General features: G+C 37.9%; 5 protein-coding genes across 5 annotated transcripts; 3 read left to right on the top strand and 2 right to left on the bottom strand.

The window, feature by feature from the left end:
* Positions 1-17,207: 17,207 nt before the first annotated feature.
* LOC141284718 (claudin-3) lies at positions 17,208-26,382 on the bottom strand. Its single transcript, XM_073817730.1, has 2 exons — positions 25,854-26,382; positions 17,208-17,860 (listed from the first exon to the last, which is right to left on the bottom strand). The coding sequence occupies exons 1-2, from the start codon at positions 26,332-26,334 to the stop codon at positions 17,208-17,210; spliced, it is 1,134 nt and encodes a 377-aa protein (XP_073673831.1). The 5' UTR covers positions 26,335-26,382.
* Positions 26,383-30,423: 4,041 nt separating this feature from the next.
* LOC141284238 (claudin-9-like) lies at positions 30,424-31,283 on the bottom strand. The gene has a single exon (XM_073817235.1). It carries the CDS (start codon positions 31,281-31,283, stop codon positions 30,630-30,632), a length of 654 nt encoding a protein of 217 aa, XP_073673336.1. The 3' UTR covers positions 30,424-30,629.
* Positions 31,284-42,331: 11,048 nt separating this feature from the next.
* On the top strand, positions 42,332-47,975 carry LOC141284769 (uncharacterized). The gene is made up of 2 exons (XM_073817782.1): positions 42,332-42,921; positions 47,202-47,975. Exons 1-2 carry the CDS (start codon positions 42,378-42,380, stop codon positions 47,792-47,794), a joined length of 1,137 nt encoding a protein of 378 aa, XP_073673883.1. The 5' UTR covers positions 42,332-42,377; the 3' UTR covers positions 47,795-47,975.
* Positions 47,976-51,259: 3,284 nt separating this feature from the next.
* Positions 51,260-57,428, top strand: cldnf (claudin f). The gene is given in 2 exon segments (XM_073817193.1): positions 51,260-51,732; positions 56,185-57,428. Coding segments are annotated over 2 exon segments (1,227 nt in total). The 3' UTR covers positions 56,939-57,428.
* Positions 57,429-57,935: 507 nt separating this feature from the next.
* Positions 57,936-69,011, top strand: LOC141284437 (uncharacterized). Its single transcript, XM_073817413.1, has 4 exons — positions 57,936-58,575; positions 58,829-58,832; positions 60,571-61,232; positions 67,999-69,011. The coding sequence occupies exons 1-4, from the start codon at positions 58,094-58,096 to the stop codon at positions 68,636-68,638; spliced, it is 1,788 nt and encodes a 595-aa protein (XP_073673514.1). The 5' UTR covers positions 57,936-58,093; the 3' UTR covers positions 68,639-69,011.
* The last annotated feature ends 3,078 nt before the right edge of the window (positions 69,012-72,089 follow it).

Below are 72,089 nucleotides of genomic sequence, written 5' to 3'. Positions count from 1 at the left end.
CAGTACGCAAAGGAGGGAGGTGAGTTTCTCTGTTCCTCATTTTGCATGAGTGTGTTTGCCTCTCGCGGCATTAACAGACGCATTCGCGGCGTCGCCAGCGGCTCCTTGCTCGTTTTATTCCCGAGGGAATTTGGCGTCTGGGCGGAGTTTGTTTAGCTCCCGCGGGAGCCGAATATGTGCTGCGCATCGCGATTGTGGAGTTAATTTACTGCCATAAAATATGTGATGTGCATGTATATGTATATACATATGCATGTTATGTATGCGTATATGTGTACATATAAAGGGGAGAGATTTTCCTAGACTAGTTCGACCATGATTATGCAGATCATGGCAGAACAGTCTTATTAACTACAGCTGTCTGAGGCTAGCTGTATGTTAATTCTTCCTACTTTAGGGCTGGAGGCTTTCAGTCAGTTTTTACCTCTGGTAGTCCTTCCTACACATACAGATATCTGCGGATATCTGTGTGTGGGCTTACTGATTACTTTTTGTTTGGAAACAGAAAAGTAGTTCTTTTAAGCTCTTGCCTAGATGGTGCTGTCTCCCCTGCTAGGGTTTAAATAGACAGCCCACTCTGCTGGTTTGGGCTGTTTTCAGGAGGACTAACCGGAGGTCTTTCACTGATCTGTTAGTTTTTCCCAGGCTCATTGGCCTTTCTGGATTTATGTGATTTGGGCTAGGTAGATCACTGCCTTTGAGTCCTTCACTCCATGAAGGCCCAGGTCCGAGCCCTACAACATGAGCTCCCTGCACGCAGCGGTTCTTATGTCCCATAAGAACCTCCATTACCGATGGTCTGGATTTTAACTCCTTAAACAGGTTTTGTTTAAGTTTGAGTTAAATGCAGGTCACTCATGGGTGAGTACGATCCATATTTTTCTTTTAATAAAGAAAAAGAATGTAATACTGTCTCAGGCCTGTGTGTTGTGTTTTTGCTTCTCAGAGAAAAACATGACGAGTTCACGGCGGATGCTCCCCCTCTGATCCTACGGGTTATGGTTACGGCAGTGTTCGTCCTATCCACGCCACAGGTCGTGCGGTAAACCACCCTCTCAGCATATGTTAGACATAGGACTTATGTCCTCTTCAAGGTAAGCTCCCTAAGTTTCCTTCTTAGGATTGCCCTTGGCATGTTTAACATTTGTCCTTTGCAGGCCTTTTTTCTGAGAATCCCTCTTCCAGACTCTCTCTGTGGACTTTAGATCCTGTGAAGTGATCTTATCAGCCGAAGGTTCTTTCCAGCACCTCCTGAGTTTTGTCTCCAAGGAGCAATTTCTCAGTTCTCCAGTAACTAAAGTAGTACTCCCCTTTCCGCGGAAAGGGTTTATTCAGAGTACCGCTTCTCGCTGACAAGCCAGGTTTTCTCCCTGGTTCATCTGGGTTAGGAGCCTGTCCCTCTTGTCCAGGCTGATTCTCACTCTTCAGGCTCACACTCGAGCTGGGCTCTCCCCTTCCCAAGGGAAGGGTCCCTAACGAGCGCCCCCTCGGCGGGATGGGCGTTCCTCCCTGGCCTTCAGGGTTAGGAGTCTATCCTCATAAGTTCCTGCTCCGGGGGATTTATGTCCCGTTGAGACAGGAACATAAGTCCACCTAGACTGGGGTCTGTCGATCCCCCTGTTAGCCCGAGGGCAGGGTCGATTCAACCGAGGTAGTACTCCCCTTTCTGCGGAAGGGGTTTATTTAGAGTACTGTTTCTCGCTGACAGAGCCAGGTTCTCCTCCCGGTTCATCTGGGTTAGGGGCCTGTCCTTCTTGTCCAGGCTGATTCTCACTCTTCAGGCCTCACGCACGAGCTGGGCTCTCCCCTTTCCGAGGAAAGGGTCCCCTATGAGCGCCCCTCATCAGGACGGGCGTTCCTCCCTGGCCTTCAGGGTTAGGAGTCTGTCACCATGACTATCCAGGAGCTCCCTTCTCAGGAACTTGAAGTAACTTTAGTAGCTCCCCTTTCCGCGGAAAGGGTCCTCTCAGAGCTCTTCAACGACAGCAGCTCACCTTAATTCAAGGTTCGTCAGTAGCACCACTGTCGTGTGGACAAATTCCCCTTTGTTTGGGTAGAATCTGTCATCAGGCTTCCTGAGTCAGATATGATTGCCCCCTTTTTGAGAAAGGGTTCCTCTCGAGCGCTGCTCCTGGCAGGAGGAGTAAGCTCCCCTTCTGAGGAAGGGTGAAATCCGAGCGCTGCCTCCTGGCAGGCGGGTTTTCCTCTCTGTTAATCAGGGTTAGGAGCCTGTCTGCGCCTGACTTCCGGGTCGAGTGTCACCTCCCCTTCAGGCTTTATGATTTGAGCACGTTCGCTCCCCTTCGCAAGGGTCCCGTTTTAGAGCACGGCTCCTAGTGGGACGAGTATGCTCCCCTTCCGAGGAAGGGTAATTCCTGAGCACCACCTTCTCCTAGTAGGCTTCCATGTGGACTGGGTCTAGTATGCTCCCCTTTACACTAAAGGGTCCCTTCAGAGCATTGCCCTTTTTAAGGACGGATGTTCCTCCTTGCAAGTCGGGGTTAGGGGTCTGTCCGCTGTCTGCGTCCACTATCATGATGGTCAGTAGCTCTATGATTTCATCAGTCGACTAACAGTTTGCGGACTGTCTGTCCTGATTGGGGTGTAGCATTGCTCCCCTCTCTAAACAGGAAGGGTTCCTCCCCTATTTTAATCATTGTCATCCTATGACAAATATGGAGCTTTAATATGAAACCCCCAAAATGGGGGAAAACACCGTCTCAAAATCCCATTTTACTAGGGTAAGTGTCCCACGCTAAACCCTGGGCACTTTCTGAAATCCACAATAGTGGTAAGTGCGCACGGAATCTTTGTGCACTTCCTAAAATCCACATAAGTGGTAAGTTCCCAACAAGTTTGTGGGTTCTTTTCTAAAATCCTATACGGTATGGGTTACGCGATCCTCGTTCCCATTTTTTGAGTTGGTTTAAAACCCCGGTCTCCCTGGGCCCAACTTCACTCGATATCACCTTAGATATCTCCTGACCATCTGTTATCCAGGGTGCGTTATCTGAGGATAACCCCTGCTAGAACGGTCTCTGTCCTGGGACAGGCCTGTTAGTCGCTATTTCTGAGTCAGTTCACTGAGGGAACTAGACTCAGTAGTACTGGCAGTTCCTGTTCTAGTTAAGTCTAAGTATTAACTTAGCCGTTCCTCCGAAGGAATCTCCGATTCCAACCTGAGCTGTGCTCTGGGTCCTTTGACCCATTCAGGTAAGTGAGTAACAGTTCAGGCTTTGGCCGGGGCGGTTACGTTCTGACAGCTGTCACCTCGTCCTATTTCCTCACAGAATTTACACTTAGTGCTCGCTACTATGCACTCCCCTCAGCATGGAGACGTGGGTATACCGTTCCCCAATAGCGACCCCTAGGGGACGCGGTGAGAGTTCCCTCGGAAGGGAACGTCTCTAGGTTACGTATGTAACCCTAGTTCCCTGAGAAGGGAACGAGACACCGCGTCCCCTAGGCTTCTTCCCATGCTTCGGACGAGAAGCTTCAGACAGTGAAGCGGGTGTATGTTTACTTCGGCGACTCTTTTATACTGTGTCGCCCGGTAGTGACGCACCACGTCGCGGTGACGTCATACGCTGTCGCCGGCCATTTCATGGAGTTTTTCTATATGCATTCTTCAGACACGAGTCACGCTGCAGCGTTCCCCAATAGCGACCCCTAGGGGACGCGGTGTCTCGTTCCCTTCTCAGGGAACTAGGGTTACATATGTAACCTAGAGACGTTTTATTCACGCATATGAATTCAGCACATGGTCGTGGTCAAAACGAAACTGTGTTTGTTCAGTACACATACCTAAGCACACAATTTTTTTCTGTCCGAATAAGCGTACCATTACATCCCTAGAAAACATTTAAAACACCAAAATTGCACTTACCTGAATAAGAGTGTGTCTGGGCAAAGGCTGTTGTAAACTCAGGAGCAGAGTGGGAAATAACGGACATATTTTCAAATTTTCAGTAATCCACCAATAGGAATACAGGAAGAATGAATGAATGGGCTGACATTTGGACTGCCACAAACCAGCCACACATGACTATAGCAGGTTATGTGTGTTTTTCCAAGTAAAAGCCAAATGTTAACCATAAGTTAACATATTTCAGGATGTGCCATAGCCTAGCCAAATATGGCTCTTGTCTGTGTACTGTCATATGGGCCATATACCTTAATACAAAAAGTCACCCAAATGAAAACTCCCTCCAATTCTAAAGCCATGGCAAAACAAATATGGTACAAGTTTGGCCCATATGTGCTCAGCCATGCCATACCTAGGCCAAACGTGACAGCTATCAGCCACATTTGGCCCAAACGTTCTTGCTATCTACTACAATTGACACTTTTCTCACACTCTCACACCACACATCTATTTTCTTATGCAATCAAAAGCACTCTCAGTTAAAACTGTCATAATAGGATATTGGCAAAACAGATTTGGTAAAGGCTCCAGTGCGTATTTGTGTTTGCACTCTGGAAATCGCCAAATTATTCTATTTAATATGTGTTTTCATAGTGCTGAGCAATGTAGCCAATCACAGACATATCTGTTGATTTCTTGAACACCCGTGATTGGCCATTGCGTTCAAATTAATCTGAATTTACTCACCTCTAAACGCCAGACACAGCGATGAACTAAAGTGACACCTTTTTAGTGATAATCAAGGATGGGCTATCTGCGAACTTCTAGGCTAAATATAATCCGTTCAAAATTTGAATAAAAGTTTTGTTTTTCATCCTGCTAATGGCCATATGCCCTGTACAAGCAGCAACTTTTTGGGAGTGATAAATCCCTCATGATTGAAGGATTAATTTTTCGAATGAACAGATGTTCAAGCAGACAAATAGATTAATAGAGAAATACTTACATTTTCATGTCTAAATATTATACATATTTGTCTATGTATCTATATGTCTATATATTTAGAAAAATGGGGTTGTAATTTTTTAGAAAAGTATAATGACACAATCTTGCAATTCTTTAACAGTACTTTCTTGTGGCAAAAAGTTAATAGTTATGCTACATCATTTTATGATAAAAACACAGTAAGACATAATGTCCAGATGTCAGACAAAACTCTTTTTTTATAACATAAATGGTCTTTAACATTGTGTTTAATGCAGTTGTTTTAGCAAAGTGTCTGTCAAACAAACTAAGCATAATATGACTATATTCTCTCACCAAGTGTGTTTGCACTGCTTGTTTCAAAGGCAAACCACACTTTGCACATGCGGTCAGCTCGTAAACTGCTGTTTTCCACATCTCAGAGCTCTCAGTTCACAGTAAATGCAGTGAACTCCATTACTACATTACTTTAGCACACATCTGGGAAAGCAACAGCCACCAGTTACACTTTGTTTTCACATCAGCATAATTTACAACATTTTAATGGTTAAGGGCAAATGGTGACAGTATTACACTAGTTGTATAATGAGACGTGTTTGTAAACCTGTTTTCACAGAAGCTGGTATTTTCCGACAAAATAAAAGCTCACCTGCAGTTTCCACCTAAATAAAAGCTAATAGGTTTATCTAAATTTAACAGATGCACACAAATAAAATACTGTACAGGCAGAGCAAGCTCATAGTTTATTTGAATATTTTGGTGGATGTTTATACGAATGTATTTCTGAAGGGAACTGACTTCAGAGAAGTATTGATGGCATTGTTTCCCTCTTATCACTGCTGTTACATAAGCGCCACCTGCTGTCAGAGAGTGACATTCAGCCTGCCTGCTGTTTTGGTTTTATGCAGGTTTTAGCATAATTCCACAATGCTGAAGTCAGACCATTCTGTTTTTGCTTCAAATGTTGAAATGATACAAATAATAAAAAAAAAATATTCATGCTACTTGTATGTAGCATCTCTGTTTGTATCATGATTAAAATGCAGTGTTTCTAAAATGCAGTTTCATTGCCAGGAAAAAAATGTTTATGGCTGGTAAATTTTCTCAAATCACCAGAATGTATTTGTTTGTTTATTTATTTTGTAAAATAATATACCTGTGAAAGCTGAACTGCAGCCCTGCATGAACCATTTAAAATTTTAAGGTACATTTTTATTTGTCCATGCATACTGATTCAGGAATGACAAACACCAGCCACCCGACGACATGTCCTTTAGATCCCATCCCCTCACACCTTCTCCAAGCAATCTCTCCTACAATCCTACCAGCGCTCACACACATCATCAACTCATCTCTTCTCACAGGCACTTTCCCCACTACATTTAAGCAGGCCCGGGTAACCCCACTGCTCAAAAAACCTACACCTAACACTTCACTCATAGACAACTACAGACCTGTCTCTCTCCTTCCATTCATAGCAAAAACATTGGAACGAGCTGTTTTCAACCAGCTATCTTTATTTCTCTCACAGAACAATCTATTGGATGCTAACCAGTCAGGGTTCAGGAGTGGCCATTCAACTGAGACGGCGCTACTGTCTGTCACTGAAGCCTTGCGGACTGCAAAAGCTGATTCCAAATCATCAGTACTCATCTTGCTGGAACTATCTGCAGCTTTTGACACGGTGAATCACCAGATCCTCCTGTCTACCCTCTCATCGCTGGGCATCACAGGGACTTCACTTCGCTGGTTCAAATCCTATCTCTCTGGTAGGTCTTTCAGAGTGGCCTGGGGAGGGGAGGTATCTAAAACTCAGGATGAATCACTTGTTGTATTCCCCAATTGTAAGTCGCTTTGGATAAAAGTGTCTGCTAAATTAATAAATGTAAATGTAAACGCAGGTGTTAAAAACGGTTGAATTCAGACAAACAAACCTACAGCAGAGACAAGTCTGTGCTGGCTGAATATATCTTGTAGCTTTTACAGTTAAAGATAAAATACTTAATGCATTATTATTTAATAATCATACCATCAATAATTACATTATGTATTCATACTTTAGTACAATAAAAGTACAAACTTTTTGTATAATTTTTATTCATTCTAATAATAATAATACATTTTTAATCATTTAATAATAAATCCAAAAGCAAGATGTGACAATAACTAGGGAGTGGAAATGGCAGCTGAGCTAATTAATGATCCTCTGCTGCCATCGGCTGGTTATAATGGTAATTGTATGTCATTTTCATCTTAAAAGTCTATGTTTTCCACCAGCTGTTGTAAGTTTTTTGTCAAATTTTTTCATCTTCATGAATGAAAAGTGAATCTTTTAAGTGAATTTTACCGCACAACTGTAGAACCCTTCTTCGTAAACGTAACATTATTTACCTCAGCCTACCTTTGGGGTCTTTGCTATTACATTCCAATATCATTATGCCTCACTTAGCTAGTTATAATAATAATATATAATAATAATAATAATAATAATAATAATAATAATAATAATAATAATAATAATATGTGTGTCACACCCTCAGCACGTTCCCTCAGCCCCAATCACCGTGATCCATCACCAACCAGCCAATCACCACTGCACCACGCCCGTGAACCATCACCAGAGTTCTAATCACCCACACCTGGAACCGCAATCACCACTCCCTTTATATACTCACCTCTGTCATTCACTCACCGGCTGGAATCGTAGTTACATGGACACCTCTCCTTGGATCTTCTCCTCCTTCTCTCGATTCTCCTGTGCTCCTCACGGACTGCATCTGGATCAACCTGTGAAGCATACGTTAACCACTTTAAGGGAAGTGACTGTTACTCTTGCTGGCGATTGCCTATGAACTTGTGTTTACCTTATTGGACTGTGTTTGATGACTCGGATACCGAAGTCTATACTCACCTGTTTGAAGTGTGCACGTCTGTTAATAAATACCTTGAAATATACTTACCCTCTCCTTGTGTGTGTGGACGTGACAGGATTCCAGCCCGGAAAATTACTACAGCTCGCTCATGGAGGCGTCAACGTCATCAGCCACTGCTTCTCCCGATCCATTCGCCGAAATGGTGAATGCCCTCCGTCAATCTCTGCAATCTGTTCCCCTTACGACCAGAGCTAACACCACGACGATCTCCAACACGCCCATCTCTCGCCCCCTGAATTATTCCGGCGATCCAGGCGGATGTGATGGTTTCCTCCTTCAAAGCTCTCTCTACATTGAAGCGAATGCTCACCATTTCCCTAACGAAATCTCCAAAATCTCCTTCATGGTTTCACTTCTCACTGGACCGGCACTTCAATGGGCCAATGCGCTCTGGGAATCAAGGAGTCCAGCGCTAGCCTCACACAATGCTTTCACCTCGCACTTCAAGGAAGTGTTCGGAGCCGCTCTCACTCCCCTATCAGTGCACGATGAACTCATCACTCTGCGTCAAGGTACGGCCAGCATACACGAGTACACCTTGCGCTTCCGCTCTCTAGCAGCCCATAGTGGTTGGAATCAGATTGCTCTCCTGGCAGCTTATCGTCAAGGGCTCAAGCCACAAATTCGCAAACATATGGTCATCTATGATGATAATGTACCGCTAGAGACTTTTATAAAGAAAGCTACTGGTGTCTCGCAGCATCTCTCTGCCTGTCCCTCTACATTGTCTGTGGCTAGTTCTCTCCCATGCAGAGCTCCGTCACCCCAACGAGACAGTGAAGAACCCATGATCACCGATTCCTATCATCTGGATCCTGCAGAGCGGAAACATCGCATTGACAACCGTCTGTGCCTGTATTGCGGAGAAGCCTCCCATCTCATCAACGTCTGCCCAGTTCGACCACCTCGTCCAATGGTGAGTACAGTAGCCATTTCTCCTGCCATATCTCACTTACCCCGTATTTCTGCAAGCCTAACTGTGGACTCTCGTACTCTCCCCATACATGTCCTTGTGGATTCTGGAGCGGCTGGCAACTTTATCTCCTCACATTTCATTGCCAAGCATCAAATTCCCACCGTTAAAAATGAGATCAAATATCGCATCATTACCATTCAGAACTCACCATTGGGCGACGTAACACTAATTTCTCCATATGACCATCGTGAGAAATTAACCCTTCTCGTACTTCCCCGAGCAAATGTGGACGTCATCCTGGGCAGACCGTGGCTAGCAGAACATCAACCTCACATCGACTGGAGCACAGGAGAAATCCTAGGCTGGAGTGCAGGATGCCAGAGCCACGGATACCGTTCTCCCTCGTCCGCTTCACAGCAACCTCGTCCCGCTGTTTCCCTCAATGCAACCACCATAGAGAGTCCCAACACTCATTCCACAGTCACCATTCCCACCATCTATCAATCCTTTTCAGACGTCTTCAGCAAGGAACGAGCCACGCAACTACCACCTCACCGGCCCTGGGACTGTAGTATCGACCTACTGCCAGATGCTAAACTACCCCATGGAAAGGTCTATCCTCTTTCTCGTCCTGAGCAGGAGGCCATGAATGACTACATCCAAGAGGCACTCCAACAAGGGTTCATCAGACCTTCCACGTCCCCAGCAGCGTCCAGTTTCTTCTTTGTCCCGAAGAAGGATGGAGGACTCCGACCCTGCATAGACTATCGGGTGCTGAATGAAGCTACGGTAAAGTTTGCCTATCCACTTCCACTAGTTCCAGCAGCTCTAGAGGAGTTACGAGAGGCCCGCATCTTTACCAAGCTCGACCTCCGCAGTGCCTACAACCTGATCCGTATCCGAGAAGGGGACGAGTGGAAGACCGCCTTTATTACCCCGACTGGACACTATGAATATCAGGTGATGCCCTACGGCCTGGCCAACAGTCCATCCATATTTCAAAACTTCATGAATGAAATCTTCCGTGATTTCCTCCATCATTTTACCATCATCTACATTGATGATAACCTGATCTATTCACGAAACCTAGAAGAACACCACGACCATGTTCGCCAGGTCCTTCAACGTCTCCGTGAATACCAACTCTACCTGAAGCAGGAGAAATGCGAATTCCATCAGCCCACCGTCTCCTTCCTCGGATACGTGATCTCTGCGGAGGGAGTTCGTATGGAGCCTGGTAAGGTAGATGCAGTAACCACCTGGGCGGAACCCAAAACGGTAAAAGAACTCCAACGCTTCTTGGGCTTCGCCAACTTTTACCGCCGCTTTATTAAGAACTATAGTCTCCTCTCAGCACCTCTTACCTCCCTCTTGAAGGGAGGACGTAAGGTACTTCAATGGACCCCTGAAGCTCAACAAGCCTTCGACCACCTTAAGCTCATGTTTACATCAGCGCCTATACTCCAACATCCTGACCCGTCGAAGCCCTTCATAGTGGAAGTGGATGCGGCAGACGTAGGCGTCGGAGCTGTTCTGTCACAATGGTCTGGTGAACCCCAATCCCTCCATCCGTGTGCGTACTACTCCAAAAAACTCACCCCAGCTGAACGGAACTACGGAATAGGTGATCGTGAGTTGCTGGCCATTAAGTTGGCCCTCGAAGAGTGGCGGCACTGGTTAGAGGGAGCCCAATTCCCTTTCACCGTGATAACCGATCACAAAAACCTCCAGTACCTCCAACAAGCCAAGAGATTAAATGCACGCCAAGCACGCTGGTCACTATTCTTTGCACGCTTCAACTTCCAAATCACCTATCAACCCGGTCACAAGAACACCAAGGCAGACGCATTATCCCGTATGTATTCACCTGATCCTACTGTTGACACACCTGACCCTGTTCTACCTCCATCTGTCTTCCTAGCACCTATCCAATGGCAACTTGATGAGGACATCCGGACCGCCACCTTCGAGGAACCTGCACCTCCTGAACTTCCTCCAGGCCGTACCTATGTCCCTAACAATCATCGGCTTCCGTTACTGGATAGTACGCACACGTCTCCTGGCTCAGGACACCCTGGCAGTAGGCGAACCCTCTCGCTCCTCCAGCAGAAGTATTGGTGGCCCAACATGACCAGGGACGTGGATCGGTACGTCCGGGGGTACTCGGTCTGCGCCATCAACACCACACCCCGTCGTTTACCTGAAGGAAAACTCCAACCATTGCCCATTCCCCGCCGACCCTGGACCCATCTAGGAGTGGATTTTGCCACGGATCTACCTCCCTCTCGAGGGTACACAACAATTCTTGTGGTTGTTGATCGTTTCTCTAAAGCCTGTAAACTAATCCCTCTCAAGGGTCTTCCCACAGCTCTAGAAACAGCTGAAGCATTGTTCCAGCATGTGTTCCGGAACTTCGGACTTCCTGAGGACATCGTATCCGACAGAGGGCCTCAGTTCATTTCCAGGGTCTGGCGGGCGTTCTTCCAACTGCTAGGCACCACAGTCAGCTTGTCATCTGGATACCACCCTCAAACAAACGGGCAGACCGAGCGGAAGATACAGGAGATCTCCCGTTACCTCCGGACGTACTGCTCCCAACATCAAGACACCTGGAGCCAGTATCTACCGTGGGCTGAGTATGCACAAAATTCCCTCCGTCAGACATCTACTGGTTTAACCCCGTTTCAATGTGTTCTAGGCTACCAACCTACACTGTTCCCATGGACCGGAGAACCCTCCGAAGTGCCTGCGGTAGATCACTGGTTCCGGGTGAGCGAGAGGGTGTGGGACTCAGCCCATGTCCATCTTCAACGGGCAGTTCGGAGGCACACGGAGTACGCAAATCGCCACAGGTTACCTAATCCTGTTTACCTTCCTGGAGACCAGGTATGGCTCTCTACCCGGGACATCCGCCTCCGGCTGCCCAGTAAGAAGCTGAGTCCCCGCTACATAGGGCCATTCACCATCCACTCACAAATAAATCCCGTCACCTACCGGCTGAACTTACCTCCACGTTATCGGATCTCTCCCACGTTTCACGTCTCCCTATTAAAACGTCACACTGACCCAAGAGATCCTAGACTCCCGGCGGCGGAACGGCCGACTCCAGTACCTCGTGGACTGGGAGGGGTTTGGACCCGAGGAGAGATCGTGGGTACCCCGTGATGACATCTTGGACCCTGCTCTCCTCGAAGAGTTCCACCAACAGCACCCGGAACGCCCAGCTCCCCGAGGCCGAGGTCGTCCCCGTCGCCGCTCTTGGGTGCCAGGAGTTACCCGTGGAGGAGGGGGTGATGTCACACCCTCAGCACGTTCCCTCAGCCCCAATCACCGTGATCCATCACCAACCAGCCAATCACCACTGCACCACGCCCGTGAACCATCACCAGAGTTCTAATCACCCACACCTGGAACCGCAATCACCACTCCCTTTATATACTCACCTCTGTCATTCACTCACCGGCTGGAATCGTAGTTACATGGACACCTCTCCTTGGATCTTCTCCTCCTTCTCTCGATTCTCCTGTGCTCCTCACGGACTGCATCTGGATCAACCTGTGAAGCATACGTTAACCACTTTAAGGGAAGTGACTGTTACTCTTGCTGGCGATTGCCTATGAACTTGTGTTTACCTTATTGGACTGTGTTTGATGACTCGGATACCGAAGTCTATACTCACCTGTTTGAAGTGTGCACGTCTGTTAATAAATACCTTGAAATATACTTACCCTCTCCTTGTGTGTGTGGACGTGACAGGGTGCTCAATATGCAATCAAGACTTTCTGACATTGTAAATAAAAAGGGCATACAAATAGGAAAATGCATCACAGCACAGGGTGCCGAACATTTACCATTTATGGAATTAATGGTTTATCGTTTAAAAAAGTGACTGCAGAAATGGCTGTAAAATGAAGGTAAAATATTATAGTTTACAAACTTTTAAAAATGTAATAAAAAAAACACTGTTACTTTATTGAGATGTCCTGGATTGTTATTGTAAAACATTCTCTGTAAAATGTAAATTTTTTGCAGTTGGACACTAAGCTAATTAGCTAATTAGCTAATTACCATAACATCAGTGTTTCTTGGTATTCTCCTTGACTACAACACAGATTCTATTCTTCAGCACAACGGTAATTCAGAAAACTCAGACAAACAGAAACCCTTAAATCCCAACAGAACATTAAACACTAACAGATCTCTGTAGATCTCAGCATCGTATTACAAACCAGTCTCACTTTATTTCTTTCATACAAAATGGTTTAGATGAGGTTTAGATGTTGATCTTTTATTGAAAATAATAAAGTCACCATTAAGCGAGTGCAGCAGTTCAGATCTTGATCCTTGACTTTTCTCTGTCTGCTGTAAATGCTTTCTAAAGCTCTGATCAGATGAAGTTTGGTACTTGTTGGTAATTCTGTTGATTGGTGTTAACCTTGTGTTTGGACTGTTGTCCTATGTGGACTTTTGGTTTGTGGATTTTAAAGACTACTGCCTTTATTCATCTTCATGCATAACTCATTATTCACAACAGGTTGCGACAATGTGATCAATGACATTCTGTTTCCCCCCTTCAAACACAATGTTTCTGTGTTTTGAGAAAACACAGATCTCTCCTCTAACGACTCTGGCCCGTTCCTTACCTTCTCCAGTATCGGTCATGTGACCTCAGTTTCAGAAGAATCACTGTTGTGAACAGAGTTGAGTTTCCCCGGGAACAGTCCAGTTTGAACAAAGAGAACTCTGTCAAGCACTTCAAGATTGAGATCAATTACAGAGAGCACAGGTACACCAGCATTTCAGCTCAAGTTGTCGGGCCTAATAATTGAGCTATTCATTAGGAAAATGCACATATGAGGTGAAAACCAAAAAAAGATTTATTGTCTTCAGCCTTAATATTATATTATCTATATTAAGTACAATTGTTTTGACACTGCACGTGCACACTAAACACAATTAAGCATCTTTTTTTTTAATAAGTGCAGTGTGAAATTTCATGAAAACGAATAATTTCTTGACTTGTGATAAATATTTAATATCAGTATAAAGCTTAATCACGTTAGACGCCGAACTAATTTAACACCATTGAAAATGAGACTATGAGGGATAAACAATGTGCAAAATGGTATGCAATGCTTAATGATCAAAGACCACGTAATTTTCATCTCTCACAACTTTCAAAACTGTTTTATGGACTTTTTGTCCACTAAAAGTTAAACAACAATATAATCCATTAAATACACTGTAGTCCAGTCATTCTGACATTTTTTTATCCTAGTGCTTTGATAGTGTTTTAATAATTTTTAATTTATAACATTGTAATATAACTGATGCTCTTATTTTCCCATAATGGCATATTAAATGAATGGCCATGTTTACAGGCAAGTTATTATTATGGTAATATTATTATGGTAATCCTTTATTCTACAAAAAAGGTGTCCAGTTGTTGAAATATCCCTTTAAATGCATATTATAAGAAGTGCACATTGTTTTCCTGATTTTCTGTTGGATTTTCTCTCATGGAAATCCTTTTCACTTTCAACATTCATTTGTTGAATTACACTAGTTTTATTCAAAGCATTCATTCTATGCACAGCACAATAGTGATGGGTCGTTCTTGAACGATTCGTTCATTTTGAACGGATCTTTAATGTGACTCGGGAAGAGCGAGTCGTCTCGGGGAGTGATTCGTTCAGTCGCGCATGCGCATTTGCGCAACTATGAACGAACGACTCAAACCCGAAGACTCGAGAAATTAACTAATCAATTCTGTTTCCGGCTCAGGCAGCATAGGTTAAGCGTATGGGGCGGTTGTGGCTAGAAGGGATACGTCTACGACCGGAAACTAACAATGAAATTAATTTTTCTACCTATTAGATTTTTTTTAACGTCTACACCTACCCCAACCCTAAACTTAGCCCTTACTATAATAAAAAAACAGTATTATTGTTGTACAGTGTGATAAAAATAACGTTAGATTGATGTGCGCATGCCCAGTAGCGAATCATGTATCCCTTCTAGTCTTTACCGTATGGGGCTGTCACGTGATGAACGAACGACTCAAACCCAATGACTCGAGAGATGAACTAATCAATTCTGTTTCCGGCTCAGGCAGCATAGGTAAAGCGTACGGGGCTGTCACGTGATGAACGAACGACTCAAACCTGTACAGATAGAGGTGAGGGAGCTAATCATAGACTGAAGACCCTGGTAAACAATGAATTAACCTTTTCTTTTTTTAATAGTATTATAGTTTTGTCTTGTTTGTAGTGTAATCAACGTTTGTACAAGCAGTACATGTGTTATGGAAGTAACACGTAGCTTTTTAATTATATTTTGGTAAAATGAATGAAATGAACGAAATGACTCGAAAAAAGATTCGTTCATTTTGCTGAACGAGACTCAAAGATCCGAGTCGGTAAAATGATCCGAACTTCCCATCACTACAGCACAATTGGCATGTTGATTTGCAAAATGTTGACCGTTCACAGTGCTTTATGTAATATTGAATAACATATTAAAGCTAGTGTGCTTTCAGGCCAATATATATATATGTTACCCTGGAGCACAAAAGGGTCTTTTTTTTTTTTTTTTTTTTTTTTCAAAAATGAGATTTATACATAATCTGAACGCTGGATAAATACGCTTCCCATTGATGTATATTTATTATGGTAGGACAATATTTGGCCGAGATACAACTATTTGAAAATGTGGACTCTGGGGTGCAAAAAATTACAAATACTGAGAAAATTGCCTTTAAAGTTGTCCAAATTAAGTTCTTAGCAATACATATTACTAGTCAGAAATTAAGTTTTAATATATTTATGGTAGGAAGTTCACAAAATATTTTAATGGAACATGATCTTTACTTAATATCTTAATCTTTGCATTAATGAAAAACCAATATGTTTGACCCATACCATGTATTTTTGGCTATTGCTATAAATTTATCCATGCTATTTAAGACTTGTTACTTTTTATTCTGGGTTACATATATTGTATTGTATTGTATGCCTTTGTGTATGCTAGAAACCATTTTTTATAGATCATACAGTAATAAATAGATTAAATAGACAATCACTAATATGATTATTATTTTGATATAAGACCAAACTAATTATTAATGGTGTTAATATTATCAAAGAAGGTAATTTAGCCTTCATACTGTCCTTAATTGAGCTGACACTGATCCTGTGGTTATAGAAACAGGTGACATACCCTGGTAAAGTGATATGCTGATGTATGTGTCACCCATATGAGGCCCTCTTCAATATTTCACGCTGACGCTGTTAGAAGCTGCCAAAATTGGTTTTCCATCATGTAATTTAGTTACAACACATTTCACAACAGAATTACGAAAATAGGTTTCTGACTAAGTATTTTCCTTTTTATTCTTCCGTTTATTTTTTGCTATAATGAAGCTAATGCTTCAGCTGAATAATTAACCTCTGACAAGTGCATTTGTGTAACTCTGCTGTTTCTCTGTTGTTCTGTCCCTTCGTGCCACCATTTGCCACCTGCACTTGTTAGGTGATCTGCTCATGATTACTGGTGTGTATGTGGCTTTGTTGCTAACTGCAGGTAACATGGCCCCATGGCTTGAGTTTCAGGTTTTCTCCAGTCATCATTACGTCCTTTTAAAGAAAGAGGTACAGAGATGATTGAAGCATCAATACTATATATAAAATTCATCATAGGTTGATGTACTCATTTATTATTGTACTCAAACACAAAGATACAACATCTTTATGCTCAGCACTACCTACACAGACTACAATATGGACACTGTAGGACAAAATTGCCTTACAGAAACCTGTAGTTCTCAGCTGTTCTTTCTGCGTCAGTGCTCGCAAAGAAAGCACTCAAACTCTCACCATTCTAACCCTCCTCCCACAATTCTGGGCCACACTTAAACAATCCTAGGGCCAGCTTTTAGTTCAGTTTATTACATTTTAGCTGGAAATGTTTATGAACCAATAAAAAAATGTTTGTGGTTTTCAAATTCCATTTGTACTAGATAAGAACAATCATATAAATATTAAAATGCAAATGTCTAGTTGAAGGTTTAAGAAAAAGGATAATGAGATTTTAAAATCTTCAACATGTAGTGATCACACAGTCAAAAATAAATCTAAATCAGATAGAAAATCTTAGTGCAACTAGTTCAAAATAAAAACAACAAACTAAAAGAAATAACCAACAAATGCAAAGTCAACTCTATACACCTCAGTTGACTGAAAATGATGCTTCGCTCAGACTTCAGTTGAGCATAACAATCCTAGTTTGCATTTTCATAGCAATTACAAAAGGTCATTTCTCACTGTCAGTGTCCTTATATTCTTAACAGCCAACGTTGCACTTACATGGAGACCAAAAACATCAAACAACTTTATCAGACATGTTTCTCCCATGATGTAGAATGCGTGGCATATTTTCACTTCTTTTCCAGAAATTGCTGCTCATGTACTGAGCACTGCAACGCTGAATCCAGAGTTGTCCTTTCTTTGTTTCACACATAGTCTCTTCGGTCATACCCTCCCCCAGCTGTCGAGCGAGACGCAGGATACGGCATCCGAGACGGGTTATATTTTTTCTCCTGTGGAGGGCAGGAGCAACAAAGCAATGAGCCCCCCAAAATCAGGAGCACAGCTGCTGCCCAGCCGATGTAGAGCGCCGCTCCCAGCTCGCGTCTCCGGGCGTCAGGCAGCAAAGGGTTGTAAAAGTCCCTAATGATGCTGTTGGCAGACCAGGATATGGGAATTAGCTGCATAAGCCCAGCTACAATGAACAGTACGCCTCCTAGGATCATGACTTTAGCTTTGGACGACTCTTCCTCGATGCAGTTAGTGCACTTCGCTCCTCCGATGGACACCAGTACAGCCAGGACGGTCAGAAGGATGGATATGACAGTCAGGGCTCGAGCTGCCTGGAGGTCCTGAGAGAGAGCCAGCATGGAGTCATAGACTTTACACTGCATCTGTCCGGTGCTCTGAACCACGCAGGACATCCACAGGCCATCCCAGATAATCTGAGCCGTCACGATGTTGGAGCCGATGAAGGCTGTGACCCTCCACATGGGGAGAGTACAAGCCACGATGGCCAAAAGCCAGCCCAGCACACATGACACAATACCTATGAGCTCCAGGCCTAAAGACATGTCTTCTTTAAGGATCTGTGCCAGAAATGCAATGCCAGAGATGCTGGTAAAATACCTGGACAGCAGTTTGGGAACCTGCAGTTTGTCTAATTTGAGCCAATGCCTCAGAACAAACAGAGCGCATCTGTGACAAAACAAGTGTCCTTTATACCCCAGATCAGGTAGAGAGGAGGAGTCTGTTAGGATGGAGACATTACACAGAGGAAGGCTTAGTCACACCAGAACAAAAACTGCCCTCCATTACTGGACAGCATTGGGAATTAATAACAAAAGGTCATGTGCTTGTGCATCAACTCTGTGCACATTCCACAATGACTTTTATTTTGACTTTTATACTTTGATTTTTATAAAGGTAGAGACAAAATAAACATTTTTAAAATATTTCTCTGAATGGACGAGTAATTTTACTGTATTGCCAACAAAGACCTCTTCATTGATTAAGTCATTAAATTATTTAAATTAATATAATCTGTGAAAACCCAGTGTTTATAAGGAGCTATGTTAATACAGAAATCTCTAACTGCTCACAATTATTGCCACATTTATTTATTTGTTTGTTTGTTTGTTGATGTAAATTACAGGTACAGTGGGGAAAATAATTATTTAATCCCCTGCTGATATTGTATGTCTGCCCACTGACAAAGAAATTATCTGTCTATAATTTGAATGGTAGGTTTATTTAAACAGTGAGAGAATAACAACATTAAAATTCAGAAAAACGCATTTCAAAAAAGTTATAAATTGATTTGCATTTTAATGAGTGAAATAGGTATTTGATCTTTCAATCAGCAAGATTTCTGGCTCCCAGCTGTCTTTTTATACAGGTAGCAAACTAAGATTAGGAGTACTCTTTTGAAGGGATTGCTCGTAATCTCAGTTTGTTAATCTCAGCTGCCACAGAAGCAATTTGGCCAAAAGCAAGCAAACCAAGGCCAAGACTAATGAGCTGTCCAAGGATGTCAGGGACAAAATTGTAGACCTACACAAGGCTGGAATGGGCTACAAGACCAATCGCCAAGCTTGTTCAGAAGGTGACAACAGTTGGTGCGATCATTCACAAATGGAAGAAACAAAATAACTGTATATAAATCTCCCTCGGTATGGGGCTCCATGCAAGATCTCATCTCGTGGAGTTTCAATGATCATGAGAACGGTGAAAAATCAGCCCAGAACTACACGGGAGGATCTTGTCAATGATCTCAAGGCAGCTGGGACCATAGCCACCAAGAAAACAATTGGTAACACACTACGCCATGAAGAACTGAAATTCTGCAGCACCCCAAATGTCCCCCTGCTCAAGAAAGTACATGTACAGGCCTAAAGTTTGCCAATGAACATCTGAATGATTCAGAGAAGAACTGGGTGAAAGTGTTGTGGTCAGATGAGACCAAAATCGACCTCTCTGGCATCAACTCAACTCGCCGTGTTTGGAGGAGGAGGAATGCTGCCTATGACCCCAAGAACACCATCCCCACCGTCAAACATGGAGCTGGAAACATTATGCTTTGGGGGTGTTTTTTTGCTAAGGGGACAGGACAACTGCACCGCATCAAAGGGACGATGGATGGGAACATGTACCATCAAATCTTGGGTGAGAACCTCCTTCCCTCATTGAAAATGGGTCGTGGATGACAATGAACCAAAACACACAGCTAAGGCAACAAAGAAGTGGCTCAAGAAGAAGCACATTAAGGTCCTGAAGTGGCCTAGCCAGTCTCCGGACTTTAAACCCATAGAAAATCTGTGGAGGAAGCTGAAGGTTTGAGTTGCCAAACGTCAGCCTCAAAACCTTTGGAGAGGATCTGCAAAGAGGAGTGAGACAAAATCCATCCTGAGATGTGTGCAAACCTGATAGCCAACTACAAGAAATGTCTGACCTCTGTGATTGCCAAAAAGGGTTTTGCCACCACGTACTAAGTCATGTTTTGCGAAGGGGTCAAATACTTATTTCACTGCAAATCAATTTATAACTTTTTTGAAATATGTTTTTCTGGATTTGTTTGTTTGTTTGTTTTTATGTTGTTGCTGTTGTTATTGCTGACAGTTGCTGTCCCTCACTGTCAAAATAAAAATACCATTGAAATTATAGACTGATGATTTTTTTTGTCAGTGGACAAATGCACAAAATCAGCAGGGGATCAAATAATTATTTTCCCCACTGTATAGGTTGCTGTTGTTTTGTATGGGTCGCTGGCAACTTCTATTAAATTAAGCAACTGTTTCAGCAACTGTTTTTTCCTCATGTTTGTTCCAAATTGTTTAAATTAATACCTTGTGTTGGAAGGGTGGTTGGAAGGGTAACTGCAAAATAATAATAATAATAATAATAATAAATAATAATATAAATAAATAAATAAAGTATCACAAGTATTAATGATTAATGATTACTTTTGCATTACTTCAAGGTCAAATGAAATAAAGGGAAAAAACAATATTAATATTAATATTGATACAAATAATTATATACCCAAGGCATACTCGACACACGTGACACATATTCATATTGTGGTACTATATTGTAATTTTGAGTCTCCAGCGAGGTTCATTTCCATTCTCTTGCGATTTTTGTTATCTCAACATTTAGTAGCTGATGCAATGAGAAAAAACCTTTCCAAAAAAATACTGAATAATGCCAGCGTAATACACTGGCTATTGGTGTCTGAGCAGCTATGTCTTCACATATATAAAGCAGCACCAAACGGTCTCAACAAGGCTAGCACACTCACTACTTGGCTTATGGCCACATCTCACATCCCTGGATGGCACTGACCACTGGAGATATGAGAAACTTCTACGTGGAGAAAGTTGTGATAACCATTAGTGGCTTTCAATGGGAAGTCCATGCAGCACATCCAACAAAACCATTCCATGTCACTGCCACCTTGACAGGCAAGACATATACCTCATCTGGTTAAACTGGTTCAGCTCTGAACACAATAGCCATGTTGCAGAATCATCAAACCAAGCTCTTTAAGGCCATAGATGAGAATGACCTAAATCCTAAGCTATTCAGAGAGTTTTGCAATGCCACAGACTTGACTCTTAATATGATAAGTTATTTTAGTCTTATCAAGCACTGTATTGCAAAGTTATGTGGTTTTGTAATGTGGTCATCTGATTTAATAAACAACATACCATTTATTATTCTGATGTAAAACACTAAGAATGTCTCATTTTCCTTTTTCATGTTTCCTTTTGATGGCTGAGGTGTGAGAATATTGTCTCAGAATATTGAAAACACGATTTATTGCATGCTTTCAGCAAGCATTTTAGCAAATCACTGACTCTTCAAAAACAGAGGTTCATAGATGAGTTAAAAATCATGGATACTAATGGATTTAAAACGTACATATTGATTTTTGTCTAATCCTTGTTTCCAGAGTGTTTACTTTGGATTGAATATGTAGAACATCAGGTTTGCTTTTAGAAATTTAGATTAAAAATTGTTGATGTCACATGTGAACTGTTTTGTAGGTGAATTTTTATATACTAGAAAGTGGGCCAATTTAGTCCCAAGGAGTATTGAAATACTACTAGTACACTGATATTTTATACTTACTACATAAAGTATACCTAAAGAATACTTGAACTTGGATTCAACAAGGGACTGGAGAAATTCCTTGAATTCAGGTCTATGCTGCATGACAACATCACACAACTATTGCAGTTTTTTTTTTTTTTTTTTTTTTTTGACTGTGCATGCATACTATTGTATTGAGAATGTGGAGGTCATTGGTGTAACTGAACCCATTGTCAGGTTCACGGAAATAGCTTGTAATCATGTGTGCCATTAGAAAAAAACGAGTGAACTGTGGCAAGAAAATGATGCACATGGTCAGCAAAAATCCCTCTGAACTGTTGATTGTTTTACCTGCTTATGCCTTGTGATGAAATCATTTAAATTGCAAACTTTTGAAAATGAGTTTCAAAGCAGACATTTTTGAAAACATTACTATTATCACTCATGTGGGTGTCTGAAAACAATGATGTCATGTGCATGCATGAGTGTAGTGTTACTTTACAAGTGATGTCACCAACTACTTGCTTGCCATCAATAATTCAGCATTTTTAGTCAATTTTACATATCCGTGTGAACAGGGATTTTTACAGCACTGTCATCTGTACACAACTCTTTTTAATACATCATTGTCATATAAATTCAACCACAGACTGCTCAGGTCAGTATTTTCTGAGACACTCAAGCCATCTTGTCTGCCACCTCCAGTTATTGAAGTTCAAGTCATTAGGGTAATATTTCTTTCTAAATGTGGTGTTTGGTAAGTTCCAATTTGTCTACAATAGGATTTTTTAAAAATTATATCATTGTTATTATTATTATTATTTAATTTTTTTTATTACTATTTTTTTTTTATAATTTTTAAAAGTTAAATTAAAAACAACAATAGATATGAAATACGAATAGATCATTTTAGCATTTTTTTTATTATAATAAAATTTTATTTTCCAACATTTGTGTAACATTTCTGTGGTCAAATAACATATCTTATCTGACCATAAAGCACAAATAAAATTGTCAATAACATTATTGATTAGACAAATCTACAACTTAATAAACACTATATTGCAAAAGTATATACAAAAGTATTGGGATACCCCCTTCTAATGAACAGGTTTGACCAATTTAGTAATTTACATGAGTACAAATCTTAATGTTTTAGCATATAATGATATTCTAGGGGAATGTGTACTTCTAATTTGATAGCAACAGTTTTGACAGGACCCTCTTCAATTCTAACATGACAATGCCTTTGTGTTTAAGGCAAGGTTAAAAAAAAAAAAAGATTGATTCAGTCAGTGTGGAAGAACTTGACTGGTCTCCAGAAAGCCAAGTCCTAATCCCAGCTGAACACCTCTGGTGTGATTTTAAATGCAGACCTTAAGCCAAAAACTCATCACCAAACACCAATGACTTGTACACACACTATATGGACACAATTATTGGGACACCCCTACCTTAGAACCCCTCCTTGCTTTCTGCAGACCAGTCATGTTCTTCCACACTAACTGAATTAATCATTTATTTTTTAACCTTGCATTATATAGAAGCATTGTCATGTTAGAATAGAAAAGGGTCCTGTCAAAGCTGTTGCTATCAAATTAGAAAAACACAATCCCTTAGAATATCATTATATGCTTAAACATTAAGATTTGTACTCATGGAAATTAATAAATTAGTCAAACCTGTTCATTAGAATGGGGTGTCCCAATACTTTTGGCAATATTGTGTATATGCCACATAAACGATGGGGGAGGATGCTGTGCTGAAGATAAATTTACTTTTAAATGTTTTAATTAAAAAAGCTCTTTTAAATGTGTAAAAAAAAAGTTCAAAAGCCAATGTGTTATTAATGTGTTTTAAAGTTGTGTCTTATTGACTGCAAGATACTCAACTGTAGATTATCAAAGTTAGAATCCTTGAACTTTGTATGACTTCAAGCTCTTAGAGATTCTTCTGTGTCTTTGTTACATTCCATGACCCAGTGCCTCATCTTCATCCCTGAAATAGGCCCATTGTCTGGGAAAGCCTTGAATGGTTAGATTAGGGCCCTGACAAAGACAAGATTCTTGTGCAGAGAGCGAGTAGACCTTGAAAAGGTGAATAACTAGGCCTAGTGACAGCAGATTCAACTCACCACCTCGTTTTTGAAGATATGAAAGCTTCCTAAACTGGCTGTTCTCCATAGTGTGCCATAGACAGCTCAACAAAGATGGCACAGTAAGTTCACTCAGTGCATTTTCAAAGACATTTTTGAAGCAAATCAGTGTTATGTTAACTCTTTCCCCACCACTGACAGACTTTTACAACAATCCATGTTTTGACTGTTATACAGTAGGGGGCTATCATCTTCTGAAATAGTTCAGAAACTCTGGATCCACAAACAGGTAAAGAAGCAGAAACAATTGATAGAAGCACATATAAGCTATAAAAGCATTATTTTAACAGTATATACATCAAAACTTCCAACAAAATTGTCTAACGTTACCAAAGGAAATGTTGAGCCATGAAGGTGTCAGAGGTGTTGATGGAAATGATCTACTTAATATAAATTTTGATCTTTCATCAGAATCCAAGCCGGATGTAAAAGCGATTTTCTCAGCTTTTTGTTGAAAATGTTGCCTTTTTTAACTGCAGGGGCTTTATGAGTTTAGTAAAAAGCTAATAATTAAAATCATACAAATACAGTATGAAATCATTTAAATGTTAAATTATAATTATATTATAATAGTAAATAATTAATTTTAAGGCGAGACACTGCAGGTGAATAGGGTAAAAAAAAAATTGGGTAAAAATTAACTATGAGTTATCACCTTACTCAACTGATTGATTACATTGTTAATTGCAAACATTTTTTGTATTACAAGTTTTCTAAAATGTTAGGTTTTAATATGCGAATGAGTCATTGTTTAATGAAATATGTGCTAATTTGCATACATTTCTAGTACAAAAATCTAAACACTGGATGAAATCAGTGTCAAAATTTTTGTTTAATTTTTAGAGTCAAATGTTTTTACAGAGGGGATTTTGTCACTTCATAATTCAGAAAATACTTAGAAATGTTGTATCAAATCAAGCAAATTGTATATAAAAAAATCCTTCTGTAAAAACCTTCAGGATATAGTCAGGAATAAAAATGTCAAGTTTTGGTGTGTGTAAGTTCTACTGAAGTGGAGATTTATGGCTCAGTGTAGGAGAAAAAACTAATTTTGGCCTTTAAAAATATGTATTGTAATTTAAATCTGTTGACACAAATAGATAAAGTGCTATAAAGAAACACTTAAAGGTGTCTTTTGGATGTTTATTTTCTACTAGTCTAAAAAAAAACCTTTATGAAACACCAAAAAGCCCAAAATCTCAAACTTGCAGGTGCATGAAAAAAACAGTGTTTTGCCTGCAGTGTCTCCACTTAAAATCAATCAAAATAAAACACTTACTAAAAATTATATGTTTTATTTGTTTACCTGCATGTCATGTGACCATAACCAATGTCAGAGAAACATGAACATGCAAATATCATACATTTATACAAATATTAATTTTAAAATCTTAAGAGGTACATCAAGGAAATATATTAGGTGAAAGAAGGTCAGATGACAAAAAAGTTTGTGAATTTGTGCATTTTAATGTGTTTGAAAGACAAAAGTCTTTCAAAGACAGAAATATGTTGTTAAATAATCTACAGAGTGATAATAATAAAAAACAACAACAACAACAAAATCAGTAGTTAATGCAATGTTTAAACACTTCCTAAACAATAGTCATCCCCTTCATAATTAAGTTTTAATAAAATTTTTAAACTTTTTTAGAATTTAAACTTTTAAAAAATGCCGACAATAGCTTGCCAAAAAAAAAAAAAAAAAACTGGTGAGGAAAGTGTTAATAAATGAAATTAATTGGGACCAGAAAAAAAAAATCATGGAGCTTAGACCATTTTTATACATGTGTCTTTTTATATTTACCCTGCAACAGACAGAGAATGGCACACAATAGAACATGAACTTATATAACATATAGATGCATATAATGAAAGTTTTACAAACAAATATTGAAACACTGAAGACATTTTAAATATTAGCAATAACACAATACTAAAAATGACAACATCGTTATCAATATACACTATACATACAACTAATGCATGTGCTTATTATTAGTAGTGATATAATACTTGCAATTCTTCAAAACTGGTTACATAAAGTGGGTAACAAAAAAAAAAGCACAGCAAATTAGAAAATACATTTGAATGGCAAAACAGCAGAACTCACAATACAAAAAAGTTGCAATACAAAAGGATATGTTTGTTTACACATAGTCTCGTTTGTCAAAGCCAGCGGGTGGTACGGACCGTGCAACGGAGTAAACCATCCTGCTGGGTGGACCGTACCTATTTTCTTCCTGCGGGGGGCAGCTGCAGCAGAGAATCCCCTCTCCAATGAGTATAAGTGCGCTAGATGCCCATCCCAGGTAAAGAGACGCACCGATCTCCCTCTTTTGTGCCTCAATGATTACGGGGTTGTAGAAGGATACGATGATACTGTGAGCAGACCAGCACACAGGGATCAAGTGCATGACCGCAGCGCAGATGAAGGTGACTCCAGCGGCGATCATAACTCTGGCTTTGGCCCGCTCCTCCCCTAGGCAATTGGTACACTTGGCCCCCACAATGGAGAGCAGGAGTCCCAGTACTCCCATCATGATAGCGATCACACACAAAGCCCGGGCCGCCTGCAAGTCTGAGCTGAGAGCCAGCATGGAGTCGTAGACTTTGCACTGCATCTGTCCAGTGCTTTGCACCACACAGTTCATCCAGATTCCCTCCCATATGGTCTGCGCCGTCACGATGTTCACCCCGATGAAAGCCGTGACCTTCCACATGGGCAAAGCGCAAGACACGATGCCGACAAGCCAACCGAACACAGCCAGGGTGACCCCTAATATCTCCAACCCTAGAGCTGCCATTCTGTTTTATACGGGAATGTGCTATGAAATCAATTCCATTCGCAGAGGAAAGGCTCTCAGCACAATGGTTCATGCTTTATAATGCAACGATGAGGAAGGTGGAGTTATGTTGGAAAAAGTCTCGGGGGATTGGCTAAACTTTGAGTGAGCTTAACCTTGGCATGGAAACGAGTTTGTTTAATGATTTAGCTCTCTTCATCTGGTATTTCCCACTCTGAGACCAAATGGTGGATAGATAACAAAAGCCCAGGGGGAACTGGTTAAAGAATAACTGACATGACCACCGCAAGTCTAGACTTTTAAGGAAAACTTTTAGGCCATGTCCACACTAATACGTTTTTGTTTGAAAAGCATCCTTTTCTCTCCGTTTTGGCACTGAGACTGCGTTTTTGTCAAGGAAAATGAAGCCTTTTGAAAACGCTCTCAAATGTGAATAAAACGCTGTTTTCGCGTTGTAGTGTGGACTGTGAAAATGGAGGCTTTTGAAAACGATGACGCATACTTAGTCGTGTGATGCTTAATGTACAAATAGATATCTTTGTTTATACCAGTAATTGTGCCTGTTATGTGCTATTCACTGTCACACTGCTACTATAGAGATTTACCTTGAACACTCTTTATATTACAGTCCTAAAATTATGACAGAAAATGTACTCACAGTTGCTGCCTTGCAAAATGTGAAAACTTACTATGTCTGTTCCATCTGAGGCTTTGGAAAACGCTTGGAAACACTAGTGTAGATGGAGAGCGCTTTAAAACAAAAACTCTTAAACTTTAAAACTTTAAAACGAAACTTTAAGAGTTTCGTTTTTACGAGAGCGCTTTAAACAAAAACTTGATTCTTAATATTGTGGTGTTGCCTGAAGGACCCACAGCTGTGTTTTTTTTGTTTGGTGATAGTTGTTCATGAGTCCCTTGTTTGTCCTGAACAGTTAAACTGCCCACTGTTCTTCAGAAAAATTCTTCAGGTCCCACAAATTCTTTGGTTTTTCAGCATTTTTGTCTATTTGAACCCTTTCCAACCCTTTGAGGGACTCATATGCAACTACCACAGGAGGTTAAAATGCTCACTAATGCTCTGGAAGGAAAAACGATGCATTAAGGGCCAGGGCTGAAAACATTTGAACTGAATAGAGATGTGTTTCCCACAAGACAAAGTAAGTTAAATTTACCCTGATCTTCAAATTCAAAAAATTAATGCATGTTTTTCCCTTCTAGAGCATCAGTGAGCGTTTGAAGCTTCTGTAATAGTTGCATATGAGTCCCTCAGTTGTCCTCAGTGTGAAAAGATGGATCTCAAAATCATACAGTCATTGCTGGAAAGGGTTCAAATACACAAAAATGCTGGAAAACCAAAGAATTTGCGGGACTGAAGGATTTTTCTGAAGAACGGCAGGCCTTTTAACTGTTTAGGACAAACAAGGGACTCACGAACAACAAGATGGAGAGCGCTTTAAAACAAGAACTCCAATTACAAATGTATCCGGATTAATGTAGACATAGCCTCAGTGGCTTGAAAATGCTTTAGATGCACAAACAGGTATACTACAAGCACAAACTTAATTTGTTTGGATACTATGAGCAGAGATTGATGTGAAAGTGATAAATCAACTGATTTGTCACCTGGGAAAGAGCAGTAAAGTAGAAAAGACAGAATCAGTGATGCCTGGCGGTGTGTCTTTAGCTGCTATCAGCAGTCCACGATCCCTCAAGGCCACACAATAATAGAGTCACACACACACTTTAATCAGTCAAGCATAGGTATGTGAAGCCTGGTGACCTTACGTCAGCCTTTGCAGTGTTTATTTATGTTGGACCATGAATGAGCATCTTCTATTTACAATTGAGGTCAAAATTTTACACCCCCCTTTTAGAATCTTCAAAATGTTAATTATTTTACCAAAGTAAGAGAGGTCATGCAAAATGCATTATTGTTTTTTTTTTCTGACCTTAATCAGATATTTCACATAAAATATGTTTACATAGTCCACAAGAGAAAATATTAACCTGTTTAACCCGTTTACATTCTTAATATTTGTGTTGTTGAATGATCCACAGCTGTGTTGTTTTATTTATTTATTTATTTTTGTTTAGTGATAGTAGTTCACGAGTCTCTTGTTTGTCCTGAACAGATAAACTGCCCGCTGTCCTTCAGAAAAAATCCTTCAGGTCCCGCAAATTCTTTGGTTTTCCAGCATTTTTGTCTATTTGAACCCTTTCCAGCAATGATTTTGGAATTCATCTTTTCACACTGAGGACAACTGAGGGACTCATATGCAACTATCACAGGAGGTTCAAACACTCACTGATAATCCAGAAGGAAAAACATGCATTAAGAGCCCTTTAAGATCAGGGTAAATTTATCTTACTTTTTTCTTGTGGGAAACACATCTCTATTCTGTTCAAATGTTTGCACTAATGCATCGTTTTTCCTTCCGGAACATTAGTGAGCATTTTAACCTCCTTGAGGTCACTAGTTGCATATGAGTCCCTCAAAGGGTTAGAAAGGGTTCAAATACACAAAAATGCTGAAAAACCAAAGAATTTGTGGGACCTGAAGGATTTTTCTGAAGAACGGTGAGCAGTTTAACTGTTCAGGACAAACAAGAGACTCGTGAACAACTATCACCAAACATAAAAAAACAGGTGTGGGTCATTCAGGTAACAACACAGTATAAGAATCAAGTGTATGTAAACTTTTGAACAGGGTCATTTTTATCAATTCAATTATTATTTTCTCTCGTGGACTATATTTAAACATCTTTAATGTGAAATACTGTGTTCAGGTCAGTACTAAAAAAACAAAAACATTTTGTATGATCTTTCGTATTTTAGTCAAATAAATAACATTGCAGATTCTGAAAGGTACTGTACATCAAATGTGGGTTTTCTTTCAGACACATATGTTGTATTTCATCTCTGTCAATATTTAACAATAAACAAAAAGCATACCTTGAAGGATTGATAATCTCTGCAAGACAAAAGTAGGTTAGCATATTAACCTACCAGAGCTTTACATATTTTTCTAATTACTGAATACTTTAAGAAGAGTTGCAGCAAGTAATTATAGAGGCATCTCCTTCGCAGTAGAGCAGATGCTTTTATCTGCACCCGTGCTAGTCTCAGTTACGCTCTCTTGACTAAAGAATTGGGCACAAAGAGGTTTAAAGATTTACTTGAACAACCATCGCATTGTCTCCATTCACGTCTGGGCCGACTCGGAGAGTATCATTTATATTTGTGGTCGGCCTTTAAGACCAGGATTGATTTCAAATAATGATAAGGGGCAACCTTTTTTGCCTTACTCTAGTTTCTGAGCCTTACAACTTTTGTATTCTCCCTCCCTGACCTTGATTTAAAGTGAATGTCTGTTTAAATCAAATCAGGTGTGTTTGTCCTTTAATGAACATGTCTTTATTATGATAGTCCACTTTAGACATTGCACTAACTATAATTAACTATGAGTAACTATGTGTTAGCTAGCAGTAATTAGAGAATTAGTAGACTATCTGGTTTCAATCTGGCAACTATGAGTAACTTTGCAACTACATGTCAACTTATTCTACTAACCCTAAACCTAACCCTAACCTAATACTAATAGCAGTTGCTGAGTAGTATGCAAAATAAAAAGTTACCATTAATTTTGCAGTCTGAGTAAGACCAAAACAGCATTTATTATCACCATTTGAAAGCTACTGATTATCATTCGGATCATGCAAAAATTAGATCAAAGGACAAAATGACTTCTTGCGACAATAACAAATACATTAAAATGAAAATATAAAGAGAAATACTAATCGTATATCTGCCATGTTGGTTATCAAAGTTCAGCATCAGTCATTAAATCAGTCCTTGACGTCTGAACACTTGTTGCTGTCATTTAGCGGACTAGTTGGCTTTTCTCTGAAGGTTCTGCATCAATTTATTCTACTAACCCTAACCTAACAGTTTGCTAATACTCTAGCAGTTGCAAAAATACTTAGTTAGTAGAATGTAAAATAAAGCATAACCATTAATTTTGCAATCTGAGTGGGAACAAAACAGCATTTATTATCATCATTTAAGAGCTACTGGTTATCATTTGGATCGTGCAAAAATTAGATCAAAGGACAAAATGACTTCTTGCGACAATAACAAATACATTAAAATAAAAACAATAATACTAATCGTATATCTGCCATGTTGGTATTCAAAGTTCAGCATCAGTCATTAAACCATGCCTTTTTGTTGGCGTCATTTAGCAGACTTTTTGGCTTTTCTCTCGAGGTCCTTCATGTGCAAAAAAATCAGACCTGTCAAACATAGTCTCTCCTGTCATATCCATTCACAGACATAGATTTGACCCCTGAGTAGTCCACTCTTGTCGGCACGGCATTGTTCTGCGCTTTTGAGGAGCAGGAACAGGACAAAATGGCTCCACCTAGGATCAGCAGACAGGAGGCGCCCCATCCGAAGTACAGCGAGTTCCCAAACTCTCTCTTTTGAGTCTCCTCTAGAAGCGGGTTGTGGAAATCCAGAATGATGCCGTTGGCTGTCCAACAGACGGCCACTAGAAGCAGCAGCCCGCATGTTATAAACGTCACCCCGGATCCCAGCATAATGCGCGGCTTGTTAGCTGCATCTGATGTGCAGTTGGTGCACTTTGCTCCAGCCACTGCCAGAGCCATGCCCACCACACCAAGCAGCGTACTTACGACTGTCAGAGCCCTCGCAGCCTGCAGATCGTCGGAAAGCCCCAGCATGGAGTCGTAGACTCGGCAGTGCATCTGCCCTGTGCTTTGCACCACGCAGCTCATCCACAAGCCTTCCCACACGATCTGCGTGATGACGATGTTTTGGCCTATGTACGCCGCCACTCTCCACATGGGCAAACAGCAGGCAACCATCACCCCGAGCCAACCGGCCACGGTCAGGATCATCCCCAGGATCTCCAGACCAGCTGAAGCCATTCTGTTCGGCTTCGCAGACTGTGGTGCTCAGGATTCGGGACTCAGCTCTGAGGATTAGCTCTGATATTAGAGCTGTCCTCAGACTTGAAGACTTGCTTAAATGAAGAAATGCTGAAAGAGAGAAAGGGAGAGAGGGAGGGAGAGGAGAGAGATACAGTTTCTACCTTCTTTATACTGCTAAGAGAAGATGGAAGGTGGAGTCTTAGATGGCATCGTGTTTTGTGTGGTACGAGAGAGACTGTGGCTTTTATGGCACTTTACTTGTATACTCTAAAAAGTGCTTTTCTTACTTAGATTATAATAGAAAATATAACTTTTTATATTAAAAACAAAGTAGCAAGCCTTGCCCTGATTTAAAATATAACGTAAAAGTAACATAGCACATTACTTTGCATAAAAAGTAACTAATGTAATTAGTTTTTTTAAGGAGTAACACAATATTGTAATGCATTACTTTTAAAAGTAACTTTCCCCAACACTGGTTACACTGCAAAAAAAAAAAAAAAAAAAAAAAAAAATGCTTTTCTTACTAAGATTTTTTGTCTTGTTTCCAGCCAACTTAAATCAAGAATTATTTTCTTGTTTTGTTTTTTTTTTAATACTCAAAATACTAAAAATTAAGTGCGTTTTGCTTAAAACAATCTAAATAATCTGCCCAAAAATCTAAATAAGAAAAACTAGTATTATTTTTTTATTTTTTATTTTTTTATTTTTTTGCAGTGCAACCAGTGTTGGGGAAAGTGTAAAGTAATGCATTACAATATTGCATTACTCCCTAAAAAAGTAACTCATTACATTACTTACGCAAAGTAATGTGTTACGTTACTTTTGCGTTACATTTTAAATATGGGAAGGGCTTGCTTGTTGTTTTTAATATAAAAGTCCTATTTTTGTCAAATGTAAAAGCCCTTTTACCAACAAAAGCCTCAGGCAGAAGGAAAGGTACATTTACGTCTGTACTGTATACACTCTTAAAAATTAAGGTGCTTCACGATGCTGTAGAATAACTTTTTTGTCTAAATGGTTCCATAAGAACCTGTAACATCTACAGAACCTTTATGTTTGACAAAAGGTTCTTTGTGGCGAAAAAGGATTCTTCAGATTATGAAAAGGTAAGAAAGAGATGGTTCTTTAGAGAACCTTTGACTGAATGGCATCGCTGTGAAGCACCTTTATTTTTAAGAGTGTAGTAGAATGGAGAAGAAGAAAGTTTAACACTCTTGAAAATGAAAATGTTACAAATGTTAGTTTATTTTGAGTAATTTTTGCTTATTAGTATGGTTGAATTGGATTATCGAAGGACAGCAGCAAAGACACTGGCTAATAAAAATTTGATTAAATTCATAAAGGATATTTGTATTATTTAACATATTTAATTATTGCAGGTTTGCGTCATATTCTGAATTGCATTGCATTGTTTTTTTATTGATTTAGAGGAACACATGTTCACAGTTATTCTAGAACTAAAGGAACATCTTACTCACAATTTCTCTCAACATGGGGACAAGAGAGCTGTCAATCAATAAATGAGAAAAAGTAACTCAGATATTTTCTTGTAAATTAAAAAGTAATGAGTTACTTTACTGGTTATTTGAAAAAAAGTAATCTGATTACACAAGTTGCGTTACTTGTAATGCATTACCCCCAACATATTTTTAACCTGTTATGTATTCTTTTTGTTATTAATGTTGTGGCAATGGAGAAGAATAGCAGCGTGGAAAATATGTTTGGAATAAATAAGCTTATTAGAAAGTTAACTTTTTAATTAAAAATCAATGCATTAAAAAATAACAATTGTAACATTTCCCCCTTACTTGTTCGGCCCCAGTAACTGCATGGTTCACATTTCAGTCTGACCGATCTTTCAGCACCTGCCTGCCTTGGCATCATATAAAAGTATACATTTTTGTCCTACATTAAAATGAAACTCTCTAGCGTCTCATGTGTCCTTCAGAAAATCTGCTGAATCACTCCTGTTTGAGTAGACAATTCATCTCTTTGTTTTCTGTAGTGAGACGTATAATCCAACAGGATCTCAGGAGTAATCATAGATATCCATACTGTATGTAAAGTGTGGTTCTAGCTCTGATGAAAATGAACAGATATATACTTAGAGATCTACAAATATAAATAGATTTATAAGTTTTACAACATTTTATTCAGTTACATCCTTTGTTAACACTAGATTAGGAAACACATTCAGAATTAACTAAGAGCTTCCCTTAATAAACTCCTAATATGCTGCTTATTAATAATTAATAAGAAAAGTAGTTAAGTTTAGGTATGGGGTGGATCAAAGGCAGAATAAGGCTTATATAAAATGGGCAAATAAACAGCTAATATGCAACTAATATGCATTAACATATCATATCATGCATGGCATATCATGCTAGTGACTTGCTAATCATGCTAGAATGATGTTAACAACATGTTAGTAACTTGCTGATAATGCTAGCAACATGCTAGTAACATGATAAGCATGTTAGAAACATGCTAGTAACTTGCTTATCATGGAAACAACATGCTAGTAACACCCTAGCAACCACCCTGAGTACCTAGCGACTGCATAGCAACACCTTAGCAACCACCCTGGGTACTCTAGCAACTGCATATCAAAACCCTAGCAACCATTCCATGTACCCTAGCAACCGCATAGCAACACCTTCGCAACCACCCTGGGTACTCTAGCAACTGCAAAAGAACCACTCTAGCAACCATTCCATGTACCATAGCAACCGCATAGCAACACCTTCGCAACCACCCTGGGTACTCTAGCAACTGCAAAAGAACCACTCTAGCAACCATTCCATGTACCATAGCAACCGCATAGCAACACCTTCGTAACCACCCTGGGTACTCTAGCAACTGCAAAAGAACCACTCTAGCAACCATTCCATGTACCCTAGCAACCGCATAGCAACACCTTCGCAACCACCCTGGGTACTCTAGCAACTGCAAAAGAACCACTCTAGCAACCATTCCATGTACCATAGCAACCGCATAGCAACACCTTCGTAACCACCCTGGGTACTCTAGCAACTGCAAAAGAACCACTCTAGCAACCATTCCATGTACCATAGCAACGGCATAGCAACCACCCTGGGTACCCTATCAACACCCAAGCAACCACATATTAACACCCTAGCAACCTTCCCAGGTACCCTAGCAACCGCATACCGATATCTCTGACAAACTGTATTGCCTTCAAAACATTCAAACTTTACCCTTTTAAAACTACTTTAAACTATTTCAGACTGAAAGGTTTCTTGCATGCTAGAAACATGTTAACAAGATTATAGTAACTTGCTAATCATGCTAGCAATATGTTAAAGGAGAACTCCGGTGTGATTTTGACCTAAAATATATTGAATCATGATACCGAGTGTGAACGTACCTTGCATATCTCATCTCGGTTTGTGTCCTGCAGTCCGAAATCTGGGGTTAGTTAGCCGATGCTCACAACAGGTTGTCAATGAGAGTGAATAGGGCATCGAAGAAGCCATGTAAATAAATCACTGTTTTACGCCATTTACGAGGCACAAAGTAGCTCCACACTTCATTGGTAGACTCCCAAGGGCCCTGACATTTAAAACGAGGCATTGAGAACTCAGAAAAAGCACCGGTAGTTTATTTACAAGTAGATTTATACAGACAGTACCTGGTGGAGAAAATCCGGTCGCTGCCATCTTGAACTTAGTCACGATAAGTCGAGTGTCGAGCACCAAGGAATTTATCAGGTTATCAACGTATCAGGTTGTAGTTTCCTTCGTGCTCGACACTCGACTTATCGTGACTAAATTTAAGATGGCGGCGACCGGTCTGTTCCTGGTGGAAAATGTCTGTATAAATCTACTTGTAAATAAACTACCGGTGCTTTTTCTGAGTTCTCAATGTCTCGTTTTAAATGTCAGGGCCCTTGGAAGTCTACCAATGAAGTGTGGAGCTACTTTGTGCCTCGTAAATGGCGTAAAACAGTAATTTATTTACATGGCTTCTTCGATGCCCTATTGACTCTCATTGACAACCTGTTGTGAGCATCGGCTAACTAACCCCAGATTTCGGACTGCAGGACACAAACCGAGATGAGATATGCAAGGTACGTTCACACTCGGTATCATGATTCAATACACTTTAGGTCAATATCACACCTGACTTCTCCTTTAATTGTCTAACCTATCTGTATAAAGTTATAAAAATGTCAAGCTTTTACAGCTGCTTTTTATTTTTATTCTCATGCTTGCAACAATATCTATGTCATCCATCTATCTAAATTTTCAATATCCAGGCAATTTTGCAATTTTTATCTAGTAAATTTGATTTAGTTTACTATGGTACAGAAAATGACAAACATATCAATAAATGCTCACAAACAAAAAACTGACAAAAAAAAACTTATAAAGCACCTATTCTGCATGACTATATTCTACATCCCTAATCCTACCCAATTCCTAAACTTAATAACTACCTTACTAACAATTAATAAGCAGCAAATTAGGAGTTTATTGACGCAAAAGCAGTAGTTAATGGTTTGTTAATATCGAGAACTGGACCTTTAAAAAAAAGTGTGACCGAAAGTTTTATACTACAGAATATGTTTGATTCCTTCACAGAACTGAACTCCACCAAATAAAGTTAATTACTACACACAGGTCAGGTATTATGTGAAATTAAATAAATTACTACACACATCAGGTCAAGTGTTATGTAACAGCTGTTAAAAAGGAGAGAACTGGAGATGAGACTATGATTATGGAGAGATTTTATATTGTAAACAGGTTTGGGATGGTCTTAAAATTTGAAAAAATTCACATCTGTTATCTAGGCTAAGATATTGTACGCCGCTTACTGTAGATATCTCTCAGTTTTAGAGTAAAATCAAACTGCTCTGTGGACATGCAAATGTTGTGTTTAAGTTATTGCATTTCACTGATAGAGGGAGCTAAATAACCTCTGTTTGATGGATGTTTTGCTTGCCTTAAACATTAAATGTAATCCTAAATAAATCTAATTAAATCTCTAAATAAATCTCAAAGTGTGTTAAAGTTTGTACTCTCAAGAATTGTTCAAATTCTCTCAGATTGAGCAAATGCAAGTAAACAAACAAACATTTTTTAAAGTATAGTGTCACTATGATTTTAAAGCCCACACACACAAACATTCAACTATTTGAACAAAAATATAATACATACTTAAACAACTGTGCACAACAAGAAGATTTTAACAGGAAGGCACTGGCCTTTGGAACCTGAATGAATATCTGTCACAGCCTCTTAGGAAAAAACAAATAAAACAATAACAAATAAAAATAAGCAAAACAATAAACAAGTGACATTTTTACCCTGTCTTTATGTTCAGCACAGCATGTTGTGACTCAGTGTGGGAGTGTGAACCTGTTCCACCATGGTTTCTCATGAACAGCAAAGATCATTAATCAGCCTCAGACTAGAAGATAAAACACGTGCAATGGACATTTTTGCCCAGTATTAGGATTTTAAGGAAAAGGATAGGCTATTTATTTAGGGTGAACTCAGGTAAAGTGGGCCATTTATTTGTAAAACGTGATTTTTTTTTCTTTATTAATTTTAAATTTAAATTTCAGCTATAATGTTTCAATTTAAATAGTTAATTTAAAGTGTCATTTGCAAGATATATGCCAGTAAACATTTTGAGGTCATGTACTCCAGACAAATTTCTTTCCCCCCCCCAAAAAAATAAAAAGTCATGTGTAAATCCACATCACAATTCATGTGTGAAATTCCAAACAACTAAAACAATATGTTGTGTTGAAAGCTGAATATCAGAATATTTAGAGATCAGAATATTAAATAAAAATATATTAATGTGACTACAACACAAGCCAACAACAAACAGGCTAAAAAATAATGAGGAAAATTTTTAAATGTTTTTTTATGTTTATGCTTTTTAATAATAATAAAACAAATTAATTGTCTCCATATTTTAAAGCTTTATATTCTCATTTCATCCTTTCTTCACTCTGCAGATTAAATGTCATGCATCGACTTCCTTTTTTATTCTGTCTTTCCTTTCTTCCATCTCTGACTTGAATTCCGGACTGCAGTCTCATCTCTGTTTGCTAAAAATGGCAAATATAAATGTCAACTATAAAATAACTAGCGGTTGAATTTGGGTATAATTACTGAAGGTTAAATTCACCCACTTTACCTGTATCCCGCTTGCTGCTTTTTATCTAACACATTCAGCCAAAGTAGCCCAGCCATATTTAAACCACCTTACAAGAAAGCTAACACGTTTTTTTTTTTATGTATTCTTTGCCTTTTACACTGTTGATGGTAGTACTGAATAAATCAGGAAACTGACTCAATGGCATTTGTTTACATTTAGTGAGCAACTTTATACGTTAGGCTACAAATGTCAAAGGGTTTTCTACCTTTCACCATGACACAGTCCTCTTTGAGTTGTGGCCACACCCACCAGTGTCATATTGCATCAACCAAAACTATTTTATTATTTAGAGAAATAGTGCCCCTTTAATGAAGAACCATTCTTATGCTCTGAAATTGTAAATCATTTTAGCACAGTTCAGTCAAAGCTTAAACAGCCCACTTTAACTGAATCCACCCTATTTATTTATTAAGATTTTTTCGCAGATTTTACCTACTGTTAAGTTGATTTCCTAATATAGAATGTTTGATTTGTTTTTCAAATTAAAAAATAAATTTACATTTGTTTATCTTTATCTGAGATCAGCTAAAACAACATGGTTAGTTCAGAAAATGCATTTTAATTACTTTTGTTTAAAAAGTATTTAATTGTTTTTGTTACCACTTTTACCAACATTATAAAGTAAGTTAATAACCTTTTAGCAACACTCACCGGACATCTAATTTCCAAACTAATAATTTCTCATTATTATTTCATTATTTTCTCATAAATTATTTCAAATGTATCTGCATTGCAAATGGGGATTTGTTGGGAGGGCGATAACAGCAATAATAGTACATTGACAAGGAACTCTTTCTTAGAGTTTCTATGAGTATTTATGGGGAAACACCTCAGAACAGCATCTGTCTTTCTGTCATTTACTGAAACTAGACAAGCGGAAATGGAAACCATTTTGTATGATATATGCCTCCCAAAGACATTTTTCTGGTATAGTTAACATAGTAGGGGACATTGGAGCTTAAAACAATCACTTTAGCAAAGTTTGTACTATTTTGATTAATAAAAGAATAATTTATTGTTCAATAAATGTACTGTCATTTAAATATGTTAGTATAAAAATATATATATTTACCATCTGAATCTAACCATGTCATGTCAAGAAATTGAAAAATCAGCCATCTATTAATTATCATGTTAATTACTGTGCCCCAAAACATTGTTGTCTCTGTCTCAAAACATTTAACAAATGTAGCGGTTCTCATTTGCTACTTAAATCTACAACATTTTTAAAAAAACATCAAACATTAGATCAAGTAAGCACAGAATCAACCGCAATCGCATCAAGGATCAGTCAAATTTGCACGTGCATTTTGAAGAGCTAATGTTTTAGAAAGTGCTCCGCCAAATTTTTGGGGTTTAGAGGAAAATAATATCAAAGGCGCCTTTTACACCGGGGTGCATTAAAGTGAAGTATTAACTTATACATCAATAAAACATTAGCTAAAGTATTTGTATCAATACTGTTTGTCTTTTGCCCCATGCTGGTGACCCTTGCCACCTCATATATTTATCCGACTTGTATCATTTATTTTCACACAAAATCTGCTGCTCCATAAATGTTCAATACAAGCGTATATTTTTTTTATGCAATCATACACTTTGGTCACAGTGAAAAGCACATTTTTAGCCCTATTGCCCACTACAATAAAGACAATACCTAAACTAATCTAAAGTAACTCTAAAAAATAAAAAAATAAAATCCATTACAGAAATTCTAATGGTTTCCAGTACAAACATTACAAACCATCAACGTTAACCGTTTAACCTTTAAAAAATGGTTTCCTGTAGTGTACTTATTTAGTGGACATATTTAATTGGGATATAGTGGTTTTAACAAGCCACCAATAAAAGGCGAACAATTACCAGTATAGAGACCATTACACATTTTGTGATGATTTCTATTGTTGTTTTTTGTTTTCTGTTTTGTTTTTTGTTTTTTTAGCAGGGCACCAACTATACTTTCAGAACGTGAGGAACATTCACTTCCTAAATCCTTCTTATCTAGGACATATCTAAGTTTTTGTTTCCTGTTGAGCATTAGGATGTGTAGTCCACTGTTGTTTTTCTCTTCTAATATGGTAATTGTTTGGAAACTCCGCAGTCTTTAATTAGTTAGCCGGGTCAAGCATCTAGTTCTCTCTCTTTCTCAGTGTCATGCACTCATGCTTGATCATTAGTAAGCACTGTTGAGTCATCAGTCTTTTCATTCCTCTAGATCGCTATCACAGTCTTGGTCATCCATAGAAACCCTGTCTACCATCCCATGAGCCCAGGGGTGAAACTCTCTGACGTCACGCATACTGCCTCTCCCCAGCCAGCCGCTGTCGGGGGAGAGAAATTTAGTTTCATTAGTAATTACAAGCGGAATACACAGAGTGTGGGACAAATGACTCACTGCTGAAAGTAGAAGTGCACTCTTAAAAATAAAGGTGATTCAAAAGGTTTTTCAAGCGATGTCACAGAAGAATCATTTTTGGTTTCACAAAGAACCATTCAGTCAAAGGATCTTTATAGGACCATTTCCTGCTTACATTTTATAATCTGAAGAACCTTATTTGCCACAAAGAACCTTTCGCGAAACAGAAAGGTTCTTCAGATGTTAAAGGTTCTTTATGGAACCATTTAGACAAACAGGTTCTTCTATGGCTTTGTGTAGCCTATTTATTTTTAGAAAAGAGAAATATATTTGTGTATTTAGGTATCTTATCTCAAAGCATTGTTGTTTTTATTTGAATTGCATCAAAAGGTTGACATTTTATGAAAATGATATTATAAAACCAGCACACTTCAAAAAATGATTTTCTTACTTAGATTTTTTGTCTTGTTTCCAACCAAAATATCGACAAAGGCTTAAATCAACAAGTAAAAATTATTTTCTTGTTTTGAGAAAAAACAGGTCAAAATTAAGTGTGTTTTTGTTTGAAACAAGTTAAATAATCTGCCAATGGGGTAAGAAAAATAATCTTGTTTTCTGTTCTGAAATTAGATATTTTTGCTTAACCCATTGGCAGATTTGTTTTTCTCAAAACAAGAAAATAATTTTTACTTGTCTATAAATAGATTTTTAGATATTTTGGCTGGAAACCAAAAAATCGAAGTAAGAAAAGCTTTTTTTTTTTTTCCAGTGCAGTGTATGAGCGGTTCATAGTAATGTTTCCCACGTACTAATTTTCCTAAGAACTTGATCAGCAAGTTCCTCACATAACTGAATGTTTAGATGTTTTATTTAGAAAAGCCTCACTGTTTTTGAAAGCCTGTCATTTAAGCATGTAGAAACATCTAGGACAAACCCGGTTCGCTTAACAAAAGGTGCACTTGGATGTTTGAACAAACTGCAAAGCATGATTCACCATATCACCTACATTATGGTCATGTGATTATGACTGCTGTACATAATCTTTTAATAACAGTTTAACCATTTAAAAAAAATATTTTTACTTTAAAGTCGCCTAATTGTCTTTATATTTAAATTTAATGAATCCTGTCTGATGTTTGCATTGAAATGTTGGATTCTCCCAGAGCCTCAGATATGCTTTTAGAGAATTAAAAACAACCCATTTGAGAAGGTAATCTTTGGCAGACCATCTTTCCTCAATTCCCTAATTGCAGACATTCCTTACCTGTGTACGTGTGTGCGGACCCGTATCCTCTTTCTCCTTGCCAAGGGGATTTTAATGAGCTGCCATGTAAAATAGAGCCATTATTGTCCGTTTGGCCACCAAACAGAGCCTTCTTTCATTTATGAAACAATCAGTATCCCTTACTCTTTCCCTCTTTTTTCCATTTTCTACATGGCAAACACCTGGGATTGACTTTCATCCCTTCACTATATGCCTCTAAATGTCTGCAAACCCTTGGACAGTGAACACTTTTTACTTCTTTTAAACTTTGTAGTGCTGCAGTGGCTTTAGGAAAGATTGCGCCTCTTTCTCTGGACACTGGAAACCAGGTCAGCAACCGCATGTTTCTTTCTCTCGTTTGTCTGTGTAGAAATGCTTCTGTTTAGAAACAAATGAAATATGAAAAGAAAGGAAGGTACCGGTCTTATTCGAGCAGCTGCTTTCACTGTTGAAGTATGTTTGTGAGTGTCAAGAAATGAATGTGCAACACAATGAAGGTGTATTAGCGAAAGGGTGGCATGTGATTTATGCTTTGCTCAAAATGACTAATTCAGTAAAACCAATTATTAAAACTGCACAGTTGTCACATAATTATCTTTAAGTAGAGATGAAGTGCATTATGTAAAATCCTCCTCCTAAGCTAAAGCTTTATCCGCAATTAGCAAAAGGAGAAAAGACAATGAATCAATGTTCAGTGTCTTTTGGGTGTGTGCTAAAGGGTGAATACTTATTTTTAAAAACTAAAATTTTATTTATTCCTTATTTACTTTTTGTGTAATTGTTTCATTTATATATTTGACATTGCTTAGTTAACTCTGGTTAACTAAGTTCATTTATCTTCCAAAACCCAATCCGACCTATTTTTGGTCTAATATATTTGCCTGCCTTGCTTCTAGTTTATTTATGGATTACTCCAATGCTCTGTTTTTCTCAAAAGGTACTTTTTATTTGAACCATGAGTCATACTATTTTTATTTTCCACAAAAACTATGAACAACTATGAAATTGTGATTCATAAAATGGTCTGTTCAACAAAAACAAATCCACCCTAATGCAACCATGAGTTAAGACTCGTCACTGGGATTTGCTTGATTACTGACACCACAGCCAGGGGGCAAATCTAGGTGATGGTGCACCTGAGAGTGATTCGTGCGGCCCCTCCTTGTTCCGCTTCGCATAAAAGGGGCCGCTTTGCTCTCAGGTTCACTAAAGCAGCTATAGAGACTGAAGACTGTCTGAAGACCTACTCCTTTACCTCAACACACAAGCAATGGTATCAGCAGGGATGCAGATGCTGGGCATAGCCCTGGCTGTCATCGGCTGGATCGGGGTGATCGTGGTTTGCGTTCTCCCTATGTGGCTCGTCACGGCTTTCATTGGACAAAACATAGTGACTGCGCAGATAACCTGGGAGGGCATCTGGATGAGTTGTGTGGTTCAGAGCACCGGACAGATGCAGTGTAAGGTCTACGACTCCATGCTGGCTCTCAGCTCGGATCTACAGGCGGCCCGTGCCTTGACTATCATCTCCATCCTGGTGGGTGTTGTTGGCATCCTGTTAGCGACCGCTGGAGGAAAATGCACCAACTGCATCGAGGACGAGCGCGCCAAGGCCAGAGTTGGCATCATTTCAGGAGCCATCTTCATCATCGCTGGAGTTCTGTGTTTGATTCCCGTCTGCTGGACGGCCAATACAATTATCAGGGACTTCTACAACCCTATGACCGTCAGCGCACAGAAGAAAGAGTTGGGAGCTTCGTTGTTTATTGGATGGGCTGCTTCAGCTCTGTTGATTATTGGCGGTGCACTCCTTTGTGCAAACTGCCCTCCCCAAAATCAGTACGCTGCTAAATACACAGCTCGTCCTGGAGGAAACAAAGGCTATGTCTGAAGAGGAACCAAAAATGACTTTACTTTGTGCCTTGGACAGCTTTTAGACCTATTGTATTAAAACTGATTGTATATGTGAATGTTCTTCAACTGGTTGAATTAGCTGTCAGCTAAGAAAGTTTCAGCTCATGGTGCTGAGCAGAACTGTACTGCCAAAAATTGTGTGGGAACTGTAGATACCTCTTTGTAATTGTAATACTGGTTTCAGATATGCTTGAAGTTTTAAGGATTTAAATAAGATGTAAATTTAATCGTGTTGTGCTTTGTGACAGTTATTTGTGCTATGCTACAAAGTTTGCTACATTTCAGTATATGCATTTCAACAAATAAATTCTTTACGAACACATATTGTTGTTTCTTGCGCTTCATCACATGCAGATTAAATGGATTGTATGTAAATTATATATATATGTGACCCTGGAGCACAAAACCATTAAGTAGCACTGGTATCTTTGTAGCAATAGCCAAAAATACATTGTATGGGTCAAAATGATAGATTTTTCTTTTATGCCAAAAATCACTTGGATATTAAGTAAAGATCATGTTCCATGAAGATATTTTGTAAATTTTCTACCATAAATATATCAAAGCGTATTTTTTGATTAGTAATATGTATTGCTTAGAACTTCATTTGGCAATTTTCTCAATATTTAGATTTTTTTTTGCACCCTAGGATTTCAGATTTTTAAATGGTTGTATCTTAGCAAAGTACAGTCCTATCCTAACAAACCATACATCAATGGAAATCTTATGTATTCAGCTTTCAGATGTTGTATAAATCTCAATTTCAAAAAATTTACCCTTATGACTGGTTTTGTGGCCCAGGGTCACGTATTTGTTTTAATATTTAAAATTAGAAACTTGCAAACACAGTTCAGTTTAAACTCTCTTTGTTTTAACAGTTAAGTTTTTGATAATGATCTGATACACAGGTAATCCTGAAGGTGTGACGACTACTGGGAAGTACTAACTACATGTGGAGTGCAGAAGATTCACACACACACACCCACACTTAGAGTGAGAGTGAAATGAATGGTGTACGACTGTAAGCATGGCTGAGGTATACTATGCATCCACCCACAGCACATGAATTCAGGATTTTATACTAAAAACATTTGGATATTTATTTATATATATTAAAATATTTGTAATATAAAATCCTGAATTCATGTGCTGCTGGTGGATGCATAGTATACTTCAGCCATCTACTGGCCATTAATGTCATTACATGATTTTTACATGAACATGAAGTCATGTTGTTTTGCTTTTTTTCACTAGATGGCAGCAATCTGGCCGAAAATATACATGTTCCTATTTTCTTTATGTTTCACCTTTTAAAAGGGTAGGTTTTTACTATAGTAAACAGAATTGGACAGTAGTCAAGTATTTTTACTCTGCTGTACATTATCTGGGTGTTTTTCTTAAAAAAAAAAATACTTCACAACATTCCAAAGCATAATATTATACTTTTCATATTTATTATCATTTAATACTTAATTACATTAGAAATCTAGTACTTCCTTACTTTTATTCAAGTCAAAGTAATTCAAAGATTTACTTGAGTACATCTTGAGAAAGTACTACATTTTTAATGTTCTTAAGTATTAAAGGTTAAAACAAAAATAAACAACAACTTTTATAAAATGTAGTACAGTATGTTTTCAAAGAAAAATACTCTGATAAATTACAACACTTTAACAAAATTTTTGAGTAAAGTAAAAATACATCACTACTGTCCACCTCTGATTTTGAAGTTCCAAAAGTTTTAAGAAAGTATGTTTTTGCCTGGAAATAAAGTTTAATCAACACATCAAAATAATCATAAATAATAATTTGATCATAATTATTTACAGTAATTTTGAGCTGTTGATGAATAATTATGATTCACCATAATGTTGATGTACAGTTTAAACTGTGTGCTATTAAAAACTCCAAGCTTTGTGACATATATTAACAAATAAATACATAATTATAACATTTCATTATATTATTGTCACTATTTTAATTGTAACAGACTATTTTGGCAGGGCTCATTTTCATTTATCTAGTGCAGAGGTCACATAACCGAAAATTGTCCATCAACAATGCGCGTTTCCAGGACAGATTTGCTCAAAAATTTGGCAATATTTTATGAATGGCGATTAAAAAGTATTGCGAAATGACAGCGTTTCCATTAACCGATGTTATGCGACTGAAACTTATTTTTTTTCCTCAGACGATAAGACATGGCAACAGTTTTTTGTGGGAATTTGGCTATATTTAATCAAATGTGACCTGAAATGCGGAAAAAATGTTTCCATTGTCGTTTTCCTTTTTTGAATTGCCTGAAAAACCACCTCATGTGAGGGTAAAAACATTTTTGTGATATATGGGAGTTTTTGCGCAATTGACACGTTTCCATTAGGCGTATTTTCAATTCGCAATTTCAATTTTCACAATTTTAAGGGTAATGGAAACGCACCTACTTTTGATTAAAAAGTATTGCAAAATGACAGCTCTTCCATTAACCCATGTCATGCGACCAAAGCAGCATTTTTTTCTTATCAAGATAAGTCATGGCAACGGATTTATGTGGGATTTTGGCTATATTTAATTGAATGTGACCTGTAAATGCGGAAAAAACAAACAAACAAAAAAAAAATACGTTTCCATTGTTGTTTTGCGAAATATTCCTTTTTTGAATTGCCTGAAAAACCACCTCATGTGAGCGTAAAAACTTATTTGCGATATATGGGAGTTTTTGCGCAATTGACGCATTTTCATTAGGCGTATTTTCAATTCGCAATTTCAATTTAAAGGGTAATGGAAACACTATGTGATCTATTGTAAATTGTTACTGTAATTCCCACCCCATCCAGTTGGTGGCGAGCGCTCCAGTGTGTCAACAGAGCACGGTATCCAGAACAAAAATGAAAATGTCACGATGAATCTTTTGCTATGCATTTGATACTCACATGCGAAAACCCAGTTTAAACTACAGCGATCTGTCACGCCACATTAAAGAGCGCCAAAACGGTATTTATTGCTTGAATTTCCTTATGAAATGGACAGAATTTGAAATCTGAGAATTGTCATGTTGAAAGTAACAAAGCACAGAGTATAAGCTTATTGTGATTTATTGGATCAGCGTACTACTGTTTGTTCATAAACTGAAAACAGCATAGAACAATAGATCGATTGAGATTTAAGAATAGATATTGGTTCATAAAAATAAGCATCTATTAAAATCGAGAAATCAGTTTTTTAAACCAGCCCTAGAATGTTTTTTGTTTGTTTGTTTGTTTGTTTGTTTGTTTGTTTGTTTGTATGTATGTTTGTTTGTTTGTTTATTTGTTTGCTTGTTTGTTTGTAGTGTCCTTCGAGTGTAGGGATTAACATAAAAAGTGATGCAATCTCTGTGCATCTGTTCTCTTCATAAAGAAATGCATAAGCCTATACAGTATGCTTGCCCAATTAAAAATGAAAATGTAAAAAAAATAAAAGCAATTAAATGTGTTGTTATAATTAAAATATGAAAATTAAATTGCCACGTAATATTAGATTATGACTGAATTTTTACGACACTGTCTGTCAAAATAAACCCAAGGCATCCTCTGATCTAGTGTAACATATGTTTGTGCAATTGTGCACCCATGAAGCAAAGATGGCTGCCTCCAGGTCACATATTTCAGGCTGTTTTTAAACCAGCTGAGCAACTGCCAATGAGATGATTGTGAACACTAACAGAAAGCTATTTATTACAGACTACAATTAATAAGTAAAAAGATATGATGTATTTAAATAAATACATTTTTGTGTGGTTTCAGAATAGATAAGAAAATGTTTTAATGTGTTTTATACATTTATAGTAAAAAGAAAATACATTAAATATCTTCCTGCATAATCACTCGTCCAAAGACCATATCTTTTCACAGTGCCTTTTATGTCAGTGCAAGGTCATTTTGACAAGCTGTTTTTTTAACTGACCTTGAAGGATCTTGAAATGTTGTTGTGCTTCTGAAAGCCACTAGCTTTGTGTTTATTGTGTAAATGAACAATCATGAGGGCTCTCCAGAAATCACCAGCTCAGGAAAAGCAAACTCCGCCTTTTTAAACTTCTCCTATAAATAGCAAGCATCGCTGTTACGCACACTTTCGACTACTTCATCACTCTCTGATTTAAACATGGTCTCCCAAGGACTCCAGATTATGGGCATATCCACAGCCATGCTGGGTTGGCTGGGTGTCATTGTGATTTGCGCTTTGCCCCAGTGGAAGGTGTCTGCGTTCGTTGGGGCCAACATCGTGACGGCACAGATCATCTGGGAGGGTATGTGGATGAACTGTGTGGTGCAGAGCACTGGACAAATGCAGTGTAAAGTCTACGACTCCATGCTGGCGCTCAGTTCTGATCTTCAAGCGGGCCGGGCCATGATCATCATCTCCATTTTGACTGGACTCTGTGGAATCGTAATTTCTTTGGCTGGTGGAAAGTGCACCAACTGCATCGAGGACCAAGGGTCCAAAGCAAAGGCGTGCATCGCTGCAGGCATTCTCTTAATTATCTCTGGACTTCTTTGTATGATCCCAGTGTCGTGGGCAGCACACACAACAATACGCGACTTCTATAACCCAATGATGGTGGAGGCCCAGCGGAGGGAGTTAGGCGCAGCTCTGTATGTCGGCTGGGGATCTGCTGGGTTGCTTTTACTGGGAGGAGGAATACTTTGCTGGAACTGCCCGCCGAAGCAAGAACGCATCTATAACCCCAAGTTCTCCGCTGTGAGGTCCAGTTCTGGTCCAAGAGAGTTTGTCTGAGATGCAGAACCCATATGACCTGCCTTAAAATGCACACTCAAGTGACTGATTGATCTAATTCAGTCAGCAATTCATCTGAGACATTTTTTACATGTAATAGCATAACATTTTCATTCTTTAAAAAAAATGCATTTCTTCTTGACTGAATATACTGTGATAATATTTAAGCCACTACATGTCTCATTTAGTACTTACCGTTGGATAAAAATGAAAGATTATAGATGTAAGATATTTCTTTTTATGTTGTCAAACTGGTAGCTCAAAGAGTAGACCAAAGCCCTAGAAACATCACAGGTTTGATTCTCTGGAAATGCTAGAACTGATAAAATGTATACCTTCAGAGCAATGCCAGTCGCTTTGGCTTAAGTGATTTATGTGTTTATTACAACTTTTATGGTGGAATTCTAAAAATAGATAATTTATTTGTTTAAAATGTGTACAGTGCTGGTAGATTACTTTTATAAATTACTGAATCCAAATTGCATGACAAAAATTATAATTAGTAACATAATTTATTACATTACGCATTTTAGGTAATAAAATCAGACTGCTTTTGATTGCTTTTGGATTACCGTTAACCTAATTTGTTTATCACAATGATTTAAATTATGTACAATATGTGACCCTAGACCACAAAACCAGTCTTAAGTAGCATGGGTATATTTGTAGCAAAAGCCAAAAATACATTGTATGGGTCAAAACCACTTTTTTTTTAATGCCAAAATCATTAGGATATTAAGTGAAGATCATGTTCCATGTAGATAATTTGTAAATTTCCCACTATAAATATATCAAAACTTAATTTTTTATTAGTAATATGCTTTGCTAAGAACTTCATTTGGACAACTTTAAAGGCGATTTTCTAAATTTTTTCTCAATTTTTTTTTTTTTTTTTTTTTTTGCACCATCAGGTTCTAGATTTTCAAATAGTTGTGTCTTAGCCAAATATTGTCCTATTCTAACAAACCATACATCAATGGAAAGCTTATTTATCAAAAAAAAAAAAAAAACACAATACCCTACTGGTTTTGTGGTACTGTATTAACAAAAATACAAAGAAAAAAAATCCAAGAACATGAAGCGCATTAAACATTGTTACATCAGGGTTTCACAAATTGAGGTCTGTGAAGGAACCACAGGAGGTTCATGAGTTTATTAAAAGTTAATAATTAATTAAATAAAACAAAAATGTACAATTAAAATAAATTATGTTGATGCTTTGTTAAAATGCTGAGAAAACAGTTCTTAAAACTGAAATGATTTTAGTAAACCCAGTGGTCAAATGTTGTTTGGCCTTTCAGTATTATTACAGCCACTAGCCACCAAATGACGTGTCTTTATGTGAATGTCCACAAAACCGAAAGACTTGTGTGTATACGCACTAGGCCAGGGGTTTTCAAACCTGTCCTGGAGCCTCCCCTGCCCTGCACATTTTGCTTGTCTCTCTCATCTAATACACCTGATTCAAATCATCAGCTCATTAGTAGAGACTGCAAGACCTGAATTGGGTGTGCCTAATAAGGGAGACATACAAAATGTGCAGGGCAGGGGAGGCTCCAGGACAGGTTTGAAAACCCCTGCACTAGGCTATTTTAGAATGGAAATTTCAAAAGATAAACAACAGTGGTCACACTTTATTTTAAGGTCCAGTTCTTGCTTAACAAACCAATAACTACAGCTTTTGACTCAGTAAACTCCTAATTTGCTTCTTATTAATCATTAGTAAGGTAGTTGTTAAATTCAGGTAGGATTAGGGATGTAGAATGTGGTCATGCAGAATAGGTGCTTTATAAGTACTAATAAACAGCCAATATGTTAATAATAGGCATGCTAATAAGTAACTATACTGAGAATTGTTCCCTATACTAAAGTGTTAGGGAGAATAAATAAATTGTAAATAACTTCTTGCAATTGTGTGAATAATTTGTAATCCCGTAATAAATAAAAAAAAGTTAACTACAGTTGTAATTAGTTACTACCCAGCACTGGTGTACAATTTGTTTTTTTGTTTTATTCTCCAGTTTGCCATGTGTATTTTGTATTTTGGTCATAAAACATTTCCATCAATAAAAGAATAACAAAGTATCCAAGTCCTGATGTACGGTATTAATTAAAGCATATATCATAATTTCATACATTTTAAAAAATATTTGTAAAAGTACATTTGCAATAGTATTTCACACACAAATAAGTAAACAAACAAACCAATAAAAAAGACACATGGTTTAAATGTTATGGCAAAATCTGATCCGTATTAATTAAAACATCAGAATATTTCTCTCTTGGCTCTCTCTTTAGCATATGAGCATTAGCCTCTGTAATCTACAGTATGTTTATATAACATGTTCCACATTCACTGGAATTTCAACAGTTGTAACTGCATATTATTAGTGAGATTCTAACCTGAACTTAGAATGATTTGTAATGATTAATAGGACCATAAATACTCTGTTAAGGTTCTTTAAAGTCTTGCACTGGAGCATCCTAACCCAAAATAAAGCCTAAAAATTCCAAAACCTCACTGTTATCTTGTCTTTAAAACATCTTACAGACAGATATATAACCCTTAAAAAAAGAGAAATTTGTACATATGACCTATATAAATTTTCTGCATCTGGTAACATAAATCTTGTTAAACACAAGTGGTATGTTGTGTAATGATTAATGGGCCCTAAAATACTCTGTTCACTTCCATAACAAAAATGTACAGATAATGTACTCACCCCAAGATGCTTCTTCAGTCATAAAGAAATTATGTTTTTTGAGGCAAACATTTCAGGTTTTTTGACATACCCTAACTGTCATGAACAGAACACACAGAGACAAGACGATTGTTTGAGGTTAAAAATTATATAAATTGTCTTTTTTTGTTTGTTTGTTTGTTTGTTTGTTTGTTTGTTTGTTTTTAGAAAATAACCCATCAATTCACTAGAAAAGACCTTTCTTCCTCGGCTGGGATCGTTTAGAGCCCTTTGAAGCTGCATTTAAACTGCATTTTGGAAGTTCAAACTCGGGGACACCATAGAAGTTCATTATATGGAGAGAAAGAAATGTTTTCCTCAAACAAAAAAAAAAATTCTTCATAACTGAAGAAAGAAAGACATGAACTTCTTGGATGGCAAGGCAGTGAGTACTTTTTTGTTCTGGAAGTGAACTACTCCTTTAAGGTTTTTGAAGGCACTTAAAAGAAATCTGATGAAGTCTGGCTTTGTTGGCATTCTGTTGAGCTTGAGGCATTCAAATACACTGGCTGGGTCGCCTCAGGGTATCTCCTTTATCAACGGACCTTACTGGGGAATCTGGTCAAGCTTGAAAATTCACATTTACATGTTTTCAGATTCATCAGATATGCATTCCTCTCTTCTGAGAAAATCTTAAAAATCTGAAGGTTGGGAACAGTCATTATTACAATTTGGAGAGGAGCAAACACTTTCAAGCCAATGTAGCTGAGCAAACAAGAGAAAAATGGTGTCTATGTGTCGACAGATGGTAGGCCTGTCCCTGGCCATTATTGTTTTTTTGGGAGCCATTCTGAGTTGTGCCATTCCCATTTGGAAGGTGAGCAAGTTCATTGGAGACATACTTGTGACAACGCAGATCATCTGGGAGGGCTTGTGGATGAGCTGTGTGGAGCAGAGCACAGGACAAATGCAGTGAAAAATCTACGACTCGCTCCGGGCTTTACCTCAGGACCTGCAGGCTGCTAGAGCACTTATGATCATCTCCATCTTTGTCTGCCTCTTTGCGATCATCCTGCAAATTATCAGTGTAAAGTCTCTCTTTGTCAAGAGAGAAGACACCAAGGCAAAGGTGGCTATCGTCAGTGGTGTGATCTTCATCATCGCTGGAGTGTTGGTCCTGGTTCCAGTCTTCTGGTCAGCGAACACCATCATCAGGGATTTCTACAATCCAATTTTCTCAGATGAACAAATGAGATGGCTTGGGGCTTCTCTCTATATCGGATGGGCTGCGGCTGCACTGCTGATCCTTGGAGGAGGTATTGTGCAGCTCCTGTCCAACCAAGAAAAAAGATACAAAATGCCGTGATAATATTTATGGCAATAGGGAAAAGTCTTTAAAATTATGGAATGAAGAACTAGAAACCTCATGCGTTTGATCCTCTGGGAATACCTGAACTGATCTATACCTTCAATGCAATGCAAGTTGATTTGAATAAATAAGTCAGTATAAATACATATATATACCAACGAAATTAACTACAAAGCTCAGGCAGGAAAATGGGGACAGAAAACTATACCAAAAACAGGGATATTTTGTTACTGTTTTATTGATGGCAGTGTTGCCATCAATAAAACAGTAACAAAGTATCCCTGTTTTTGGTATAGTTTTCTGTCCCCATTTTCCTGCCTGAGCTTTGTAGTTAATTTCGTTGGTTGTTAATTAGTCACTCATACCTGTTCTGCATTTTCTTGATTGCACTTCTTTACCATTTACCCCTTGTGCGACCTTATGGATATTTTTGTCCATTTCAGTTTTGTTTTTTGTTATAAGTGTGTCTGTGTTAATGCCAAATTTGAATATTTAACCCTCATTTCCTTCAAAAAAAATCTATTTTACCCTCCGTACTAAAAAATACTCACACTCAGGACCTTAAGGACAAAAATGTCCACATTGAAACCCATTAAAACTGCAATTTTTTTTAACCCAGGATCATTTGACTATAAAATGATGCAATATTTGCTCATAGGCATTCATTATATTGGCAAGGCTTAAAATTTTAAATTTTTACCATTTTTTACTACATTGTGCCATTTCTTTCAAATTTGGCACATACATTTAAAAACAAAAAAAATCTAACACTCAAAATTCCTCAAAATTAATTTAAAGGGTTACAACTCTGAAAATTAATGAATTGGTGTCTATGAATAGAACAGATGCTGGTTAAAAAAAAAAAAAATCAGTGAAAATGGAAAAAATATTAATAAATCATATTTTTATGACAGTTTTTGGACATGGACATTTTTGTACCTATGTGTAAGTTTTTTTTTTTTTTTTTAACACACAAGGGTTAAAGGAAAAGTTCACTTCCAGAATGAAGATTTCCTGATAATGTACTCACCCTCATGTCATCCAAGATGTTTATGTCTTTCTTTCTTAAGTCGAAAAGAAATTATTAGGATGGTTTTTTTTTTCCATTTCGTGGACTTCAATAGGGATCAACGGGTTGAAGGACCAAACTGTTTCATTACAGCTTCTAAGGGTTCTACACGATCCCAGCCAAGAAATGGGGGTCTTCTAATGAAACAATTGGCCATTTTCTTAAGAAATAAAAAGTAATATGACTTTTATTCACAAATCTTGCACAAGCTCTGTGATGCACATATATTCATGCATTGCATAATCACGTTGGAAGAGAGTCGCATGTGGTTAGAGTCGGTATACTTCAGTTAAAAGAAGGTAGGGTAGGACAAAAACCTCATCCAAAATCATCCATCAACATTGTTTCACCTTTTTTGTGAAGTCTGTTTAATTTTCTTTACCCTGTGACTTTCTTTTGCTTTACGTTCACTTTGTAAACACTGGGTTGGTACTTCCGCCTACATCAGGTGTGCGTGATTACATAATGCATGAGGTAGAACTAGTGCAAGATGAGTATTAGATGGTTAAAAAGTATATAAACTAGTATTTTTCATAGAATATGACATTGTTTCGGCTTTTAGATAAGACCCTTATTCGTGATCATGTAGAGCCTGTTGAAGCTGCATTGAAACAGCAATTTGGACCTTCAACCTATTGGCCACTATCAAGGTCCACTTTATGGAGAAAAATCCTGAAATGTTTTCCTCAAAAAACTTAATTTCTTTTCAACTATAGAAAGTAAGACGTGAACTTCTTGGATGACATACTAATTCATCAGGAAATTTTCATTTTGGATTCTCCTTTAAGCCTGGTGTTTCCTTCTGTTCCTTGTCCAGTATTGGTTCTGTTTGACATAGTATTTAAGTTATGTTATCTTTCCATTGATCTCCAGTGTTTTCTTGAGAATGTAAATGAAGACTGTGTGGTAGAAATTCTCCTACACACCTGACTCAAGATACCTGTTGGGGTCTGATCTGCTAGGGACATATCCCCAAACATTCTTTGGCAACGCATACAAATTTATACTCTAGCATACTGGCAACATTTGCCAAGTTGGATGGCGTCTCGCCCTTTTTGAACGCTATTAATTGGGACTAAGATGTTTGAGCATTCCACTAACCTGCTGTGCAACAGTAACCAGACAGATTCCAGACTCTCATTATGGATATAATGCCATAGCCCACCTCAGATGGAGAGCTTAAGTGTACCGTGATGCGCGAGCCAACACCTGTAAAGAGGACTATGTAAAACATAACTCAAGCATCACAAAATGTCTGACCCGCTTTGTGAGCTGGCAACAGCGTCCATCATCAAGGGAGTAGTTTAATGGCATGGAGGGTAGCCCCACCCACATTACCACTGCTAAGGGTGAGTTGCAGCTGGCCTCTTCAAAAAAAATTATTATTAGGAAGAGAAAATTTCCCTGAATCTCCCATCCCTGCAGCCCTAAATCTCCTGCGTCCCCATTGGTTCTGTCCAGCTAGATGTCCACAGAGTTCCCACTCAGTCACCCTCCCCTACCTCCTCTTCCAAATCAAGACCTTCCTTCAACCCCTCCTCCGCTGGTTCCCATCGGCTCCTCAGCTCCTCGCTGGTTTACTCTACTCTCTGCCAGGGTCTCCAGCTCCATCTCAGCAGTAGAATCCAATAACTCCACCTCAGGCCTCTGACACTTCAGATCCTCCTTACCTCAAAGCTCCCTCGACTCTACTGTGGCCTGTCAGTCCTTGGAATCCACTGGGCTCCATCTTGGTCAGTCATTAGTCTGTCTTTGCAATGGTCTTCCAATCCTCTGGCTTCACCTTGTCCCTCCATCTCTCTGGCTCTGTCCAGCTCCCCCTTCTCTCTGGCTAAACCTTGGTCCTCAGTCACACTGGATTTGCCCCCATTCTGCCTGTCACCCTGGCTCTCCGTCTCTTCGGCTCCACCATGGCTTCTTCCACCCTTGAACCCACCATGGGCCAGGACTCCGGCTTCTGTTACAACTTTGCTTTTGAAGTTGTATTATCTTTCTTTTAATCCAGTTCCAGTGTGGATTTAAATAAAGACTGTTTACTTCATACTCCTTTGTCATGCACCTCACTTCAACCACCAACAGCATTGCAACTGTATTGTAAAGGTATTAATTAAAGCATATTAATCCAATTTTATTAAAAATTTATAAATACGACTTTTGATTTAAATGTTGTGGCAAAATCTGATCCTTAATGAAAACAAAAAAATCTGTCTCTCTTGGCTCAGTGCAACTACTAATCTTATGATTATGAACCTCTTTAATATACAGTATAATTGTATGACTTGTTCCACATTAACTGGAATTTATTTCATTATTCAACAGTTGTAACAGCATATTAGTGAGATTCTAATTCCAGTGATGGAAACTCAAGGCATGTTGTGTAATGATTAATTGGCCCATTAAGGTTCTTAGAAGGTGCTTAAAAGACAACCTGCGCTGTAACATGTTAACGTAAAGCAATTGAGCAATTTAAAAAAAAGTACTTAAAGGAGAAGTTCACTTCCAAAACAAACATTTATAGATGATTTACTCACCCGCTTGTCATCCGAGATATTCATGTGTTTCTTTCTTCAGTCGCAAAGAAATTGTATTTTTTTTTTGTTTTTTTTTTTTGAGTAGAACATTTCAGGATTTCTCTCCATATTGGAGACTTCAATGGTCTGCATATACTCTGAGATGAGAGTTTTTCGATATACCCTAACTGTCTTGATCTGGAGTACACAGAGCTAGACAAAATGAGCATTTGAGGTTAAAAAGTACATATATTGTCAAATTTTTTTTTAGAAAATAACCAATTGTTTTGCTAAATAAGACCCTTCTTCCTTGGCTAGGATCAGCTGAAGCTGCTCCACTATTTGGAGAGAAATCCTGAAATGTTTACATCAAAAAACACAATTTCATTTTATATCTTGGTAAACACTAGTGTTTATTAACATGAAACTAATTTCCAATCGTCTGAGAGAATCTTTAAATCTTTGTTTACATGGATGAAGTCAGTAACATTATCTTTGACACAGTTAAGAGAGACAAAACACCAGCTAAATGCAGCCAAAACCAGACCTATATGCATCTTCACGGAAAGTACAAGCAGGCAGCATATCTGAAGAATCTTTCTTTGGAATCTTGTTCAGCAGGATTAACCAAACAGATATGCAAAACCCCTCCCAGCGAGGATCTGTGTCTAAATCAAACAGGCCATCACTTCCTGCTTGTTTCTCAGACACCTATGGGTTAAGACCAGACCAACAGCTGCGTTTGAGTTTGACAACACCAGCAGCATCGACATGGGGAGAATTGCTAAAGAGGTTTCTGGCCAGGTGCTGTGCTTCTTTGGATTTGTCGGCATATGTGTCTGCTGTGGCATTCCCATGTGGCGCGTCACTTCGTACATCGGTGCCAACATCGTCACGGGCCAGATCGTCTGGGACGGCTTGTGGATGAACTGTGTGATGCAGAGCACAGGACAGATGCAGTGTAAAGTCCAAGACTCAATCATGCGAACGACCCAGGATTTGCAAGCGGCACGTGCGCTGACCGTCATCGCAATAGTGATCGGCTTCATTGGGATGCTATTGACATTTGTTGGAGGCCAGTGCAGCAGCTGTCTGAAGAAAGAGTCATCCATGGCCAAAGTGGTGATCTGTGGTGGCATCCTGTGTATTGTTGCTGGAGTTGTTTGTCTTATTCCGGTCTGCTGGTCCTCAGCCTACACCATCTCAGATTTTCAGAGCATTCTCACAATCGAGACCCAAAAGAGGGAGCTTGGGGCATCCATTTACATTGGCTGGGGCGCCTCAGGGTTTCTTATTCTAGGAGGAACAATTCTGTGTACTTCCTGTCCACCAAGAGAAGATATGTACCCAAATTACCCTGCCATGTACCCCTACCAAGGACCTATGTATGGGCCTCCTGGACCTTATATGCCTGCCAAAACATACGCACCGAGCCCTGTTTATACTGGAGCTTATGTGCCTAACAAACCTTATCCACCCCCAACTTACTCACCTGTTCCAGGACAATATGTTTAATGGACAATATTTGTGACTGACACCTTCTGAAACAGTGCTTCTCAGAATTTGTAAATTAAATCTCTGCTTGCTTTAGAGTTTGGATGAATAATATGTATACATCCAACAGTGTTCACTCAGAAATTGTTAGTAAATTTCATAAACAATTGTACATCAAGTAACACTAAATTAAATGTAAAACTCTGAAATTGTATTTTCCTGTAAAATGTACTGTTTATTTTAAAACTTTGAAAAATCATTTTAAGTGTATTCTCAGTGACTTGCTGGAGTGACTTCTTTTGCTTGCCTTTGAATGAAGATGATTTGGAAAACTCGTTTGCCCTCATTCTGTTGGTAGAGATGTTGTAATGCTAATGAAGTATGTATATAAGTATGTTTCAGCAGAGCAGGTGAATTTTGCAAGTACTGTTGTGTCATTCACTTTTTGCAAATCCAGCCTTTTCTGATGTTTTGTAATTTTGATTGCTTTTGACAAATGTAGCTTTGTATTTTTAAAAATGGTCTTGTCAATAAATATATTTCTGGATTATTATAAATTATGCCATGTTTTCATTTTTATATTTATTAGTTGATTAACTGAAACGTCAGCTCCATTTTCACTATGAATATAATTTAAATGGTCATTTAATTTTAAGAAAAGTCCTGGTGCAACTTTATTGTAAACTCTACTTGGAAAGCACCATGAATTCTGCCTGGACTGTTACAGGAAATAAATTCAGTTTAGATATCAATTACAGAAGTAAGAAAAGAAAACTAACTAAAATATAATGCATATCAAAAAAGCATTTAATTCATCCTGCCATCACTCCACTGATAGGCTTATACTTCTTAGTTTTATTTTTAGCTTCTTATTTTTTGTTTTGAATCTCAACAAGTTTGTGTGTGATATCTCCCCAATCCTTTCGGTCGACGACTTGGTTCCATTGTTTTGTGTGACGTTTATTGTTCATTTCCTTGTTGATGACCATCTCACCGAAACTACCTTGGGAATCTGGTCAGGCTTGAAAATTCACCTTCACCCGGTTTCTAACTTGGACTCCTCCCTTCTGAGACAATCTTAAAACTCTGAAGACAAGGCACAGAAGTCATTACCACAATAAACAGAGGGACAAACATTTACTTCCAAGCCAGCAAAGGCGAGCAAAGAACAGCAAAATGGTGTCTATGTGTCGACAGGTCCTAGGCCTCTCCTTGGGCATGATTGGATTCATAGGAGCGATTGTGATCTGCGCCCTTCCCATGTGGAAGATAACTGCGTTCATTGGGGCCAATATTGTGACTGCACAGACCATCTGGGAGGGCTTGTGGATGAACTGTGTGGTCCAGAGCACAGGACAGATGCAGTGCAAAATCTATGACTCGCTCCTGGCTTTACCTCAGGACTTGCAGGCTGCTCGTGCGCTTTTGATCGTTGCCATCATTATCTGCGTCTTTGGGGTCGTTCTGGGGATCGCCGGTGGAAAATGCACCAACTTTGTGGAGAGGGAAGAATCCAAGGCAAAGGTGGCTATCGCCAGTGGTGTGATCTTCATCATCGCTGGAGTGTTGGTCCTGGTTCCCGTCTGCTGGTCAGCGAACACCATTGTCAGAGATTTCTACAATCCCCTTCTCACAGATGCCCAAAGGAGGGAGCTCGGGCCTTCTCTTTATATCGGATGGGGTGCGGCTGCACTGCTGATCCTTGGAGGAGGTATTCTGTGCAGCTCCTGCCCGCCTAAGGACAACTACAACATCAAATACGATAAGCCACGATCCACTGCCACCAGCAGAGCATACGTCTAAAAGAAATCAAACACTTGCAAAGACTTTCTACTTACAAAGACCCTTTTCTCGTCAAACCTCTTTATTCTCACCTCCGGATTTTTTTCCCCTAAGGAGAAACGAAAGAAGGACAGTGTCTGATATGGCATAGTTTATTTACTGAGATTGTGTGCTGTGATTATCCAGATCATTGAAAGAGAAAAGTGTGCATTTACAATGTGATGAGAGGAATCAAACTCAGGGAAGCGATCTGAAATGTTCTGAAATGTTAAGAAACAAGCTGTTTTTGTAATTTATGTTTAATATGATGTTACATTAATCAGAAAAAAGAACAATATCTACCTGTTGATAAAACACAATGGCTATGGTTTTATAAAATGTACATTAACTCTCCTAGTTTTAATTTTTTAACAACATAAATGAGCATTTTTGCACAAAGATGTCTTGATCAGTAAATCTGACTTACTGTTTGTTTGTTTGTTTGTTTGTTTGTTTGTTTGTTTGTTTATTAAAATAAATGGTTCTGTAAAAGTCTTTATTGATACTGTTTTGACATCATTTCATATTATAGTTTGACATTACTGATTATTCTCACATCAAAGAAAACATTACAGATCAAGCTCACCTCTAATGGTGACTAAACTGTTGAAAATAGCAACAGAGATGTTGGCAACGACCTGTAAAACCAGTTTTAAGCAATGCTGTCAAGAAATAATAATAATAAACAATTATAATGCATGTTCAGTCCGTCTCTACTTCATTGAAAGAAATTTGATCAAAATTAGGCCCACTAAGCAAAAGTAATTGTTTCTTCAGTAATATTTCATCCATGGTAGTGTATATTTTTAAATGGGTGAACATTGTTGAAATAACCAAAAAAATAAATAAATTAAATTATGCTGCTCAGTGGTGAAAGTGCAGCCAGTAGTGGTTTTGCAAGCAAAAAAATAAAAATAAAAAGCTTCTTAGCTTCCTGGCTAAATAAAATCAATGTAAAATCACTAGATCTATGACGAGGCGAAACAAGGAGGCACGAGAAACTTTTTTTTTTTTTAAAGCTACAACCACACCTAACAAGTTCTGTCAGCTTTTCTAGGGAAGCAAAATGGCCATGTTTTCAGTACATGTAGATACAGACCTATATAATATTATACTAATAATCAGAATTTGTTCAAAATGTGTCTGTGTCATTGCTATATGGTGGACCAAACCGGTATAAACAATTGAAGGAAGGGCCTTTTTTGAAATATCTATGCCCTGGGCATGCCAAAATCACAGTCCATCCTTGAGATTCACATTAATCCATTTCAGCACATTAGCATATTTTCAAAATAAACAGGTGAGCACATAATTTAAATATCCCTCGAAAGCAGCATGTTTTAATCATTCAATGAAAAACAATGAATCTCTATTCCAACCAAAACACTTTGGAGTTGTTTTGCTGAAACGTTGGTTTCAGGTCCTCCCAAACCGGTTAGACGAGGTCAACGGTGATACTAGCATAGGCGTTTGTCTGAATATTAACAAAAGGATGTGGGTCACATACTTTTAGAAAGCATTTCCAAAAAGCATTGTAAAATTGATTATTGTACTCCAAATGAACCTGGATAAGTAAAACAACACTGAGTTCAATCTGTTGAAAGCTTTCAGTATGCTTCCAAACAAGTGTAATCAAACAAAAAACACTATCTCTTCCATATATAAATTGACAAAGGACCGTAAACCGATCTCTGGTATATTTAAAACCCCTTTATTGTCACAAACGCATAGAATCCCACAAAGCTGCTTTGCCTCAGTTTGTGCAGAATCTCATTCGGACTAGCATGCTTTTTTCTGAATCCGGCGTGTTTACCTCTTAGACTGATACTGAGATGGCGTCTATGGGTGTGCAGTTATTGGGTTGTGTCCTGGCCCTGTTCGGCTGGATTGGAGTAACAATTGTGTGTGCACTTCCCATGTGGAGAGTAACAGCTTTCATTGGCACCAACATTGTGACCTCTCAGGTCTTTTGGGAGGGGATCTGGATGAGCTGTGTGGTTGAGAGCACCGGACAGATGCAGTGTAAGGTCTACGACTCCATGCTGGCGCTGAGCCCCGATATGCAGGTTGCTCGCGTCCTGGTGGTCTTCTCCATCCTGGTGGGCATCGTTGGGATTCTCGTGGCACTCGTCTCAGGGAAATGCACCAACTTCATAACTGAGGAACGTGGAAAAGTGAAAGCATCCATTGTTGCAGGGGTGCTATTGATGGTCTCTGGAGTTCTGTGCCTTATCACTGTGTCTTGGACCGCCGTCATTATAATAAATGACTTCTACAATCCCCTTTTACTGGATTCTCAGCGCAGGGAGCTGGGGGCTTCGCTGTACCTCGGCTGGGCCACAGGGCTCCTCCTGGTGCTGGGAGGGGGGCTGCTTTGCAGTTCTTGTCCACCAAAAGAGAACTGCTCAACGTCTGTCATATACAATCCTATAAAGATGTCAAAGCCACCCAGTGGGGACGACGCTCCTCTAAGACACACGGTTCCAATATCACGGTCTCCTACTCCTTCCAAGACCTACATCTAGACCTGACACCATTTGAAAACAATCTGAAAGATAATTTTGTACTTTGATTTTTAAATGACAGAATAGTGAGGGATACATTTTTAGAGCACTTTTTAACAGTTTTAATTCTCTTTTGTAAATGCTTGTGAAAAGGCACTTGTTTTATTAATAACAATGTGTGGTATTATGTTAATTAATCAGGCCCAAACTGCAAAGCCTATCCTATTTTATCCTATTCTGGATTCAGAGGGTGCAAAAAATCTAAATATTGAGAAAATCACCTTCAAAGCTGTCCAAATTAAGTTCTTAGCAATGCATATTACTAATCAAAAATTATGTTTTAATATATTTACAGTATGTTCAATATATGCTAAATATATGTTGAAACTCAAGATATATTTTGTTTCAACCTTCATATACCAAAATATATTTTAAGATGTATTTCAGTTGCAAGAAAATACTTTCCCAATCTTACGGTGGCTGACATTTAGTCTAAATGCAAATTTTTCAAAGATATGTTCACAAAACAGTTTTTCTTCGAATGTGAAACATGAATGTATTTCTTTTTATCTCACAGTTCCCAGAATTGTGTGATATAAACTCACTATTGCAAGAAATAAAGTCAAAATTGTCAGATAAAAACTGACTTTTTTTTTTTTTTTCAGAATTGCGTGCTATAAACTTGCAGTTGCAAGTTCCAAAGTCAGAATTGGAAATATTAACTTACAATATATATTTTTTTCTTAGAATTGCACGTTTTTATCTCACAATTCTGACTTATTATTAGTCACTGACTTAATATTTCTTGCAATTGTGTATATATCACGCAATTCTGAGAATCTCAGAATTGTGAGATATAAACCAGCATTTGCAAGTTAAAGTCAGAATTGCGATATATAAACTCACAATTTTTTTTCTCAGAATTGCATGATATAAACTCACTATTACAAGAAATAAAGTCAAAATTGTGAGATAAAAACTCACAATTCTGACTTTTTCCCTTAGAATAGCATGACATTAAAACAATTGCAAGAAATAAAGTCAGATTTTTATGATATAAACTTGCAATTGTGAGTTCTAAAGTCCGAATTGTGAAATATAAATTCCTTTTTTTTTCTCAGAATTGCATGATATAAACTCAGTTGCAAGAAATAAAGTCAGAATTGTGAGGTAAAAACTTACAATTATGACTTTTCTTCTCAGAATTGTGATTTAAACTTGCATTTGTGAGTTAAAGTCAGAATTGCGAAATATAAACTCACAATTATTTTTTTCTCAAAATTGCATGATATAAACTCACTATTGCAAGAAATAAAGTAAAATATGTGAGATAAAAACTCACAATTCTGACTTTTTTCTCAGAATTGTATGATATAAACACAATTGTAGGCAAGTATTAAAGTCAGAATTTGCGTAATACTCACAATTCTTTTTTCTCAGAGTGATATAAACTCACAATTGCAAGAAATAGTTATAATTGTGAGATAAAAACACACAATTCTGACTTTTTTTCCTCAGAATTGCGTGACTTAAACTCAGAATTGAGACAAAAAGCTGCAATTACCTTTTTTATTTTTTATTTAGTGGCGAAAACGGCCTTCTATATGGGATTTTACAGTTGATTTTGTATTGAGAAACTGAATTTACAGCCAAAAACTAATAATTTTTGCTGCTCAGTGGTGAAAGAGCACCTAGTGGTGGATGGAGATCATTTTGTAATATTAACCATTTTTGATTTGACTTTGGTCAAAGATTATGTATCCGTGTCACTATTTGATTCGTCATACAGGCATAAACAGTTGTTGTGGAGAATGTTTTTTCTGATGTACCATTTTTGAGACAACTTATATGAATTTTATAATTAAAGATGTTTCCTAAATCTTTGATGGTTGTTTTATTTTATTTGTATTATTTTGCTTTACTGCGTTCACTCTGGTTTGGTAGGAGTATTATAACAGAGTACACAACACTAGAAAAACCTGCTTTGCAGGAACACCTACTGATACTATTAGTCAGGTCAACAAACCACGTGCATGCTGAGAACAAGATGATGTATAGCTGCGTGTGTTTTTTTTTTTTTTTTTTTTTTTTTTCTTTAATCAATTTCTATTATAGCAATTTTACTGTGAGTTTAAGTAACTGTAGTTAGGGTTAGGGTTAGGGTTAGGGTTATGATGACGATGTATATTTCACCTGTACTACACGTTTCTTCACCTTCTTCATCTACAAAGAGTTATTAATGTAAATAGGCAATGTGACATAAGTGCTTCTTTATATGACACATTTGAATTCATAGTTAATATAAACAGAGTTTAGGCGTTTCAGTTATTAAATTAAACACCAGTTCCCCCGCCTATAGCTTCCTGACAAGGTTCGTGTTACACAGTTCTCAGGCTTATATACACAAACAACCTGGCCTTGCTTACAGTGAAAGCATCATTTCTTATATATCTCCCTTTTCAAAAGTCCAGAGTCACTGTGTTATTTCACATAGCCACTTCAAGGAAATGCCATGTATTTTTTTTAAACAAAGCACATATGAATTCTTTTATGTTGGAGCACATGCACTGCATTCTTGGATATGTAAACAAATGATGTCAAAGACAGAAATAAAAGCAGCTCTCTGTTGAGAAATCTAGTCTACAGTCAGTATCGGTTTCCTTCATGATCCAAACACAAATGTCTCAGTTGAACAAATTCCAATTAAATGTCACCTTGTCAGTGTTTCCTAGTGTTTTCCCCCCTCACATGGACTTATGTTGGTTTCTCCCTTTGTCTCCACCTGTTGTTCTGTGTTGTATTGGTTTTTCCTTGCCCATATTTGGACTTCCCCCTATTAGCTTTAATCAGTTTCACCTGTCTTGTTAACATGCCACACCCCTGTGCCAACCTTTAAGAGTTGTTTGTTCCTCAGTTTTCATTGTCTGGGGCCGTATGTATAAAACTTCTAAGAAATGCTCTTAAGAGTAGTCTTAAACTTTGACTTAAGTGTCAAAAAATTCTTAGTAAGAAGTAGGACTTTTTTAAGAGTAGGAGACTTTTATAAAGAATCTAAAAGCAACTTTCAGTAAAGTTTGAGACTGATTCTTAAGTTCTGACTTAAGTGTTGTAAATTAAGGACTACAATGATTGAAACACAAAATGGCCGCCCTTGACCTCTGAATCAGCCAATAGTGAGCTGCTCATGTGAGTCACAGCAGCACAACACCAATTATTTGATGGAACTACAATACAAACATTTAATTAAGACACTATTTAATATTTCAGTATATTTAAACAAATGCTTTGCATTGTGGAAAATTATCACAAATTATTATTAATGCTTTGAAATCCATGTCTCATTTACAGTTGGAGCAATGATGTGAACAGCTCCAAGAACTCAAAGAAAGCCCACTAACTTAAAAGTTTCTTGTTTTGCAGCATGGTTTGACGGTCAGTTGGAAAGTCAATAAACTGCCTTTAAGTTGTGGCCAAGAGAGAGAAAAAAGTGTTACTGATTTTTTAAGCATATTGCATATTTGCTTGGAGTCAATTGTTTTACTTTTATTTATTTTTTTGATAATAATGCAGTAAAATGTGTCATATTTTTTGGCATTGCTGTCCTACAAAGAAATTATGAACACATGCAAAAACAAGAGAGGACCAACACAAAATTAATAACTGATTATGTTGTATTCAATGTCAATGTTGACAGTTTAGTGATTTTGTCACTAGATTTGTTGACGTCCTTCCCCTTGAAGGGATTTGTTGAAGTCCTTTTGAGACTTTGAAACTAAACCTTATTTAGATTACAACACTCTCCCACTGATATATTTATATTATATAGATCAGTGAACTCGCCATTATGTCCTCATCCTCATCAGCTACATTGTGTGACTGTTTTAACTACTTTCAATTGAAAGCAGTTAGCAACATTGATCAGTGTTTTTTTTTTTTTTCATATTTTGATGGTTTAAGTGAAATGTGAGGTCATTAAAACCCTCCACACATCACTTTTGGTCACTGATGTGTTTTGTAAGGTTAGTGTCACAATATTTAAGACCCTGCTTACTGTGTCATCACCAGTGCTTTGCTGCATTTTTACAATCTTTCAAATTTTCCAGTGAAAATAAATAAACAAACAAACATATTATTGCAGCTAGAGCATTGATTTGTAGAGTGGATTAAGTTATTATGCTTATTACTTGGTCAATTACAAAAATAAATACATTAAAGAATGCTTGATGGTCACGGTTGTATCATTTGATCAACTCTATATCATCATATAACTCCAATATGTCATATGTGTATTGTAAAGTGTGTGCAGTGTTGCCAGACGTACGATAATTATCGTATTTGTACCATAATTTTGACCTCTGTACGATGTACGATCAATAATACCACAATGTACGATAATTTCAGAATTTTGTGACACCATGGTCGTTGTAATTATAGAGCTTCTATTCTCAAAGATCTAGCTGTGTGGATTCTACGTCTACCTTCATGATTGTGAGGAGACGTGAACGTGTGTTACGCATGCCTTTCATCCAATCTTACGTCTTCTCAACCAATCATCGTGGAGAATGGCTCTCTCTCACTAGCACAAGTTAACGTTCCTGTCGTACTTAGGTCAGTTGTTTCAAAACTGAGGTTGTTAGTTTAACAATAAAGTATAGAAAATGAGTGCTGAAAAGGATAAATCGCTGTAACATCTAGATTAATAGCTGTATTTTGAACGTTTGACTCGGGTAAGATAATTAGTTTAGCATTGCAATAAGGTATAGAAAATGAGTGCTAAAAAGGAGAAATAGCTGTAACATCTAGATAAATATCTTTATTTTGAACGTTTGACTAAAATACGATAATTTTCTCCCAAATACGATAATTTTGAGCTTCTGGTACGATACTTGGACATTTCCAATCTGGCAACACTGAGTGTGTGTTTCCTCCTTTTTGCTGCCATTGTGTTACTCCTAACTAGGTTAGGAGACCTCTCCAACTCTCTTAAATAATTTAGGAGCTGAGACCATAGTCTTAACACTTAAGAACTTTTATGAATCACTCTTTATCTTAAGTCCAGAAATAAGAGTAAAATTACGTCACTCTTAGAATTTTGAAACACTTAAGATTAAAATTTGACTCTGAGAAGCTTTATATATACGGCCCCTGGTCTTAAAGTTATGTCATGGCTGCTGTGTTCCTGGGCCCGTATTCACAAAACATCTTAAGGCTAAAAGTAGCTCATAACTTGCCGATTTAGGAGAAAATCTTAAAAATAATGGGCGTGTCACTCCTAAATTTAGGACTCCTATAAATTTTTGCTCTAAAAGTATTTCACAAAATGTTTTAGCACTAAAACTAACTCCTAAATCTGTGAAATGTTAGGAGCAGTGAAGAGGACTCTCAAGTCACTAAGACCAAATCTCAACTATCCTAAAATGTCTGTTGCTGGCAATCTACCTGGGAACTTAAACTTTTTTTTAGAAACAATCTGTATTTATTTGCACACATGTTTTTTCCCATGCAAATTTTTTGGCTTTGGAGGTTGTTCAAACTCCATATTTTCCTTTGATTATATCCTTGTTTTCATTTACAAGTTGGGCAAGAAGTAACAGCTGTTATTGTGTTCAGTTTGGTTTTCTTTTACAGTTGCATATCTTATTAGCCATGATTGATTTTCTGCCAATAAAAAAGGCTGTTTATATGCAGATCAGCTAATTGTTTATGAGAAACACATAAGTAATAGGCTGATAATCAGCTGAACATATACTTGTTTAATTTGTGACACTTAGCCTAAATTTTTAAATCTTGATGGCAACATTTAAAAAAAAAAAAATTATTTGATTATGGCAACTTAATATCGTGCTCTACAATATTTCTATGAACAAATCTCTGACAGAGACCCTTCTCCTATCAGCCACTCACTGCGTGCATAGTAAATAAGCATGCTGACATCAGGCACAGCAACAAGGTCAACCCTGCCCTTACTCTTAGCTTAAGACTACATTCTATTCCTTAATAAAAGTTTGTCTCAGCAGCTTTGGGAATAGGTTTTAAGAGAAAACTCTCAGCTAAAAACTTTTACTGCTATTTAGGAGAACTCTTAGTGCTAAGATAAAATGTTTTGTGAATACAGGCCCAGGTTTCCTGTTTGTTTCATTAAATACTTTGTTTTGTTGTACTCCTGGCTCTTGCGTATTTCCATCTGGCTCCTCATCCCCAGCACACCGTGATACACCTGTACTTTGATAAACCACCCCCTAGTGAAAGAAAAATATTTTTTTCATATATACATTACATTACATTTACATTTAGCAGATGCTTTTATCCAAAGCGACTTACAAAAGAGGACTAAAGAGCAATAACATGCCTTTTTTTTAGAATAGAATTAGAATAGAGGGTGCTAGAGTTAGCGGGTCAAATAAAGATGAAAGAGATGTGTTTTAGCCAATTCTTGAAGATGGCTAAGGACTCAGCTGTTCAGATTGAGTTGGGCAGGTCATTCCACCAAAAGAGTACATGTAATGTAAAAGTCTGTGAAAGTGATTTTGTGCCTCTTTGCGATGGCACAATAATGCACCGTTCACTTGCAGAACGCAAGCTTCTAGAGGCACATAAGTCTGAAGTAATGAATTTAGGTAAAGGGGTGCAGAGCCAGCGGTGGTTTTATAAGCAAACATTAATTCCTTACATTTTATGTGAGTTATTTAAAACATTGCTTCTTAAAAATAAAATAAAAATTTCCCAATGGTTGTCTCTCTTTTCTATCCTCCCCAGCCTCTCCATGGCTCTGCAGGTCTTGGGAATCACTCTTTCGATGATTGGCTTCGCGGGAACCATCATCATCTGCGCTCTGCCCATGTGGAAGGTGACGGCCTTCATCGGCACAAACATTGTGGTGGCTCAGGTCTTCTGGGAGGGACTGTGGATGACGTGTGTGTACGAGCGCATCGGTCAGATGCAGTGTAAGCTCTATGACGCCCTGCTGGATTTGGATCCTTCCCTGCAGGCTTCGCGCGGGTTGATCGTGACCACCATGGCTTTGGCCTGCTTGGCTTTCCTCATCTTTCTGGTTGGGGCTGATTGCACAAACTGCCTCAGTAACCCGCGAGCCAAAGCACGAATCGTGGTGGTTTCTGGGATCACCTTCATGCTTTCTGGGTTGACCGCCGTGGTGCCCGTGTCCTGGACGGCCGACTCTATCATCAGAGACTTTCATAACCCCATAGTGCATGAAGCACTGAAGAGGGAGATGGGAGCGGCGCTCTATGTGGGATGGGTCACGGCAGGCTTTCTGTTTGTCGGTGGGGCGGTTCTCTGCACCAGCTGCCCACCAGAGCGCCACAACTACTCACCGAGATACACCTTAACCAAGACTGACACCCACAGTGGCTATGCCATAAAGAACTATGTGTGATATATAGCACATGCCACCAAACGGACATGCTGATCAAGTGCAAAAGTGATATTGTACAAGTGGTGAACAAGAAAGGTTTATCGGTAACACTTTCTTTGAAGCCACTATTTATAATACATTATAATGGTATTTCTAAGGCATTATAATGAATGCTTAATGCATTATAAAAACCTTATATGTTAAATCATCTCATGAATAATCATAACAACAATTATAATACATTATAATGCTTGCGTATTTAAGGTTGTAACTTTTAAGATTTTGATTTTTTATAACACGCAATGGACGCCATATTAAAACTAATTCGTTTATAATGGACTATATCATACAATATAATACATTAAACATTATAATACATTAAAACTGTTCTTATGAATACTCATTAGATGATACAACTTATTTTAAGTTTTTTTTTTTTTTTTTTTTTTTTTTATAATGCATTATGCATTTATTATAATGCCTTAAAAATACCCTTATAGTGTATTATAAATACAGGCTTCATAGAAAGTGTTACGTTTATCTCAAAGAATATACTCTTTATATGCCAAATGTGACCCTGGAGCACAAAACCAGTCATAATAAGAAGCACAGGTATATATTTGTAGCAATAGCCAAAAAATACATTGTATGGGTGCAAATAATATTTTTCTTCTTATTTATGCCAAAAATCATTAGGATATTAAGTACAGATCAGTTTTTTTTTTTTTTTTTTTTTGTACTCTCAGATTCTAGAATTTCAAATAGTTGTATCTCAGACAAATAGTGTCCTATCCTAACAAATCATACATCAATGGAGAGCTTATGACTGGTTTTGTGATCCAGGGTCAAATAAGAAAACTTTATTTTTTACGTGATCAACAAAAAGGTGATTTTTGGTGTTTTTGTAAGTTTTGTGTACTTGTCTCTGTATATTTGTTCTTCTGTGGATAAAACGAAAAACAAACAAACATGTAAAACAGATGACTCAGTAGATAAATAAATTTGTGTGTGTTCTTGTTTATGCTGCATTGTGGACCAAATGGAATATAACAATAGCAAAACTTGATTATTTAAGTGAAAAAAAAATGTTAACAATACTAAATGATGTTTATCTGAAAGTGTAACAAAACAGGTTTAGGTTTAGAGTTAGAGGATAGAAAATATTGTTTGGTCAGTATAACAACAATAGAAGTCAGTGGAAAATCCTCACAATTCACAGAAACTGTGTGTGTGTGTGTGTGTGTGTGTGTGTGTGTGTGTGTGTGTGTGTGTGTGTGTGTGTGTGTGTGTGTGTGTGTGTGTGTGTGTGTGTATGTGTGTACCTGGTATTCATCACGTTGTGGGGACCAAATGTCCCCACAAGGATAGGAATACCAGTAGATTTTGACCTTGTGGGGACATTTCTTAGGTCCCCATGAGGAAACAGGCTTATAAATCATGCACAATGAGTTTTTTTGAGTAAGTAAAAGTGTGCAAAATCTCCTGTGAGGGCTAGGTTTAGGTGTAGGATAGGTGTAGGGCGATAGAAAGTACGGTTTGTACAGTATAAAAATCATTACGCCTATGGAATGTCCCCATAAAACATGTAAACCCAACATGTGTGTGTGTGTGTGTGTGTGTGTGTGTGTGTGTGTGTGTGTGTGTGTGTGTGTGTGTGTGTGTGTGTGTGTGTGTGTGTGTGTGTGTGTGTGTGTGTGTGTGTGTGTGTGTTGTGTTTGTTGTGACATATCAGGACACAAATTGGTGTAATAACATGGGTATGACATAGGTATTACAAGGAGAGGGTGACTTATGAGGACATTGCCCATGTCCCCACTTTTCAAAAGGCTTATAAATCATACAGAATACGTTTTTTTGAGAATGTAAAGATATGCACAGTCTCCTGTGAGGGCTAGGTTTAGGTGTAGGGAAGGTGTAGGGTGATAGCAAATATCGTTTGTACAGTATAAAAACCATTACGTCTATGGAATGTCCCCACAATTCACAAAAACAAACGTGTGTGTGTGTGTGTGTGTGTGTGTGTGGTTTCACTTTTACTGTACATTGTAGGGACTACAGTAAACAGAATAGCATAATCAAGTAACATAGTCAATGGGAAGTCCCTATTAAGATACAAAAACAAACGTTTTTGTGTTTCTTTGTGTGTGAGAGAGAGAGAGAGTTTAATAATGTGTTTAATACTGTTTTCTGTTTTGTAAAACAAATAACTGAGTAATAAGGTTGTATAAAATTATTCTCATTTGCCGGATTGTACTTTCATGCTCTATTTTCATTTGTGAGTAACATGATTACTGAATGATATCAATGAACACGACTCAATGAAAAATGTCCTATAATTTATTCCACTAAAATAAAGAAAACCATCCCTGTAACTATTTGAAACTATTATCTCAAACTTTGCTTAAATAATTTACATTACATTTATCTACTAGAAACAAATGAAAACAGATCACACACCAATTTAAAATGTATCATCTTTTGATAACTGTCATGTTATTTCAACCCTGTAAATCTTTCTTCTTCTTTTTTAAATGTCATACTTGTGCTTTTTGTTTGATATGATTATGTGTTTACTTTTTAATTTACATTGACTATTATGAACTGGCCAGGGACTACAGATAATAATTAGCTTTTAAGCAATTGTTTTGTTTCTGTTGTCCCCATCAAATAAATAATTAAATAAATAACAGTTTTGATTACCATTGACTACCTTAATTTTTCCCCCCAGGCAGGTGTTTATTTAAAAGAAAGTATTGGTTTCATGGTCAAAAACAAAATATTCATGATTAAAAAATACTATATCTACACAAGTACACAAACCCAATTTTTCATTTTAAAGGTGACTTAAACAATGGGACAAATGATAGACCAAACCTAATTAAAAAAAAAGTTTTAACTTTATTTTTTATGGAAAAAAAAAGTGCTTTAGTAACAGAAATGAGTTTCCAATATGTTTGTGTGTGTATATATATATTTTTATATATGTTTGACTACTCACTGCTCATTGACATAGTGAAGAGTGTTAAACACTGACTAGTGTAGTGACCTCACTGCTAAAAAAAGCCAAATTATGTTTCCATTTAAAACTAGTGGTCTGCAGAGGTTTTGGTTATTTTGTAATGTAATATAAAGCAACAATGCAGGAAAAACCATAAGTTTTCTTAGGTCAAAAACAGTGTCTCAGTGGGGATAGAAGGCCAAAAATTAGAGAATAATATGCATTTCTAATTGTATCTAGATTAATATGGATGTAGCCTAATATTTACATTAATAAATCACTCATACTATTACTTAGTTACTACATATGAGCATAGGATATATGAGTACATGAACAACAGGACTGAAAGTAACAGGATTGAGATTTTAGGATAACATTAGCAAATACATATAATAAAGCCACATTAAGTACATGCTATTATGAGTATACTCAGCAAATTATAGTGATTCACCAAAGATTTGTATTTTTTAAATA

The sequence above is a fragment of the Garra rufa genome, chromosome 14 (genome assembly GCF_049309525.1).
Source record: "Garra rufa chromosome 14, GarRuf1.0, whole genome shotgun sequence".
In the NCBI taxonomy this organism is placed as follows: Eukaryota; Metazoa; Chordata; class Actinopteri; order Cypriniformes; family Cyprinidae; genus Garra; species Garra rufa.
This window is presented reverse-complemented; position numbering and strand designations above follow the sequence as displayed.

Bases quoted from the DNA above. Each gene is read 5' to 3' on its own strand.
- LOC141284718 (XM_073817730.1), bottom strand. From the start codon at position 26,334: ATGGCAGCTCTAGGGTTGGAGATATTAGGGGTCACCCTGGCTGTGTTC. The intron at 17,861-25,853 runs GTGCGTCTCTTT...AGATCCTTAAAG, and splicing joins GGCACAAAAGAGGGAGATCG to AAGACATGTCTTTAGGCCTG.
- LOC141284238 (XM_073817235.1), bottom strand. From the start codon at position 31,283: ATGGCTTCAGCTGGTCTGGAGATCCTGGGGATGATCCTGACCGTGGCC.
- LOC141284769 (XM_073817782.1), top strand. From the start codon at position 42,378: ATGGTATCAGCAGGGATGCAGATGCTGGGCATAGCCCTGGCTGTCATC. The intron at 42,922-47,201 runs GTGCAAACTGCC...GCATATCCACAG, and splicing joins TATTGGCGGTGCACTCCTTT to CCATGCTGGGTTGGCTGGGT.
- LOC141284437 (XM_073817413.1), top strand. From the start codon at position 58,094: ATGGTGTCTATGTGTCGACAGGTCCTAGGCCTCTCCTTGGGCATGATT. The intron at 61,233-67,998 runs GTCTCCTACTCC...TATCCTCCCCAG, and splicing joins CACACGGTTCCAATATCACG to CCTCTCCATGGCTCTGCAGG.